Below are 68370 nucleotides of genomic sequence, written 5' to 3' on the forward strand. Positions count from 1 at the left end.
GATCTTTTATGGAAATCTTGCGTCAATGGTCATTGACTCGAGTCAATAAGATGACCCCCCGCTTATAATAGATTGGCATGGTGCCTATAGCGGCCCCCTTAATTGTACTACTCTAGCCCTAGCTTTCTACGTTTGAGGAAGTTTATATATGTCATATGGACCTCAATGACTAAGAGGGTGTTTGATTTTCGCACTTATTAAGTGATTTTCACTTAATAAGTGTGGGCCGGCAATTTTATGCCGTTCGTTTTTTCACTTAATAAGTGAATATCACTTGTAAGTGGGGTCAAAGTAAGTGCTAAAAAAGACATTTCTATCCCTACCGAATATAATAATGACCAATGTAATTATAACTAAAAAGAAAATCTTAAACAATTGATAAGTAAAAAAATCTTTTTATGACTTTATCAATGACACTTTTCCTTCGTCACTCATCCTTCACCTAAGTTTTTCTCTTAGATCTTCTTCACATCTCTTCCTTCATTAATCACGGAACCACCCAAACTCCATGATGCAACGTAAGTTCTTTCTCCTTCATAATTTTTAATTACTTGAGGTTAATATTTTCAACATAAAGCATTCATAAATCGTAATTCTCTTGTATCCAAACTCGCGAGCATAATGAATTAGTATGAAATGCTAATATGTAAATACTTTAAGGTCAAAATAGACAATTTCTCATTTTTATGACATTTAAAATTAATATAAAAACAAAAATCAAGCACGAAGTTATAGAAAACAAACGCCATATCACTTACAAGTGATTATCACTTAGTAAGTGGTAGCACTTAGTAAGTGGTAGCACTTGTAAGTGCTAAAAAATCAAACACCCTCTAATTCTCAATCAGCTTAAGGAAGTAGTTTACCCTCCCCAATTTGGTTAAAAAAATACACCAATTAACTAATGGAATCAAAGATAACATGTTAACCCTAATTAATTTATTAAAACCCATGCAAGTGGAGCTCTAGAACACGACTAAATTAGTTGTATAAACTTCATAAAGTAATGAATTAATACATAAAAGGTCCGCTAACTAAACCCCACAAGCATATATCTAGTGGGATTTTTTTATGGACACCAATGCTTTCTCAATTAGCTTAATTAATTAAGTAGTTTATGCCCTGTATTCATTCGACAAGAATTTAAAACCAAAATTAAGTTTAGTTATACCCAAAACAAGCATCTAGACCAATAGATGGTCCTTAATGCTTACCTTTTATAGGATTAAACTACTAATGTCTTTTTTTTTTTTTGAAATAACTAATAAGGTCTTCAAACAATATATGTATATATACTAATGTGTAATTTGATTTAACCTCGATCTCACTTTCCTATTCCTTTACCTATTTCGTACGAGAGATGTGATTCATGTTAAAGTTCAGAATAGTGATTAAAGAGTAATATTATTCAAGATTTCCCACACTCTTACCACTTAGAATTTTTTTTGAGTTTAAACATGTTGAGAAATTATGTATTCATAACAGCTTGCAAACGTACCACAAATCTCCTCTTGCCGAGAAGAGAAATGGAGCGATTCCTGTTATAGTTCGATAAAAGAAAAACTACAACCAGATCTGAACAGTACTGATCTACTCTATTTTTCTCAACTAGTAAATCTACTCTCACTACAAAAGAGCGGGTTTTTTGTGACGTACATTTTCCGACGGATTCTTGAGAGCGGTTGCCAATATGCTTGATTTTCTGACGGCCTGTAGAAAAGCCGTCGGAACTAGACCTTTTTCCGACGAATTATTTGCGCTCCTCAAAGGCTATGGTGTTTCATCATTCATGCCCGCCATAGATTCTTTCGGGATGGCCATGAAGCGGGTTGTGATGTGCCCTGACCAGAATACAAAAGTGGTAGCGTCACGTTCTATAGCAACGATAGATTTGTTCCGCAACAACACAACACATCTCGTTCCAGAGCAACAACAGATGTACTTCTGTAATTGTTTAACAACGTTATAGTTGTCGCTGAAGGCATCACAACCCACCGTAAGTTTTATAAGTTCTTCATTAGGATTGAAACTAATAAAAATTCCATTTGTTAATATGAGTTCATGCATGGTACGGGACTTATTCGTTTTGCTATAAATTGGCGCTAACATTTACACCGAGTTGGTTCTTGAATTCTGCGTCTCACTCGAATTAATATACCAAGTCGAGGAGATCACCTCCTTTTCTTTGTATAGAAATGGGACGGGAAAATATCAAGAACAACTGGTGGTGCCTAAAGACATGAACAACACCATCAATCCGGACCATGTCGCCTGTCTGTAGCCAAATACAAGCACCTACAAAGCTTCCACCTAAAATTTACCCTATTCCGGTTTTTTTTTTTTTTGTTAAGGAACCCAATTCCGGTTGTTATCAGTAAAAATAAGACTACTTCTACAAGTTTCATAAAATATTTTAGAAGATCTAGAAACAAGTTTACCCTCAAAATAATAGCCACCATTATATAATAAAAATATATAATTAGTCAAATGTAATCAACTAAGTAGACAGAGAAGAGTAAATTAGATTCAATTCGACAATAATGAATTTTTTAGATAGGCATCAAATCTTGTGTATAAAGTACACTGAATTCATCATATTACTTTATGTGTCCAAATTAGTAAAAAAAAAAAAAAAGGTGTAAATTTCCAGCTACCCCCCAAAAACACTATGTATATCATAGAATCACAATTTTGTTTTAGTCACGCTCAATTGCCACAGACTAAAACATCGTTTGGGGAAAAGTGTTAACAACTCCGTGTTTTCTTGAACTATTCATAGACACGATAAACTTGAGGTGTCGACCAGAAACAAACATGTATTACCATCGTATGGGGAAAAGTATAATACATAGCTTCATTGATACTTTTGTATTTCCATGATACTTTTGTATTTCCATGATACTTTTGTATTATTTGGGTGTATAATTTCGCAACTCCTAGGTCCAAATCTTGAATCCAGTCTCTGACTTTACGTCAGACGTCACAACCTTGCTTATTAACGCCATAAACTTGCCTAGCTTATAGATACTTTTATAACAAATCCTTTAAAAGGAACAACTAATTTCAGACAAAAGTATATTTGCCACATCTAGTCCCTTTGGATTATTTTCCCTACGGAGTTGTTTAGTTTTAAATTGCAAATGATATTAGGGAACGTTTTCTTCAGTTATTGCAACGCTTTACAATGTCGCATAAAGTGCAATTTGTTGTAGTGGGGAATTGAGGGTGGGAAGGTTTAGGGGTGGGAATTGGGCGGGTACGGGCGCCCATGGCCACTTGAAGCATCGGGGCGGTCTGGTCGGGCACGACTTTCAATGGCTATTAGGGTAAGCGGGTTTACCGGGCGGGCAATTTTGAAACGCCTTGCCCATTACCCGCCCCAGCCCATCAAGAAGCTTGGGTAATTCGGGTATGGGCGGGCGGGTAGCGGGTAAGATCATTATTTGAAAAATTCACTTTTTCATTTTCTTTTATAAAGTCTCCAAACACCTTTCCTAATTTTAAAGAGGCAATTAGGGATTAAAATTAGGCATTATTTGTGTTGTTCTTTGTAGAAATTTAATTTCACATTAATAACTAATGAAGAATTTTCATGGTATATAATATAAACTTATCCATCTCCTTGCTTCTTCAAAGCCAAACACTACTTCAGTAACCTACCACGAATTCTCTTGAGTCATTGCGAAACAATGCATTGGTTCGTATGGTTACCCTTAAATATATTGTTTACCATCTTAACTAGGCCAAGCAACATGGAATGTTGGGCTTCATCAACCAAAAAAGTTGATGTAATTTGGTTGGTTATCATTGGGCGACGTTAAATGGGTGCGGGCATGGGCGGGTGCGCGGGTAGAGGTTTTAACCCATGCCCGTCCACCAAAACTTGGCGGGTTGGGCAGGTTATACCCGAGACGGGCGTCCATGGTCCTCGTTGGGCTCGGGTGCCCATGGATGGGTGCGGGCTCATGGGCACACAAGATTTATAGAGGTTCGGAGCAAGTCCTACGTCCTCTTAGGTGATCAGTCTACTTAGAGGCGGAAAACCAGGATCTTGGATGAAATGGTGAATAAATAGAAAATAACCACGAAGCAAATGAAGAATAATGACACACAAGATTTATAGAGGTTCGGAGCAAGTCCTACGTCCTCTTTCAGCCGCACCAAGCAAATCCACTATGAATATGAAGTTACAACTTACCCGAGTTACCGTACACAAAGTCTAGTGTACTCCCCGGTTACAATTCTCACTACAACTCTCACCCTCACACACTTATACAACTCTCTGTTGATCTCAAACTCTCTTTCACTCTCTCACTTATACAAAGGAGAATTCACTTGAGATTGGATACTGAAGTGGTGAATGAAGAAGCCAATTTATAGGCATTCATTCACCCGTAAGAAAACTTGGCCATTTTTCTCCATCTCCATTAAATGCATTTTTGCATTTTCTTCCATGAAACAAGGAAGGCAGGAGCAATGGACGGTGAGTTGCAAATCTTGACTTTAAGGTCACATCGAACTATTTGGCCCCACCATATGACAGAAACAACCTTGAATAGACTACGAAAGACCAAGATCATAAAAACCAACTCTTAAGGGATAGGCAAACAAACTATCTAATTGTTACACTTAAACCACATATGATAATTCAAGAATAGCGCAACCACTACAAAATGCAACCTACTATAGCTCAGAATTTAATCACTTTTTTTTACCATTTACTATGTCTTTTTTTATTGGAAACAATAAAAATTCGACTATTACAATATGCATATTATCGCTCAACCGAAGTGGAATTCACCGTTATACTTTTATTTTATTTATTGGCTGTCCCTCCTTGTGGTTTAAGAGTCATATCTCTTTTTCGACATCGTAGACGTGTAATAACCTATAGACAATAATTGATTGAAGATTCAAAATGTATCTAAGCAAATTTGTTTAATCAAGAATAATACGTCAGTGAGTACTATTATTCTCTGTTTAAGGATTTCATTCATGCACCTCTAGTTATTATTATTGATAATTAATCTATTATTAAATTTGGTCACATCTATCTAATATATTATTTTAATCTGGCTTAAGTTATACTTTTCTATTGAATTAAAACCGAATTTGTATATTGTCAACTCATGACTAGTACAATACTTTTTGGGTTTTTATCTAATGTCGATCTATAATAGCAACTACCTAAAATGAGAGACATATTTTGATATACACAAAGGGAAATGCTAGATCACATAAAAAATTGAAAATTGTATGTCAAAATGTCAAGTTTTTTTTTTTTTTAAAGTTTGACTGAATCTTTACTGTTTTCTTATGAGTTATTCATTTGCTAACAACAAGATTTGGTCAAACTTTGAAAGGTAATTCATCGCATCATTTAGACATAAAATTCTTCTATATTTTTTTTTTGAACCTAGCATTACGGTTTTGATACATGCATCAAATGCATTAGCCACCCCTATGGTTATGTCATCTGATGATGATGACCTCATTTTAGTTTCCTCTTCCTCTGTTTGTTCAACTAACTTACAACTATGTATTCAAGCCTGTCACCTTCATCTAAGTGTTTATTTGTTTTTGAGTTAATTCCTATATGGCCCCCTACTTTGTGACCAGCTTCCTTTATAGCCCCTAAATTTCTGTAAATTCAAATATGGCCCCCTATTTTCATGGAAATGTCATAACTACCCTTCCCATTAATATATTTTCAAAATAAAATTAAAAACAAAAACCTAAATTCCACCTCACTCTCTCTCCACCACTCATCTCTCTCCACGTCACCTATCTCTCCAACTCACCTCTCTCTCTCTCTCCAAGTCAGCACTCTAATGAAGGTCGCCGGCCGGAAAATTTTCCGGCCGGTGACCTTCAACAGACCAGATTCCGGCGAAGGGAAACCCCCTTCGCCGGAATTTTTAGAGAGAGAGAGAGAGAGATGAGTGAAAAAAAAAAAAAAAATTTTTTTTTAAAGTTTGAAGGTCGCTGACTTGGAGAGAGAGAGAGAGGTGAGTGAAATTTTTTTTTCTTTTTTTAATCTTGAAGGTCGCCGGCCGGAAAATTTTCCGGCCGACGACCTTCATTAGAGTGCTGACTTGGAGAGAGAGAGGGGTGAGTTGGAGAGATAGGTGACGTGGAGAGAGATGAGTGGTGGAGAGGGAAGTGAGGTGGAATTTAAGTTTTTGTTTTTAATTTTATTTTGAAAATATATTAAGGGGAAGGGTAGTTATGACATTTCCATGAAAATAGGGGGTCATATTTGAATTTACAGAAATTTGGGAGTCATAAAAGAAGCTGGTCACAAAGTAGGGGGCCATATAGGAATTAACTCTTTGTTTTTTTGTTTATATCATGAAGATTAGATCCCTAGTTTTGTACAGTACTGCAGAGAGAAATTTATGTTACTATCCTTATTTTTTCTGTTGATTTTTTATTTTATTTGGAGGCCTATTAGTTAAGAATGTTAACTTTCAACCACTCGATAATTTTACAATTTATAAGTCGGCCAATAACAATTCCACAGAAGAGGTTAATAACCTCACTCTTGTATGTATATATACTAGGGTATATCCCGTGTCCTAGGGCACGGACACTTGTATAAATTACATGTTACGAAATTTATTGTTAAATTACACTTGAAATTTATTTTGTTTCTTTTTTTCTTAAATTAGAATTTTTATTTCTAAGAAGAAAATGATTATTGTTTTTTAAATAGGTTTTAACCCTTGAAATTTATTTTGTTACTTTTTTTTTTTCTTAAATTAGAGATTTTTTTCCAAGAAGGAAAAGATTATTGTTTTTTTTAATAGGTAACTTTATTTCTACAGACTATATTTTAAACTTTGAGAAGGGCTTCTAGACAATATCCTTTATTAAAAGAGGGTGTTTGTCCCAGTCATCGTTTTCCCTACTGTTTTGTTATATAGATATTTTATTGAGAGAGATTTTTATTAGTTATTAATTTTTTGTATTATTCTTTTGTTTATTCTCTCTTAAATTAGTTATTATTTTATTGAGTGAGAGAGATTTTAATTTCTTTTTTTAACCCTTGAAATTTATTTTGTTTCTTTTTTCTTAAATTAGTTATTTTATTTCTAAGAAGAAAACGATTATTGTTTTTTTAAACAGGTAACTTTATTTCTACGAAGGACTATATTATAAATTTTGAGAGGGACTTCTAGACAATATCCTTTATTAAAAAAGGATGTTTGTCCCAGTCATCGTTTTCCCTCCTGTTTTATATAATAGATATATATATACACGTGTGTTTTCTATGTTAGGTGTTTAAATTAGTAAACAGATCCGTATAACATACTTTGTTACTTCTTCCATAATGATTATTCATACCCTATTCTTCTTTTTCTGTAAAATTTTCGAAAAAACTAAGATAGAATGAAAAGATATTGATGTTTTCTTAGAATTTATTCAATACCTACTTTAACGATGCATTACAATGATTTATATTTTCGTCAACACTTGGTTGCTCAAGTGTTAGATAGTCTTGACATAAACTCCAAACCCTTGGAGGTCTCAGGTTGGATTCCTAGAGGAGTTGAGATCCATCGACATGGAATTTGACTATTAAAAGTAGGAGTATAAATAATAAGTTTGTTGGCCTTTAGGCTCTTTCGTATGTTGTTGGGCTTTTGGCTCCTTGAGTAGTGGTCTAACTTAGGCGCTTACCGTGTTTATCACATATTGATGATGTATCAATGCGATGTAATGATTAACGTAGATCATAGTCTAATTAAAAAAAAACAAATTTATATTTTCAACTTTCATATAATCAGATTGGCTTTAATGAATTTCAACAAAAAAAAAAAGGATTGGCTTTAATGAGTTTGTCAAATAATATATGAATCATAATGTTTTTAAAGAAACATTATTGGAATGATTAGCTTAATGAATGTAAGATGTGTTAAGTTTGTGATCATCTAACTCAAAACCAATCGGCAGTGAGTGGAGAGGACCTATACTTTATATTCTTGGTTGCTAGTTACCCATTCTCTCATGTGAGACTATTCTCACACGCCCTCTCACGTGTGGCGTTCTTTAAACCTTACACGTGTGTTTTTTTTTACGGGTGACTTGGAGCACATGTGGCTTTTAAGGCTATCACGTGTGGGCCTAGCTCTGATACCATGTGTAGATTAACGTTCGAATTCATTCGATATTATTTGTTCTTTCAAACCATAATTCTGTTCGTACTGATATTTTGTGTCCTAATTAGATATACCGTCTTCAGGGGAATAACATGTTATATACACTGAATCGACTGATAAGACTAGTGTGTCAAACTTTGTTCTTTAAGATGAAGGCAAAAGATTTCCAAACAAGAACACACTAAAAATGTACAAAGCTCAAAACAAACATACAAAAACGACAAAAAAGAGTTAACGTAATAAAACGGGCCACATCTTATTGAATAGATACTGTATTTTATTTATGCACCCCACCGAAACTCCCTTAACTTAAGTAAACGACAAAATAACATCCACGTCATCTCCCCCCGATTCCTAACAACTCAGTCCGATTCACCAGCCAACTCATTCATTTACTCTTGTTCAGACTTCAGACTCAGTAGTAATAATCGAGTTGAGGATTAATAACACTTGCTCCACCAACAACATCTTCTAGTAACCACATATCCACTGGTTCCGATTCCCAACTCGTTCCTGACGATTCTGTCAACTCATTTTGGTCCAATTCTAGGAACGATTCCAAGCTTGATATTTGTTCTTTCATAAGTTCATCAGTTCCACTACTCTCACTCCCAAGTCCAACTGATGACGATTCAACTCGGAGTGGTGGTGAATTATGATTGTAAATTCCTTCATCTTTAAATGGAAACCCCACCAAAATAGGTGGTCCAACCGGTTTGAAACCTGACTGAGTTGACTCAGTTCCTAAACAACGTTTTTTTGGTGGCGGTGATAGTGGTGGAGATGCTAATGAATTTAGTGGCGGTGTTGGTAATTGTTGATCGGGAAAGTTGAGTTTAGCTTTTCCCCCTCGAATACGTTTTGCTGCTTCATCGTAAGCTCTTGCAGCGTCTTCAGCTGTATTGTAAGTACCGAGCCAGACACGTACACCTTGACGTGGGTCACGAATTTCAGCAGCCCATTTGCCCCATGGCCTTTGTCTAATTCCTCTAAATACATTTTTTCTAATTCTTCCTCCTTGTTTCTTCACCTTAACTTTCTCACTTTGACTTGAGTTGTTGTTTTTCTTTGTAGTCCTAGTACTAGTACTCTTCTCATTATTGACCTATTAATAAATACAACTATGTTAGCTTATGAAACAAAAAGAGCTAAGAATAGCAAAACTTGAACCTTAAGACTTCCTTTTCTTCTAAACTTCGAAAAATATAATAAAAACTTTACCGATTACTTTATCATCTAAACTACGTATATCTTTCAATAAATTCAAACTTCGTTCTTTCTGTATGGAAAAAATGTAAAATTATCTAAAAAATTAACAATCTATTCATTAGGTTAAATTTCTTAGATTTTTCGTTCGGCTGAAACGGCGTTAAATCTATAAATTAATTGATTAAATAAAGAAATTACCTTGGTGTTGCTATAATTGGCATCAAAACCTAGTAGGTCGGAGATAGTGTCGAATTCCGACCAGAGATCTTGTGTTGAAAGTTTCCGACCACGTCGGGCTTCAATGAAGTCGGAAATGATGGCTCCTCCACACATCTTTCTTTTGTTTTTCTAGAGAGAGAGAGAGAGAGAGAGAAAGTGATTATCCAAGTTTTCTAGACTCTCTTCAGTCTTCACCGTCTCTGGGTTTAAATAGGGTGGCGTTAGAATAAAAGGACTAAATCGTAATAAAATATTGTTAACGATCCAACGGTCAGGATTCAATCTGTGAAAAGAAGAAAGAAGATGTTGAAGTAAGTGGGTTTTGAGTGCGAGTAATATTACCCGTTGGATTGGTAGATCTAGAAAGTAGGGAGGAAAGTGGGACCCGTTTTTAGCTTTCCGCCTGGGAAACTGGGCCAGAAGTGTACACGTGGTTAGTTATGAGTGGCGGAGTATGTCTGATAAGTTATATATTGATGTAGTAATAGCAGCTGTTGTAACGGATGTTAAATCTATCCCAAAATTTAACGGCTGATAAGGTAATAGTAGCACTTGTCATATGGGATGGTCATGTGTTTAAATACCCTTGATTCTCGTTTAATTTTCGAAAATGCCCCTAAAATCTTTTTCCCTAAATATCCCTACCTATTTTAGAAGTGTATTATTGTGAGTCAGTGAGTGTTAACTTGAGCAGTTGAGGTGCTGAATCTTCTGACCAATTGGTCCAGAACCAGAAGGTGAGTGGTCCTTGTTCTCGTTCCGATTCCTTCGAGTGGTCCTGGTTCCGATTGCCAAACATCATATTTTTTGTTTTCTCAAATCCGAGGGACCATTATATCATATACATTATAATAAAAATTTAATTTGTTGGTTTCTTGTTAGTTTTATTTATCTACGCATTCTGCAGTTAAATGCCAAATAAAATATCGCGTGGTACTGAGACCCAAATCAAAGCTACCTCACAGTTTCACCAACAAATCTTTTCGGCATTTTGGAAATAAAGTGTGGAGGAAAGGGGTGTTGTTTATGATGAAGGCAAAGGGAAAAAGGGAAACGGAGTTTAGGGAAGCAGCCAGGAAGTAAATGAAAGAGAAAAGCATTCTGTTTTGTGTCTCCCAATCCCTCACAATGTCTTCTTCTCAATAAAAGGAAAAGTAGACTCCGTCGTCTCTTTCAAATCTGTTTTTCTTGATGTATTAATTCTCAAACTCCCCACATTATTTTCATCTTCCTCATTTTCATATAACAAATTCATATATTTGGTTTTCGTAGGGCCAATCAGTTGAATCATATTGTTTGTTTTTGTCTGAATCACAATATCTGACACGTTTAAGTAGTTGATTCAAACTGATTTAGATTCATTTGATTCAGATTGATTTAGATTCATTTGATTTAGATTGATTTAGACACGTCAGATTCATATTAAGACAACTGGTGTTTTTATTCATTGTGTGGAGCTGACTCGGCTGAATCTAAATCGTCTTACTCCATTAGACTCAAACTCACTCTTCAAATGAGTCAGACGTCACGAATTAGACAAAAACAATCAATCACAAATTTAACTCTAGTCGATCAAATTTTGAGTCTGTTTTCGTATCTAACTTCGATAAAAGAAATACTATCCAATTCTACATGATGGATTTTTTTATCGTACACAGGTTTAAAAGTTATTACGCAAATGATGATAGATTTTTCTCTGCTTATAGAGTCAATGATTAGCCTGAGGTGGTATATGTTACCGTAAAAGGATGCGAGTTAAAAAATAGCTGTTGTTTAACGTGTGTATTAAGTGTTGTACATGAGGAGGTGCATAGCCGTTTTTCTTAATAAAATCAGCGATAACATGTTTTCTTTTTAAATTTGGACGTATTCAATGGCTGCGAATTCGTGCATTTGAGATGGAAATTTATTCTGCAATCTAACTCAATTTGGCAGATAAAAATACAAAATTCATCCTTCACTAACTAATGATCAATTTGAATTTCATGGTTCAAAATATAGAATGACATACATTAGCTTAGATCCAGTAGCTCCGTTATAGAACTATTAGATGGATTAAACTTGTGAGATCTAGGCATTAACCAGCTTGTTTGCAATTGGGGTGGAGTCTCAGACACACAGAGTAAATGGCAAGCTGGGGTTTGTATAAAAAAGTGAAGGCCCATAAGTTGATTAAATGGGCCCGAAGGCCACTTTGATGATAACTACCCAAGTAAGTAAGGAACTAGACGATTTGGCCACGAGTTCTTTTTCTTTGCCGACTCACGAGTCATTAAATCATTACAAGCCAGAGTACATCATAAACATATTACATCATGAATTTGGATAAGCTCAATAACTCCATTCAAAGACATCTTGGACACTAAAAATCATATGGAAACCCTAAAAGCCATCCTATGGAGCATGCTGGCCCATTTATTCCTAAATCTACCTTCTACCCAAGTTCAACAATCCTGGATGACGTTTTCATGGGAATCGAATTTGGACCTCCGGTACGAGGAATGAGTGTCTAACCATTATACCAAATGGTCGTGGATGGCGAGTTAGTGTTGTACAAACATGGGAAAATTTAACAGTATCACATTGTGTATAACAATTACCGACGGAGTGTGTAAAATTTGTCTGCAGCTTTGAAGCATAAAGAAAAATCTCTGGAGCATAAAGACATTGATCAACAAGAATTTGATCTATGAGGCATCTTCATTTTGGATCCAAAACTTGACTTTGTTATCTTTTCCCCTAATCTCCATCTCATCATTTCTTTTCTCTCTCCTTCTAACTTGTTTTATCTCTTGGAGAAGAAATTCATTGAAGAATACCCGTTAAAGCCAGAGAGACTATGAGAGAGAACGAGAAAGAGAAAGAGAAAACAACACGAGAGAGAGATAAAAGGAAAGAAAGAAAATAAATGAGAATGAGATGCCCATAGGTCAAAACTTGTTGACCGAAGTTTTTTATGCGCGCCGCGACCTAAAATTTCCGTAACAAAACCATTATTTCTAATTAAAAGCATCCCTTTAATCACGATTAATAAAATTTGACTCCAAAAACCGACAAGTGCCTTGAACAAAAAGAAGAACACGGAGGATAAAGTGAGTGAAGAACGAAAAAAGAAGAGAAAAAGGAGATCATGAATGATTTAAGGGTTAGGAGCAAAAGAGAGAAATATCAGACGGAAAAATGTCATTCAAACCTTGAGACTATTTCGAACGTAATAGCAAAAAACTTTTGACTACTTTGTGATTGAACGATTCGCACTAAGAATCTTACCTACATCTCGAACCTGGGCTCCCAAGTACGCTCTGCATGGAACACATGCTCCCTTTGGAGCTCCTAATGGCTAACGGGTTAGGAGTCCGAATTCAAAAATGAAGTAACAGTTTCTTTTCTTTCATTTGCGTTTGGGATCGATGGGCTCGTGGAATGGGCAACATTTAACATGTCCAAATATGTTCCAAGAACTTGCGCATTTTTTAAGTTCTCCTCCCCTTCTTAGCATCTCTCATCTCTTTTGAAACTTCTTCAAATATTTTTTTTTTCAATTTTGATAGATAAAATCAACACTAATCGTAGTCCATAGAGATAAGATTGATTTCACAAAATTCATAGTTTAAATTCTTTTATAAAGTCAACTCATGAACAAAGCAAGGTTCACTAACAACCATGAATATATTTTTGATGGTGAAGTCAACGTTAACCATACGTACAATTTTAAAGAAAAACATGTTGGAAAAAAAGTTCAAGTATTAAAAAATGTAGTAAATATCGAGAACTAATCGTGCCTCCCATTTTTTTTAGGTTTCATGAATCGTGCCTCCAACTAATGAAAAAACTCAAACAATTTTATATGGAAATTTATTCAATTCAAACCACTCCACAAAATTCTATCACACTAAACCTATAAATACATTTTCATTTCAAAGTACATCTCCAACCCAAATATAATTCTCATCTTATAGTGATCAAAATGGCTCTCAATTTCTTCATTACTTTTTCTCTCTTGTTTGTTTCTTCAACATTTTGTGCATTATCGACAGTAAATGGTGAAGCTTATTATGTGTATGCTCCTCCACCACCTCCTAATGTTAATGATGTTCCAAAACCAAAGGTTTATGTGCCCTATAACTCTATGGGTGTCCAAGGAGGAATATTTTATAGATCAGAAGCTAAATTCATTCCATTACAAGGTAAAAAATCATGTTTCTTCTGTTCTTCATTTTATTTTTTTATGTCAATTATCTCTAACAATGTTTTTTTTTTTTCCGAACAATCTTTAGCCCAAATATTTAGCACATAAAAAGTCTTTTTTTTCCTAAATTTCCCGGTTCATTTATATGTGTAAAAGTTAGTTGGTTCCACTCATAGAAGTATATGCATTAACTTGAAAACATACAAGCGAATGTGAACGTAGAAATAGTTGCCAATTTAAGTGTAGCTTAAATAGTAAGGCGTGCCCTCCTCAACTTAGGTCGACTCTCCAAACTATACACGACAAGCCACCTAAAACCTAAATTTAGACCTCTTGTTGAACGATAACTATTGTTCTAACTAGTTTTTTTCCGATTATAATATAATGGCCTTGTACCGTTTGTTACTTTTTAACGATTTTGAAAGCATTGTTCTTCTACTCACTACTTAATATCAATTGTGGGTTTTGGTAGGAGCTATTGCAAGAGTGACATGTTTGGCAATTGACAAATATGGGTACAAGCCAGCACCCATAACAATCTTAAGCTCACCAACAGATGAAAATGGTTATTACTTAGCCAAATTGCCTCTTTCACAAGTTCACAGCAACTACAAGCTCACAAAATGCAAGGCATTTCTTCATAGCTCACCATCAAGTACATATAATGTTCCCACTAATATCAACAAGGGCAAGACTGGTGCTGCCATTACTCCTTCTTCCTGCAAACTAATTCCACACCACAAGATGAACCTGTGCTCTGTTCCTCCTTTTATTTACACCTCTAACCCCATCAATGGTGGTTATTAAGTAGAGCATAATTTCGATATATTAGGACCATGAGTTTTGAAAAGTAATGACAAAGATATTTTAATGGCTCAGTTTGTTGGTACCCCTCTAAAAACCAAGAGGTCATGGGTTTGATTTCTGGAGATGTTATCTATTCTCTTGAATTATCCTATGTAATTTATGGAGTAATAAAGTAAAGGTAGTCTTGATGGGCTTTAAAGCCCCTTATCTAGTAGTTAGATGACCTTTAAAGGTCCAAGTGTCCATGTCATAACGAAACGATGTATGAGTTTATTCAACCCTCATGGTGCATCCGACTGTCTTTTCTTGGTAATGTATAATACCATGTAACGATGTAATGAGTTCTCATCAAAAAAGAGAAAGAAAAAACCTTTTATTTAAGTCTTTGATCTTCACTTAATATTGCTTATTTTATTTGGTTTTTGTGAACCTTTCAATCTTGGGAGGATGGTTGTGAGGGGAGAGAGGAAGAGTTGTAGGGGAAAGATGGTGGTAATGTAACGAGGACGGTGGTAGTTGGTCAAAATGGTGGTTGGTCGCCGTGATGACAGTGAAGAAGATGAAGAGGAGAGCGAAATCAGAGAGAAGGAAGACGAACAAGGTCACTTTTGTCCTTTTCGGCACATATTTTATACCATTATCATATATCAACAAAAATAAAAATGCACAATGATCTATAAATCAATATTGGGATACATCCAAAATATGTTACTACTAACACTAGCTAATATTTGTAAACTACAATATTTTTCAGAGAAAAGCTAATAACAAACCATATATAGAAGAGTACTTCAAAATCTATATTAATGCATTCTTTAGTGATTACCATTTACATGATACTGAAATAAACCAGTCAAATTCAACGGCCGACATCGTTCTCCCATTAAAATCCTCCTACTGCACAACTCTTTGCGTTCATCTTCATCTCTTCCGATCTTCCTAGAAGATTTCTTACCTCTAATAACCTCAGAACCATTACTTTTGTCGAAAAGACTCTTGAAAGAAAGTAGCACATTTGAAGGTGGTTGCTTGTAAGTTGTGATTGTTTGATTCACCAAATTCTTCATTTTTCTAGCTTTGAAAGATTTCTTAACCTTAGAGAAGAGTAATGTGAGCTTCTTTGGGAAGAGTTTTCTTTGAGTAATATCGGTTTTCGTCATCCTAACCTTGTTATTACTATTTTGTTGGTGTGGGTTTTTCTTGATATTCTTGATTAGTAAGTTGGGGATCTTGATTCTTAGTTTTGGTGTTGATTCATTGAAAGATGTTGGTTTCTTGATGGTGAAACTTATGTTGAGAAAGTAAGATACTGAAGGAAGAAGAACTTGGTTTGTTTTTTTCTTGGGAATAAGAGCTCTATACATGTTTTTTATGGTACTAGTAGTAGTATTGTTTAAGCTTCTCTCTACTTCTTCAAGTAATTGCATTGTTGCCTTGGGTTTTTGAGAGAGAGAGAGAGAGAGATTATAACCATGTAATGGTAATGGAGGAAATGTGTAGACAGTTATCAAACAACATAGAGCACGTACCACTAAGGCATAGTGGGTAGTTGAATGTACTAGTGCGTGGCTGAGCCGGATTAAATTCATCCGGCTTTGCACCAAGAGATGGACAAGTTGTAAATTCCATAGTTTTATCCAATTAGTGTGAAAAATGGAACATGTGAGCTGGTTTGCCCGAGAGGTTAAGGGGGAAGACTTAAGATCTTCTGCACATAAGTGCGCATGGGTTCGAACCCCATAGCCAGCATTCATTTTTTTTTTCTTTTTCTTCAGAAAGATAAAAAGCTTAAAAAACAACATGCATATTGAAAGAAGAAACACGAGTATAATCCATGCTCCCGGAAATTCGTTGAGCACTTTACGTGGTTACTTTTTTCCGGTAAACACATTTTGTACCTGAAAAGTTTCATCCTACCCTTGATTACTCTTGTAAACCTAAAAAGTAAAAACAGAGTTCAAGTTCGCAACGTCTAGACATTAATCAATATAAAATGAAAACAACATTAACTACATACAAGTAGTTAATGTGGATGTAGTAGTAGTAGAACAAAGCTGAACCAAAGCAAATTCCTTTTTATAAGTCACACTCGAATGACAAGAATCACAACATGTGTAGACACCAATGGTTGCCCATTTGAACGGGTCCTCCTCGTTCTGATCAATTGTACAAAATTCGTAAATCAGTTGGGGCAAGATCTGCACATACTCACGATAATGAGACGATGTAAAGGATTACCGACACTTATCAAGGCAAAATAGGCTAGACGCCACAATAAAATATGTATATATCATATTGTACAAGTACGTAAAGATAGAGAGTTTCAAACCTGCAACTCAAGACATAAAGTTCCATTACAATAGTTGCATTTGGGAATATCTTCCACCGATGGGAGATAACTTGATACAAGCGAAAGTTGTTCTGCTTCTTGATCCTCTAGGGTATACCTATCATAAACGACCGAAATATTGACTTACAAGTGTTCATATGGCCCTAGAAGAATGAATTCGGGGTTCATATCCTTAGATACGATAAAGAAATACAACGAATATGGGTGTGGAAGCGAACATCTTGTGCAATGTTAATTATTGTCATATCTTGTGAAAAATTTCGTAAAACAGAAACAAACACTGACACACACACAAACCCTCAGAAGATTAATGTCCTCAAAATTTTGCAAATTTATGTTTTAAGTGTTAAGTTTGTGGCCATCCAACTCAAAACCAATTGGCAATGAGTGGAGAGGACCTATTCTTTATATTTTTGGTTGCTAGTTACCCATTCTCCCATGTGGGACTATTCTCACACGCCCCCTCACGTGTGGCGTTTTTTGAGCCTAACACGTGTGTTTTTTTCTTTACGGGTGACGTGGAGCACGTGTGGCTTTTAAGCCTATCACGTGTGGGCCTAGCTCTGATACCATGTTAAGTTTGTGGCCATCCAACTCAAAACCAATTGGCAATGAGTGGAGAGGACCTATTCTTTATATTTTTGGTTGCTAGTTACCCATTCTCCCATGTAGGACTATTCTCACACGCCCCCTCACGTGTGGCGTTTTTTGAGCCTAACACGTGTGTTTTTTTCTTTACGGGTGACGTGGAGCACGTGTGGCTTTTAAGCCTATCACGTGTGGGCCTAGCTCTGATACCATGTTAAGTTTGTGGCCATCCAACTCAAAACCAATTGGCAATGAGTGGAGAGGACCTATTCTTTATATTTTTGGTTGCTAGTTACCCATTCTCCCATGTGGGACTATTCTCACACGCCCCCTCACGTGTGGCGTTTTTTGAGCCTAACACGTGTGTTTTTTTCTTTACGGGTGACGTGGAGCACGTGTGGCTTTTAAGCCTATCACGTGTGGGCCTAGCTCTGATACCATGTTAAGTTTGTGGCCATCCAACTCAAAACCAATTGGCAATGAGTGGAGAGGACCTATTCTTTATATTTTTGGTTGCTAGTTACCCATTCTCCCATGTGGGACTATTCTCACATTAAGTTCATGCTCACCTTATTACTTGATCAGGCGATCCTAAAATGCGGTCTTGGAAAGAATCACAATTCTTATCCTCGTCGTCTACCTGTAGTTGAGGTAACAAAATTTTGAAGACATTGGAGTACAAGGTAAAATTTACTAGAATATCATTGAAAAACTCGTTGTTACCTTGAAATAGTCTAACAACGCGTTCTCCATTTCATTCATTTCGTCAGCGGTTTTGTTACATTCATCAAAAGTGCTTGAACCATTTTTACGAGGTATCTGGCAGCGATAAACCTTCACACTAGAGAGTTCATAAACAAGTCGTCATTAAGACACAATGTAAAGGAGGAAGTTGATGTTCAAATAAGAAAGAAACATATATGCTTTCCCCAATTCACCTTCGAGATTGCCTTTGATCTTCAAGACATTCAAATCGATGGTGTTGATCTTCAAGAAGACAAGACATTGACGGGCACATGAACACAACTAAAGTTCGGTCGAATTTATACATCTTATCAGAGATGGGTGCTTGAACCTAGCAGACAACACACGTAAAAATAACTAAAAACATATCTCCGAACAAATTCTAGTATGTAACAATAAAGCCTTCCCGGAAAAGGTAAAACCACCGCGGGAAAAGAACATACCCGAAGAAAGAATCGTAAAGGCCCTCCACAAATACCACAGGTACGTGATTCTTTCGATGGTAGATAGGCGGAGGCCTATATATATACATAGACAAAGAGAAAAAAACACATGTTAGGATCGTAATACGTATTCAACATCAATCAATATATAAATTGCGAAAAATAAAGGGTTTACAAGATACATGTACGCTAGGATTTTCAAGCTTCTTAATGGAGCTGAAGCTCTCTAATGAATCCTGTTGGAATTTGACCTCCATTGCTTCAGCTGGTTTTCGGTTTTCTTCTTGTAGAGAAAGAGAGAATCAAGAACAGAGAATAGAGTTATAAGATCAATTTATGGTGGGTACAAATTTTATAGATATAGGATTTAGATTGAGAGAGAAATTTTGTAGAAAAAGGATTTATTTGAATATGAGTTTACTTGTTTGTGGGTTAATTTATTCAAACAAGGTTTTTAGTTTCCAATTAAAACTAAACTCATCTCACTACTTTTCTCTCTAAACTTACTGATAACTTAAAGTAACAATTGAAGTGTGACCTTTAAACCAACTTGATGCGTCTTTTATACCCATAATCCGATAATTTTTTTTTTTTTCGAAATCAAGAATACTAGTCTAAACTAGACCTTCCACCATCCCATTATGTTCCTTAAACTAGATTAATTCTAGAATGTTTTCTTTACTCATAGTGACTTGCTCAATTTCACTAAATCATAAAAATAAGTCTGAATTAAACGTCCATTTATCTAAAATAATACATCGTTTTTTTAGTAAAATAATACAATGTTAGGTCGAGACAACTAAAATTTAATCTGAGTCATGCAATAAAAATTAAACAAGAAATTCTACTTAAAAGTTTTAGTTTGAGTATATTCCTTAAACTAGATTAATTCTAGAATGTTTTCTTTATTACATGCTCAAATTCAATAAATCATAAAATAAATCTGAATTAAACGTCTGTTATCTAAAATAATACAATGTTTTGTCGAGACAACTAAAATTTAGTCTATGTGTAGTCATATAATAAAAACCAAACAAGATATTCTACTTAAACTTATACTTATGTTTCTGTAAGGAATGAAATGTCGGTTTCGGTGGAAATTTTGGTCAGTTAAAAAATGAAAACGTTTCGTGAAAATATTTCAGTCGATGTAAATTTTTTCCAAAACTATATTTATGATTTAAATATGTTGCAATTGCATGTAATACCCAATAATGACATTGTTGTTGTCTGTAGTTATAAATTAGTTTGAGGGTAAATTAGAAATTAGAGTTTCCCATATAAAATCAGGGGGCGCCTTCAACATAACGTGGGATGCCTTTAACAGTTACAGGTCGCCTTTAAAAGTTCTTGGGGGGCACCTCTATAATTTTCCAGACAAAATATTATAGTTTCCTTTTCAGTCTCTTCTCTATTTTGTCTTCTTCGACAAACTTCTAGGTTTTTTTGTTTCATTTCTCTAGATTTTGAAATCAAACAAAAATCACTTTAAGTTTTATGAATTTTTGGGGGATTGCAATGGGAAAGATGATAATAATGAATTGGAGAAGAAATTTTAAAGAAATCAGAAGAAAGTTTGAAAAAATCGGCCTCAAGTTTAGCAAAAAAATTGAAGAAAGTTAAACTTCAACGTATGTTATTTCTTCATGTCGAAAAGTTTATGAAAATGTCAAAAAAATTTCAAGTTTCGACCGAAATCTTACCTAGGAATAGAGAGGCAATAGAATTAGCGTTTGTATTAGGATTATCTGGGAATAGAGAGCCAAATTTCGACCTATGAATGAATGAAAGTTTTAAAAAGGATTAACTAGGCATTTCCCTAGAAATAAGGAGCCAAATAGAAAACCAATCATAGTTTGTATTTTCAACAAAAGAACTAGCGTTTTTATGAGGAATAACCCTATCAATATTTGTTTTTTTCTATCGAGAACGTCGATAGGCGCCCCTCTTTTTATATAGGGCCACACTTTCTTCGTGTCTCACAGACTATGCAACGCTGAAGGAACTTGACTGGGCGCAATCCATGTGCCCTCAGATTGTCTGGTCCGCGGGCCTCAGACTGCTCAGTCTAAGGCTCACAAGAAGTGCCAAGAATAAAAGTGGCCAAGAGTAAAAAGTCGGAGTGCTCTCGGATGCCCTGGTCTGTAGGTCTCAGACTGCCCAGCCCGAGCCGACGAAAAGTGCCATGAGTGAAAAGTCGGGGTGCCGGTAAGGGCATCCTATTTTCATCTGAATTTGTCTGACTGATCCCAATGAGAAATCGACTACGATCTAAGTTAGTCGTTACAAGACATTGATACATCATGAAGATGTGATGAGCACGATAACCGCCTAATTTAAACCATAATGCAAGAGGTCTAAAACCCCGGAATATGAAAGAGGCCTTAAGCCTGACAACTTTTTGTAATATTTACTTCACATATTGCCTAAATTGCATGGTATAAATTTTGATGGAAAACTGCTTCCACCGAGACTCGATCCCACGACCTCAGGGGCCTCTCGGTTATTGACACGCCCCATATTCCAGAAAATGGTTAAAATTGTCTACTCTCAAAATAGGTTAAAGTGCACCAAGTCTAACTTTAAAACGTTGGTGTTGAATTTGGTAGACTTTGAGCCGAATTTTGTAATACAATTCGGTCCGAGTCCACTGATTTCAACTCAGCACATCTGAATTAAGTAAAGTGGATCTTGAAACGACTCTTGTAACAAAATTGAGATTGAAATATGGTTATTGAATTTGAGTTATTAAAGGTATAAATAATAAGTTTGTCGGGCTTTATGCCTCTTTTATATGTTGTTGGGCTTCAAGCCTCTCCCTTCGTAATTTAATTTCGGTGGTTATCGTGCTTAACACAACTTGATAATATATCAATGTCATGTAATGAATAACGTAAGTCGTAGTCCATATTAAAAAAAAGAAAGAGGTGCGGGGGCACAAATAACACATACGGGAGGCGCCTTTATAGCTTCCCCATTAATGTTCTATTCGGCGTATTGGGTCGATCTAACACCCTCTCTAACTTTGGATTGGGGTTAGTCAAGGAAACCCGACCCGTCCAAGTAACTCTAAGGCGTCGCCCAAAAAGGCATTGCAATCAGAAGGGTTTTGTTCTTCTAGGGTTTTAGAAAAAAATCCAAAAGGAGCTCCTCCTCCTCCTCAATCTCTATTCTCACTAATTTTCTGAATCAATCACCCTCCCCATTTTTACATCTACAAACTAAAACATTTTCTTTCTTTTCTCCCGTCTCTACCTGCAAAAAAAACTCTTAGTACTTGTTAATTTCTGGCACCAGGAATTAAAGTTTCAGGTTTGTGAAGAACACTATTTGAAGTTCCCCTCTTTTCTTTTAGCTAGATTTTGTAGTTTATCTCTCTAGGGTTTCTTATTTTTGTATGTTTTACCATATATAAATTTGATATTTTTTTCTGTTTCTGCTTGATTGTTACTAAACACTTAAGTTATTTGTTTGTTTTGGGGGTAAATTTCTTAATTTTGTTTTAATTAGCCGGTTTAATATAGATTAATACGTGTAGTTCTTACTTAATTTTGTGAAGTTTTAGTGGGTAATACTTAATTGAGGTTATAAATCTGTTTTTATAGGGTTATGGGCTCACCAAATATCAAAGATCTTTTAACATCATTTAGTCCTTCTTCGGACTTCTTCGCTATCAGTTCGGGTGATGGTCGAATTAAGGTAAAGTTCAGAAATTCTGAAACTCAGAATCAAATAAACTAATGTACTAACATTGATATCATTTTGAGCTTGAACCTTGCAAAGCTATATTTCTATATAATCATGCATTTACAAGAATCAATTGGCTTAGTTGTTTTAGTTTTTGAATTTTAATTATGGATGATTTTACAGTAAAATAACAAGTTAAGCAATTTTGTTATGTTGCCATTTTGGTTGAGAAGAAAACATGAATTGGATGTACCATATTTTCGTTATTTGAGACTATATGTTTTGGGTTGTGCTGTTTTTTAGGTTTGGGATACTGTGAAGGGTCAATTCCAAACTCAATTTGCGGACATTACGTCTACTGATGATGGCACAGGCTTTTATAAAAAATCAGGAAGTGGGCATCTTTCGCTTGATTATACATGCATGAAATGGTTAACTTTGGAGACAAAGGTTTATATTATACTCTCTTTCATTTGAGGATTAAGAAACTATTATGAGCTTGTATCTGAGTTTATTTTCAGTTTTTTATTTCTAGAATTATGGTTGTTCCTATCTGTTTATGCACTAAATTAGTGGAATCCAATATATTATTTCTTTCAGAAGAAAAAAAAGGTTGGGTGTTCGTTGCTAGTGTTAGGAACAGGCGGGGGTGATGTCTTAGCTCTGGATGTGTCTGCTGGTCAGTTGAAATGGAGATCAAATGATTGCCATCCTGGGTAAGTTTAGTCTAACTCTGATTTTTTTCTTTTGTGTAGAATAAGCCCGTGAAGATCATATACTATTTGATGGACTCAATCCTAAAGGACCTAAACTGTCTATTAGCTGAAATGGTTTATACATTGAACTGGTGAAGTTAGTAGTAACATAGCCTTTGCTTGTCTAACAACCACTAACCCTTTCGTAATTGCCAGGGGTGTTAATGCCGTCTCATATTCTACAAAGAGTTCAATCATATATACCGCAGGTATTGATGGTATGATCTGCCAGATTGATCCTGCAACAGGTAGTTTGTTGGGGAAATTTAAAGCTTCTACAAAGGCAATTTCCTCCATGATCATTTCTTCTGGTATTTATCTTTTCTTACTAATTTTTTGTTACTAATGGTTCATTTCTATGCTGTTTTTCTGCTTTTGGATTGATAGTTGAATTTTGACGGTTTTAATGTTGACTTAAAAATCCACCTTTCTACTATGTATTAGACAGCCATCCCACATATTTCCTTGTCGCTCGAAATAAATAAATTCTTGTTCTTTGCTAGCGTTACTAGTGAGTTTTTTTTCCCTTTTTAGGTCGTAGGTGAACAATCATTAGTTAAAGTGTTGCATTAAAACTGCTTGATGTCATTCTCATGTTGCTGGAGTTTGTTAAGCTTTTGCAACAACATTATCTTATTTTGTTTTTGGAAGTTTAATTTTTATTTATTATTAAAACCCTTGACTGTTAAATGATGTTTATGCTACTAATCTATTATCTTTCCTCCATATTAGATGGACAGATGTTCGCAACAGCAGCTGCTCAGTTGAAGGTTTTTAATTGTTCAGATAATAGGAAAATTCAGAAATTTTCAGGCCATCCTGTGAGTGAGAACCATTTCAAGAATTTCTTTTGTCCATATTATGTTCGCCTTTTTTTTCCTACAGTTCGTTATAATTAAAATTTTCCATACCTGTTCCTCTGGAACATTCGGATTTCCTGGCATCTGAAATGTTTTTGTTTCTCACTTCCTTGATTTGATTTAATTTCTGTGCTGTTCAATAGGGCCCTGTTCGGTGTTTGAGCTTCAGTGGAGATGGTAAATACATCCTCTCTTCTGCTGTTGGGGAAAAGTATGTTGCTGTTTGGAAAGTCGATGGTGGAAAAAAGCAGTCTGCTAGTTGTGTTCTTTCAATGGAGCATCCTGCTATCTTTCTAGACAGTAAATGCATAGAGAGTAAGGAAACAGATGATGTAGGAATGTACGTTTTAGCTATTTCAGAAACGGGTCTTTGTTATTTTTGGTTTGGAAGAAATATTGAGGAATTACGCAATGCCAAACCAACTACAATCTCATTATCATCTGAGATTCCAGTATCAAAGAATCAGAAGAGTGCACAAACTATGATATTTGCTGCAGAATTACAGGGTGTCGTCAATCCTGGTTCTGGACAAGTTTTTGCGGCTTATGGTTCTCTTATAAAACCATCATTTGAGAAAATTGTAGTTCAGTACGGTACGGATATTATATTAAAGAGCACCCAGGATGGGGTTTTACTTCCAATGGCTCAGCCAGACAAGTCACAGAAAGGACAAGTTTCACGCACTAGAGGTTTGTACTTCAATCCCAACCAATAGCTTCTTAGATCCATTCCCTCTCTATGGATTTTAATGAATATATGAAGGTCATAATGGAGAGGGACCTGATTGAAATCACATGTTTACTTCTAATAACCTTTTAACCATGCCCTTCAGACTTTTTTTTTATATTCTAAGAGATCTTAAGTATCAAATGATGGATATAAAGTTGGACACTATTAGAAACTGTCATACTATATAATACGAAAATGTAAAGTCTATTTACGGGCCGAAACCCTTTATATCCATTTTCATTTCTCATCTACGAAGCTTCGTAAGGATGTGTTGTTCTAATCTAATATGTTTATCATTTTTTCTGCACAGTATTGATGGTAATCTGTTGTTCTTTACTGTTGTAACAGTTACTGCCCTAGATCGTGCAAATGCGGAAGATGCCTCACTTCCAATTCCGAAGGTTCAAGATTTTCAGGAGAAGAAAAGAAAGCATCATGATTCAAGTACTGATCCTGAGAATGCAATGACAGATGATTTGATCAACAGCAGAAGGCCAGCCAAAATTTTGGAAACCGAAGGTAATCTCATGTCTCAACATATCTTTAGTGCATGACGTTCCTTGAGGCATTTTTTCTCCAGGTAGTCATATATATGTATAGGTATATATATAATATGCATTATGAAGTTCCGGCCCTCACCCTATAAAGCTTTTTTTTTGCAGATGACCAAGAAAAAATTGAGGATGAAACTATTGCAGTGTCTATGGAGGGCAAGCTCAGAGAAATGGGAATTCTATGCAGTCAAGATGATACTGGTTTAGGGACTTACAAGTGGACTCCTAAAGACATTTTCAAAGATGAAAAATTTGAAGCTAATATCCCACCAAAAAAGGTTAGTTTCTTCATATCCCTGATTCATCATATAGATTCTTGTATTTCGTATTTACTAGTTTTAGTTATCTTTCAACCAGATAAAGGCGACTATTGTATCTCTGCCCTCTCGCGATGCATACAAGTTGCTAACATCTCTTGTGGCAATGTTGAAATCAAGGTTTGCTAATTTTTTCCTCCAACAGTTGTGTCTGATTATCTTTTAGTACAATCTGCATATCTAGCATAAAATTAATTAAAAATCTGCACCTAGCAATGCACAAACTAGTTCTAGCATGATTGTTTTAAGAGTTGATAATCCAATCCTTCTGTCTTGAACAGGCCTGGTTGTGCAAAGCATGTTCTTCCATGGATTTCTAGTATACTAGTAAATCACAGCAGCTACGTGAAATCTCAAGAACCGTCTAACCAGTTGCTCGAATCTTTGTACAAGGTAAGTTTTTATAATAAATCAAACTATTTTATGCATACTCACTGTTGAAAATGGTACTTTTGTATGTTCAGTATAACGCCCATTGATTAGTGTTGTCGAATTCTCCATATAATCGCCCAAATTTTGTGTCATTTCTTTATATATTTCAGATTTCTACTCTTCCTTGCATACATCCTTGTGAAACAGGAGTCCTTACTAGCTAGCTGGTGTTTTTATATTATATCCAAGGGTCCGTCTTACTAGTTATTTTTCTCGTGCCAGATAACAGAATCCAAATGTTTAGCTGTTCAACCCTTACTTCAATTATCTGGTCGGATGCAACTTCTTATGGCACAGGTTCGAATTACCCAGTCAGGTTGGATGATTCTTGTTTGAACCGCTATTCTCATATTTAATTTATACCATTCACAGATTGACAAGGCTGGGCAGAAACCAACTCAAACAACATCAAACAATGAACAGTCGGATGAAAGTGAAGATGAGGATGAAGACATAGATGAGGTTGTATATGGAGAAGAAGATGAATCTGAAAGTGACAGTGATGATGAATCTTAAAAGCGTCATTGAAGAAGGTAGTCGTTTTTCTGTGAAGTTGAACTATTTTTACATCGTCTCTAGTTAGTTTCAGATTTTTGCTGGCTTGTCATCTATTCGGAGAACCCCAAAGTTGGAGATTGAGGTACCTATTTGTTACACGGGTTATAGACATCTCTGCCTCCATTGCTGGTTTCATCTGCCGAAAAGTGGGCCGATTATTATTTTATTGGTCCTCAGAATGATAGTTCCATATCCGTCTGCATGTGTACCAAATGTTCAAAATAAACTCATGCATTTTTCTGTTGTAATCTTGGCCCATGAAATATTAGACTCTTCCAATAATGTTTTAGTTAACCCACCTAATTTTATGATAAGTTTACTCTATATAATGATAACAAGTTCAACAAATTTGCTAATGGAACGTAATTTATTATGTATTATGCAGTACCGACGTTCTTGCCTCACGATCCAAGAAAGCATTACTCAACAACAGATTTTCTCACTGATACCAAGCTTGAAGAGAAGATATAGCGGAGTTTCAGTCTCGTACAACAACTTGAATCTTTTTGAGCTCTCCTGTTGTTCGGTTCTCTCTGTATGAATGGAAGTTCTTTCTCGTCCATCTTCTTTCATTACCCAATTTTGCTTTATCAAGTAGAATCTTTTTTTTTCAAATACGATATTGTTGACAGATGCCTAAAGTTTTATAATTTTTATTTGTAAGTCTTAAAATTTTTGTACTCGTAAACGATAAATTGCAATCTACATTCTCTGTCCATCTATCTGTATGGCTGTTTCTCTCTCTGTCTCTTAATTGCAGATGAACATGGTTATACAAGAAATGAACTTAAGCATTTACCTTATCTTATTAGTAGAGTACATGATAAAGCCCTTTGCTTTCACCAACAAGCTAGGTATTTCATTCCCATCCTTTAAGACATAAGCTTATTAGTCATATTATTACTACTAGTCTACTATTACTATCTTAAACACGTTACACTAAATTTTACACCTTAGAAGTCTCTCTTTTAGCGGCAAAAGAAAGAGAGCCTTTTACATACAAAACCTCCTTATTGCATTCTATACTATTCGACATGCATTAGGATTTTCGTCACTAAACATCGAAGTAATGTTACTCCCACCATTATTAACTTCATAATTCTGATAATCTCGACCATGATGTTGATGTTCGACACTAGTGTAATTTGTGTATCGTGGAGGTTCCTGGGTATTTCGGTAGTATTCTGATGTGTATGGTGAAGGTTTGTGGGTGTTATAACTGTGACTAGTAATATAGGTAGGTTGTTGGTTTGATCTGAATTCTGGTTCACTAGGATAATTATTCCAATGCCTCTGATCATTCCAAAAGTTACCATATCCATCTCCTGAGTGGTGGTGATGTATAACATGTATTTCTTCTTTCGGGCTTTCTGTCGGTGGGTTTTCTTGTGGTGGTGGTTGTGACTCGGAAGTTTGGTTTTCCGGTGGTGGTGGTGGTTCTTCTTCCTTTGGTGGTTCTGTTGGTGGAGTGGCTTCGGCAGGAGGAGGTTCTGCTGGGGAGGCGGTTTCAGTTTCGCCGGGTGGAGCAGCTTCAGGTGGTGGTGGTTCTGTGGGTTGTGGTGTGGAGTCAGTCGATTCATTGTGGCTACAAATTCTGGCAACCTTCTTCGTCTTCTTAATAGCTCTGATGATTTTTTCTGGTTCAATCCATCCTCTTACTGTTACTTTTTGTTGAGAGAAATCAATAGAGGAATCATATATACCTGCAAGAAAAAAGAAATCAGACCACTTTTTAGATTATCTCTTGAAATTGTTACCAAAGTCTGAAAATGTGATACGAAAAGTTAGATTCTTATTTACCATTAACGCCATGTAATGCCTTCTTGATCTTCTGCACACATCCATTACAGTCCATTCGGACATATAGCTCGGTGACTTGAAGTTTCTGTAAAACAAAGAAACAATATTAATTAGGCAAGTTTAATCTTGCATTATAAATAAATAGAGCTTAGTGAACAAAAAATAGAAGTATTATAAGTAGGTGGATTATGGATGTATGTGGTTTATTTGGAGAGACATACCTCTAATTCAGGAACCATTAGAGAGAGATGGGCAGGGGAAAAGAGAGAGGGAGGGATCTTGTTTGAATGTGAGTTTTTGAGGAATGAGTGAAGAATCATAAGGTGGTATTTATGTTGTACCTAAGAGGGGAAAGGTTGGGAATATTTTATAGGTGGAAGGTGTGGGTCAATCGAAGGAATCTACTTTTTAGAGGGAGGAAATAGTGAGATAGAGAATGAGTTGATTGGACAATTGGTAATAGAATATCAGATTGATATGTTCGCCTAAAAAACAAGATTGTAATGTTGGTTAATTCATGATTACTCCAACATTTGATGAAGTCATATTTTCGCCCCCTTTATTTTCACTAATAGACTGTTTGACTCCTAAGTGTTTCGGTAGTAAATTGTTAACTTCAGATATTCACTTTTTATTTCCCCTTGCCATCATCAATGACTTTCTTTGAAGACAAGTGGAGTGACTAATATTTTCGGATGAGCAAGAAAATCGTGGAGGTTCTTCCTCTGAACAACGTGGAAACCCTATCCCGACAAATTGTTTTTCAATAAAACTTTGGTAGTTAGAGAGTCAAACGAGCTACTAGTCAAAATACGGGTGTTAAACAGGCGAGTTGATCAAACATTGGGGCCAATCGGGAAGTAGCCCTTGAATTTGTTCATGTAATAACAAGAATGGTTTCTCAATATTTTCAGTTTTTATGTGCATATATGAGATTCTCTTTGTTAGAGGTCAAAAGTTTTTCGAGTAATTCTTGCCAAATTTGTTCTCTAAGCTCCCCCAGCCACACCTCCAATCAATGGGACGACATATGCCGATTAGTGTATTATAGTATATAGTAAGCTTACCCGTTATAGAACTTAACTGCTGGAAGCTGTCACTGCCCACCTTAGAGTTGCAAGTTCGCACTACATTATCTGTTTAGTCAGAGACATCTAAGAAACCAAAACTCTCAATAACTTGTTCGTTTTAAGCAAGTAAGAACTATTTAGTCGTTACGTACTTAAATTGCGTTACGTACACTTCTCCATCAATTCACGCGGCTATAGAGAAAGTGATTATAGTCGGCTCTAGCTAGTGCAGTTTAACACTAGTCTTTCGATATGACAAAAAGGTTTTTGTGGTCCAACCCTAAATAATTGGTGCGTAAAAGATAGCTAATCCGTAGAGGTCGGTTTGTTTGGACAAGAAAGAAGAAAGATGAGAATGAATGAGGAAAGATGCTTTGGATGAATGGGTAGAGAAGATATGAATAAGAATATCCAAAAGCCAACTAAGAAAGGGAAAGGAATTAGCTAAAAAGTGAAAGCATGATAAAAATTCCTTCTCCTTGATAGTCAAAAAGTAAACAAAAACCAAAATAGCTTTGGATGGAGGTCTATATCCATGTCTTTCTTTCCTTCTCTTGCTTACTTGTAAGAAATGAAGAACAAGTAAAGAATCAATGCACAATAATTCTACTAGTGAAAAATAGGTTACACTTTTTCTTTTAGTTTTTCCTTTTATGGATTGGTAGAAGCTTGATAACAACTAATACGGTCATATTATGGTAACTCTGTCCGTTGAACATCTTTTCTTATTCCCAATGGTTCGCGTGCACGTGCATAGCATAACCATTCATAGATTAGCCGTCCAATGATTCCCTTTTTCGAGGTTTCATACGTAGTACTATCTTTTCTCCACGTTCATATTTGTCGTGTCGTTTTAACTAATTCTCTATAGAAAACCATTGATAGATTAGCCTTCCAATGATTCCCTTTTGGAGGTTTCATACGCACTATCTTTTCTCCGCGTTCATATCTGTCGTGTCGTTTTAACGAATTCTCTATAGAAAATCATGATTTCACCAATGACCTATCAATCCTAAAAGATCACTTGGTGAAATATAGACAAGATGCTATACACATCGAAGGCTCTGCTATATGCGCAAAAGTTTATTATGAGTACATGAAAGAAAAGTAAAGCGTTCAACTAACCCTTTGACGATCAACTTAACTATATCTGCTAACCTTCTTTTCTTTCTGATTTTTTTTTTTTGGATGAGTTAAGGTAATTTTGTAACCTTATCAAAAGTGTATGCAACTACAAGATTCTAGGGTCACTCTTACATATGGGATTCAAAAGGACCCCCCCATACAACCCCCACTCCCATATGTCGTCAGATAGAATCTAAGTTTTGCATAAAAGAACACCACTCACCCCAACATCAATGTCATCCAATTGCATTTTGGATTATATTGCAATAATTCAATTCCAATTATCGTTTTTCGAAGTTAGATATGAAATCTGACTCGAAGTCTGAATTGGTTTGACTCTGATTTAAGAATGTTTGGTTTCGACTAACTTGTCTAATTGACTAATTTGAGCTGATTTTGAGTCTAAAGATTCAAACTAAGAGAATGAGATCAAAACAATCAATCACCACTTTAGAATAAGTTGAATTATTACCCAACGATTAGCTGAATGAAGGCGTATCTATCATTTGAACGTAGAATTCGATCGGGAAAATCAGGAGGGGTTGCCCATTCTGGCTCTATGCAGGCTAAGAAACCAATGACTTAAGCGAATGATTTTGGATATTTGCCAGGCTTGTAGCATAGAATCATAATTGTAGGCTTCTGAACCCTCATATCTTGATTAAGCTAACTCTCAAGTATACAAGAAGGGAAACTATATATCCTTATTATGTATCTCACTGAGAGACTTGCTAAAAGTTGGTGAGAGTGTTAAAAACGCGCCCCCTATACAAATTCGCCTATAAGAAATGCACAACTCTTGTTGATCTGCCTTTTCTCCTTCGGGCAGTGTTAAAAACTTCCCCTATTTTTGTTGAAGACTGTCCATTTCTTCGTACTTTTCCCCTCAAATTGCCTTGAGAGGCGTATTCAACACTTACACGAGGCGCCTTTAACGCTTACTGTGAAGTTTAATAAACCGAAAGAGAGAGAGATAGATCGAATTATCTATCTACTGTTAATGGTGAGAAAGAGAGAAACCGAGTAGAGGAGAAGAGGGAAAGAGATAAGTGAAAAATGTTTCTCTTGTATTCAAAAATGTATTATGGTTACAAGTATTTATAGTTTATGTTATGATAAGATATACTAAGATATTCAAAGATACACAAGATACAAATCTGAGTTTGTTATTTGACTTAGTCTATGGGTCTTCTCTTGGGTGTTAGACCGGGTTGTTGATCCGACCATGTGGGTCGGATATATGATCCGTGATACTCCCCCTCAAGTTGTAGCAGGAATGGAGAGAATTCCCAACTTGTTAATGATCTTCTTGAAGGCATCTGCACCTAATGGTTTGGTGAAGACATCAGCTAGTTGTTTCGTTGTAGGAGTAAAATTGGTAGCAATCAACTTTGTTTTGATCTTCTCACGGACCAGGTGACAATCGATTTCTATATGCTTCGTGCGTTCGTGAAAAACAGGATTGTCGGCAATATGTAGGGCAGCTCGATTGTCACAATAAACGGACATAGGAGATGAATGATCAAACCAAGATCATGAAGTAGAAATTTAAGCCATTGAAGTTCGCATGTAAGAGAGGCCAAAGCTCTATATTCAGCTTCGGCTGAAGATCTTGCAACAGTGGATTGTTTCTTCGATTTCCACGAGAGTGGACTAGAACCTAAAAAAGTGATATAACCGGTTGTAGAACGACGAGAAGTGGGACAACCAGCCCAATCAGAGTCGCTGTAACCAGTGACGTGAAGAGGGCTAGAAGAAGAAAGAAGAATACCGTGACCTAAAGAGCCTTTTAGGTAGCGGAGAACTCTATGGGCGGCCTCAAGGTGAGTATTGTGAGGAGATTGCATGAATTGGCTGAGGTTATTAACAGCATATGTGATGTCGGGACGGGTTACCGTGAGATAAATGAGACGACCAATTAAGCGTCGATAAATTGTGGGGTCTGATAATGGAGTTCCATGATCAGGTCCTAGACGAGATTTCTGTTCCATTGGAAAGGCGGAAGGACGGGCAGCCGTTAATCCAGAGTCTTCAAGTATGTCAAGGGTGTATCGTCTTTGACATAAAAAAATCCCTTTGGAGGAATGGGAGACCTCAATTCCAAGAAAATATTGGAGTTTCCCGAGGTCCTTGAGGGAGAACGTAGTATCAAGAAATATTTTTAGATTTGAAATAGCATTTGTGTCTGTTCCCGTTATGATAATGTCGTCAACATAGACTAAGACGTAAAGAGATATAGAACCCTTGGAATAGGTGAATAAGGAATAATCTGCAAGAGATTGAACAAACCCACGTGTGAGTAAGGCAGAAGAGAATTTAGAAAACCACTGGCGAGAAGCCTGTTTGAGGCCATAGAGTGATTTGTTAAGTTTACATACGCGATTCTCCCCCTTAAGCAAAAATCCGGGAGGTGGTTTCATAAAAACTTCCTCATCTAAATCGCCTTGTAGGAAAGCATTATTAACATCTAATTGATGTAAAGACCAACCTTTAATGGCGGCAATAGAGAGAAGAGCACGAACTGTTACTAGTTTAGCAACTGGAGCAAAGGTGTCATTATAATCCAAACCTTCAATTTGAGTATATCCCTTTGCCACTAGACGGGCTTTGTAACGTTCGATTGAACCGTCGGATTTATGTTTGATTTTGTAGACCCATTTACAACCAATGGGTCTCTTTCCAGGAGGAAGATCGACTAATGTCCAAGTGTTGTTAGATTCCAAGGCTTGAACTTCTTTGGCCATGGCCTCGCGCCAATGAGGCGAGGTCATAGCTTGAGTGAAATTGCGAGGTTCTATCGTTGTGAGTACTGAAGTAAGAAACACACGATGAGGAGCGGAAAAGGAATCAAAAGAAATGAAATTCGAAAGAGGATAAGCGATATCATTATTGGAAGAAGGAGCGGAAGGAGATAGGGCGGTACACACATAATCATTAAGATGAGATGGTGGCCGGCGATCTCGCCGAGGCCGAGAGTCCAATGAGGTGGCAGCAGGACACGTAGATTTGGTGGGTAGAGAAGGATTAGTGCTGTCTGATTCAGGAGGCAAGGTGGGAGTGCCTACAGGGGAGCCCGAAACAGGAGAGGTCATGTGTGAGGTGTTATCCAGATTTGGGGTGCCTATAGCAGGCGTGTGATTTTCCAGGGAAGTGGGGTTCACTGTTGGAATAGAAACAGGAGGGTGCTTATAAGAACCGTCATCTTCGAGATTAATAAAGGGGCGTACAGTAGTATGTGAGGATGAAGATGGAAAAGCCGACGCAAACGGGAAGTGATGTTCGTGGAAAATAACATTGCGGGAGACGATGATTCGTTTGGTAGAAAGGCAATATATTTTGTATCCTTTTTGACCGTGAGGATATCCGACGAAAATGCCGGGTAAAGATCGTGCATCGAGTTTTGTTTTTGGATGAGGATCGTGAACAAAACATAAGCAACCGAAGACTTTAAAATGTGAGAAAGACGGTGGAGAACTAAGTAGGCGTTCGTGAGGTGACATCCCATCAAGGAGAGGTGTGGGAAGTTTGTTAATAATGTATACGGCCGTTAAGACGCATTCACCCCAAAATTCAAGTGGTAAGTTAGCATGTAGTCGGAGAGATCTAGCCACTTCCAATATATGGCGATGTTTTCTTTCAACCACCCCATTTTGTTGGGGTGTGTAAGGACAAGAGCGTTGATGAATAATTCCATTATGTTGGATCCAAGATTGTACTTCTTTATTCATAAATTCGGTTCCGTTATCGGATCAGAGGGTTTGAATGAGAGGAAAAACAACATCACCTTTTCCCATATTAAGAGTTGATATCTTAGAATGAAATTGAGTTTTTATAAAGGTAGAGAAATTGGATAAGTAATTTTTTGTATCGGATTTTGATGAAAGGAAAAATACCCAAGTACATCGAGAGAAGTTATCCACGAGAGTTAAGAAATATCGGCAACCCGAAAAAGATGGGATTGAGAAGGGCCCCCATAAGTCGGCATGTAGTAGTTCAAATGGTTTAGTAGTCGTTGAAGAACTAGTCGGAAATTGTAGACGTGTTTGCTTAGATAAAGGACAAATCATACACGGAGCTTTATTCATTGAATCAAACGGAATACATGGAAATTTACTAGTTAAAAATTTAAAACGAGAGACACTAAGATGGCCCAAACGACAATGCCATATGTTCGAACTAGCACTACTACTAGAAAAATTAGAAAAACCGACTAAAGGCTCCGTGCGAAGGAAGTAGAGATCTTCTCGAGGATCACCACGTCCAATCCTCTGTCCCGTCACTAGGTCCTGAAAGACACAAGAAAAGTAATTGAAAGTTACATTACAATTTAGTGAACGAGAGATACGAGAAACAGAGATTAAGTTAAACTTAAATGATGGGATGTGAAGAACATCATTGAGATAAAAGAATTTGTTGAAAATTACCGAACCAATGTGTAAAACTCGTATACGAGTATCATCGGGTAATCGAACATAAAAATCGGGAGGAGCAATATAATAAGCAGAGAACGAAGTGAGATCGGAACAAATGTGTCGAGATGCTCCTGAGTCAATGACCCAAGGGGTAGGAGAAAAGGAAGTACCTGTTAGGTTGACCACTGGATCAGTCGTGGGTACTGTTGGTGAGCTCACAGAGGTGCCTTTAGAGGAGGCAGTAGGCATCGGACGTTGCTGGGCCAAGTAGTTGCAGATGTGGGCGTACTGTTCAGCTGTCATCGAAGTGGCTAAAGGCGCCGCGTTAGGGGCAGGTACCTGCTGGACAGTAGCAGCAACAGGGGCTGTTCGTTGGCGAGGTGGATATCCATGGAGTTTGTAACAGGTGGTTTCCGTGTGTCCATGAACTTGGCAGTGATCACAAAATGGTCTTGGACGTTTGGGTCTTGATCGGTCTGAACGGTCAGATCGAATAGACCTATCCGAGGACTTATCAAAACGAGTAGTGTTAGTTGAACCAAAGTGAGAGACGGCTAAGGCAGCAGCATCCGATCCAATAGAGGAATCAATCATCAAGTTCTGCTGGACTTCTTCCTGTTTGATTAGGCTGTGAATCCGCAAAATCGAGGGAAATGGCTCCATAAGTAAGACCTGACTACGGATTGCAGAGAATCTATCATTAAGGCCCTGCAAGAACTCCATAGCACGGTCTTGGTTAAGACGATCAAGAACCGTTTTCCCATGGCCACATATGCATGGTTCGACTGCAGTTAAGGATTGAAGTTAATCCTGGATTGATTTCAACTTGGTAAAGTATGAAGATACGTCGGAGTTGTCTTGTTTCATAGACGAAATGGCACGTTTCAACTGAAAAATCTTGGGAGCGTTAGTGTGGTGAAAACGTTCATGGAGATTACGCCATATATCTGCCGCACTTTCATCATATAAAATGGATTGGCGGATATCGGGATCAACGGAGTTGAGAAGCCAACTAGTTACGAGATCATTACAACGATCCCATGAGTGTAACTCGGTTGGAGATGTAGGTCGAGGAATGGACCCATCGACAAAAGCAAACTTATCTTTGGCACGAAGTGCCATTTTCATTGCTCGAGACCATGACGGATAGTTATCACCCGAGAGAAGTGGGGTGATAAGTATGGTCGTCGGGGAATCGGAGTGATGAACATCGAACAATGGAGATGTGGTTTGAGTGATCGAGGTATCCGTAGATGAAGCCATTAAAAAAAATGAAAGTTTAGTGTTGCTCTAATACCATGTGAAGTTTAATAAACCGAAAGAGAGAGAGATAGATCGAATGATCTATCTACTGTTAATGGTGAGAAAGAGAGAAACCGAGTAGAGGAGAAGAGGGAAAGAGATAAGTGAGAAATGTTTCTCTTGTATTCAAAAATGTATTATGGTTACAAGTATTTATAGTTTATGTTATGATAAGATATACTAAGATATTCAAAGATACACAAGATACAAATCTGAGTTTGTTATTTGACTTAGTCTATGGGTCTTCACTTGGGTGTTCGACCGGGTTGTTGATCCGACCATGTGGGTCGGATATATGATCCGTGATACTTACTTCCTGTTTGTAATGCTTAGTTTTCAAGTGAGGAAGAGAATAGAGTCATAGACCCAATCGCCCGCTTCCCATTCCTGACTAATTTCGGCCTAAATTTTTGGGTATCCTATCACTGTTATTAAAAGGACAGCGTACGCCACTCCCATTAGTCAAATAGCATCAAATTTGCATAAAATACCACCACATATCCAAGAGTAAGGTCATCCAATGACAGTTAGGCCCGTGTCACAATTTGATAATTTGTTTCGAGATTTTGTTAATCCATCTCTATTAATTTACATATAAGCACTCAAGCTATCGTCTTTAAAAGAGTTACCTTAGAATGAGTTGAATTATTATTCTATGGTTACCTTAAATGAAGGTTCAGCCCTTAGCTGAAGTGAGACTTGGACCCAATGCCATTGCAGAGGCTCCACACATTTTTGACTATAAGCAGGCTACCAACGATGGCTTTGGACTTTTCGGTGTCCTTAGGCAGCCATATTTTGACCTTTCGGGAGCGTCAATGGACCTGGCCTGCTTATCAACAACATTTAACATTCTAACTGCCTCAGCTGCTAAGTTACTAATGCTGTCATTGTTTTGGACATAGTTCTATCACCTGTGTATATAGCAAACTGCTTTAACATTATAATGTGTCTACTAAAGTGAACTTCTCACAGAACTTCGACAATTTTTCTACCAACTATAGGAATTCTTCGAGTTTGACATTTTTGGTGGTGCGCGCCTATTACTTTTTCTCCAAATCTTGTTTTTCTTCATGGTTTCTAGAATTAGGTCCCACCCAAACAAACTTTAAAGTGTAGTTGTTAGAATAGCAGGAATTAAGAATTCAATTCTTCATCTCATAATCAATCGAGTACTCCTAGGAAATTAAATTATAGTACTATAAAAAAAGACATTTTGATACCAAAGCCATCTCAATCTGAACCTATAAATACCCACTAATTACTTTCACCATCTTCACAATAAACTCAACTTTAATTCCTTTCTTGATTAAGAAACAGTTTATTTTCTGAATTATTCATTTTACTTACTAATTAAGCATGGGTGTCATCTGTTTCGAAGAGGAGTTGCCTTGCCCTGTCGCCCCACATAGGATGTTCCATGCCTTGTTTGTTGATGCTCATAATTTGATGCCTAAGATAATGCCATTCGCCGTAAAAAACGTCGAGTTTCTATCTGGAGATGGAGGTCCCGGAAGTGTTCAACAAGTTAACTTCGTTGACGGTATATCGTTAGTTTACACTTGTTAATTGTAAATGTATATAGTTATATGTGTTTTGAATTTTTAAGTTAGTTTTTCAATGAAAATGCAGGAGGTCCAGCGAAATATGTGAAGAACAGATTGGACTCGAAAGATACTGACAACTTGGAGGTAAAGTACACTGTGATTGGATGCGACGGTTTTGGCGACAAGGTAGAATGTGTTAGTAATGAGGTCAAGTTCGTGGCTGCTCCTGGAGGAGGATCTATTTGCAAGTCAAAAACCACTTATCACCCTAAGGGCGAGGCTGTGCTGAATGAAGATGAATGCAAAGCAGCGAAAGAGAGTTCCATGGGAGTATACAAGTTTGTTGAGAAGTATCTTGCCGAGAATCCTGATGTCTATGCTTAAAACTTTTGTGTTTTTATTCGACACGCGCGTATCTCAAATGTGTTATCCTTTTGTCTTACCTTTTCCCCCCTTTGTCATATAATAAGGCTAAGGTTATGGATAAAGCAAATGTCAAACTATAAGGTTCGAAACGAAATATATATGGTATTGTAATTCTAATAATAATGTGATGAAGTTTCATAGTATTTTACGCGGTATACAAAAGCGCAAAACAGAATCCAAATAATAACTAAAGAAATGTCTAACACCTAAACACAATAGTCTCCCCACTAACAAGTATTAATAATGTTTTCAAGAGGCAATTGTTTTTTTTTTACAGAAATAATTCTTGTATTCTCTCTAGCCAAATGACTTATCAATCGGCTTGAGAACAATATCGACGACTGCTAGCTAGAGCGTGTTTTTGGTCGTACTTCACAATTCTTTCTCTTTAAGGCCACATGATGTGATCTTTTTTGGTAAGATGATTTCTCAGAGTTATTTCAACAAAAAAAAAGATGATTTCTCAGAGTCATCAAACTAGACAACCTTGTTTCATAGTTATGTTGTTCTCTGGTTATTAATCGATAAGTCGATTTCTCTCTGTCTTGGCTTGATTCGGACAGAGTTTCCTTTCTCTAACTTTATAGAGAGATAAACTATTAAAGAATAAAGATAAGTCAATATTCCTTCTTTCGGGCTAACCGAGATAGGTGTTTAATGTAGTCGAGGCAAGAATAAATTCTCTTTCCTTAAGACATTTTACACCCCCGTAACAGTACCAAACGTTAGGGTGAATGCCTTCGGGATACAACGACTAACCTTTCAGAATTTTAAGATGGTACTTCTATATTCTGAAAGCGGGCGAACCTTTGTCAGTATTATGAGCTCTTTGACTGATGCGGATGATCTTCTAGATGCTTTGGAAATTCAGATTTCACTCGAGAATTCTTTCTTCCTTTTCCAGATATTCTAGTCTATCCAGAACCTCTAGAAAATACTTCTTTAATTAGATATTCTAGGCTAACCAGAACCTCTAATTGTTAGAAGGGAAGAGAAGAAGAGAATGAATTGAATTGATGTTCTAGACGACCTATGAAGAACTTCTTTCTTCCTTTTCTAGATATTCTAGTCTATCCAGAACCTCTAGAAAATACTTCTTTAATTAGATATTCTAGGCTAACCAGAACCTCTAATTGTTAGAAGGGAAGAGAAGAAGAGAATTGAATGAATTGATTGAAAATTGGAGTGGATTTGGTTGGTTTATATAGGAGTTGAATGGATGCATAGTGTCTGTTGGGTTAAAAGACATATCTGTTCGGAATTAGGGACCAAACAGGAAGTATAACTGATTGTTGAAGTCGGTTATAATCTGGGACGTCGGATCTGGGTGAAAATCTCGGGTGGAACGCCCACCGTCAGATCAATACCGAAATGTGCCCACAGATTTGGATGCGCGTGGTATTCGCTCAAACGACCCCTGATCTAACTTGTCCCGTTTGACGTTTCAGACCCTGACTTAACCGTTTTTTCACCCAAACTTCAAACTCGAATTTCTCATTCATCCGGAATCGGATTCGAGTAATTCTTTGCTCTAAATTTAAGAGCTCGACGAGACGAACGCAATGGCGCGTTCGGTTTCTGAATTTGACGAGTCGGGTCGAGCCAAAATTGGCTCCGATTCCAACAATCCCCCACATGAATGAAAATTCGAGGTTTACTATATACAAACATACTATACTGACATACTGACACTAAAAGAGCTCATATGCGGAACTTCGCTGCATCGGAAGAAGGTAGTCTTTCGACTTTGAACCTTTCCTAGTGAATAACTACAAGGTCTACAAGGACGGCAGTGAACTTTACGTCTTGAACTGAGTCCTGGGAATTGTAATCCAAAATAGCTATCACACAGCTAATCCCTTACTTACTTAGGTTCTCGGTTGTGTTCATTTCGGCCCTGAACATTCCCGATTTCATGTGTGCTTTAGAGAAGTCGGCCTAGACGACCTTCTCACGGAACCGGCATCAATTCACACACATATAGGTTATCCGTAATAAGGTATCCTGCTATACCTCACGTTAGAATCAAGTTCTAAGTTTTCGGATTCATTAAAAGCTTAATGCTTAGCCTCTCAATGCAGGCAACACTGTTATCATCCTAGGAATGGGTAAGAGATAGAAATCTCTTACAGTGTTACTGTCGAGTCAGGATATAGCTTCAGTTGCCCTTTGAACCTAGATCGTGGGATCTCCAGTCATCTAGGTAGGGTTTCACCATGCCTTTACTCATTTACTTTAGGCGTTTTTGCCACATTCCCCTTGATGATGCAATTTCAACTCTCTTGTTCACCCTTGTTCTTTACGGATCCGCCAGGTAACTTAGGATTGAGCATAATTTTAATTTATGCATTCCTTGAGAGCAATTGCTTTACGGTGCTAGTCTATTTTATTTTGAATTCTCTAGACTTACCGTATTAGTGCCTATGCAACAACTACTTAGGTTTATTGCGTGCACTGGCTTCAATCACAAACAAATATCCTCCAGGAAGTTCACCTACTTCCTTTGCTTTCTCCAAAACAATGTTTCCATCAAGGCCTTTAGGATTACATTGTTGATCCAGCTATGCACGTCTGCCTCTGAGGATTTTGTGATATCGTAGCCCTTAGTGGGTTGTCATATCCACTGTTTTTGTATCTGAGATTCGAGTGTTGTCCACATATCTTTATTTTCCTTTATGATATGTACAACCAATTAATACGAGTCTGCTCAGATATCTAAGAACTATTTGTTACTCTGATAACTCATTTTTTGAATTTGTTAAAATTCAAGTATTTATGCTTATCATGGTTTTTGAGTGGTTATTCTACCATTCTCTGTCTAACCTTGCACTTTAGATTATCAATCATGAGTAACGATTTAATCTGGAAAAGAATCATATCTTCTTAAACACTTTCTTATTCCTAACTAGTATTGTGTGTTCTTTTGAACAGATGATTCACGGTTGAATCTCGTTACTTAGTTTAGGATTAGGAAGAGAAGTTCTTTCCATTTGTATTTTTCCAGATTTGTTGAGTGAATTAGACATTCACGTCATCACTTATATTCACAAACTTGATTTCTCACTTTTGTCACAACTTAGTGAATATAACCGTAGTTCTTAGCTCAATGAAACCTTATTGACCAAAGTTTCCGAGGTACTCTATAATTTCCCTCTTTTCACGTCATTATGACGTTATATCTTCAGGAGAATTTGTAGTTCTATATGCCATTTTATTTCTTTATAATTGGCTTTTCGGTTCCTTCTCGGGTCCCCCCACATTTCAAGAGTATTTTCTCTTATTCGTCAACTTGGGTGGAATCTAATACTATTCCATATAGGGTACCGTTCAGATATGTAATAATATCTGCCCCCACAGTTCTAGGGTAACCATTGGATTCTCCTTCTTGACAAAACTATTTTCGTACACAATTTCTTTAGTGTAGTGTGTTTAGTTTTGTTCTATGATGATTTATGATCATTAGAACCTTGATAATACAAGGTGAGTTTCTCTTTTAACTCTTTCTTAAGTTATATGTCTTAATCATATATACTCCCTTGATAGATTTAAACTATCGTATGATCATCAAAGTTATCATTCCCTATTTTGTCCTTTATCGTCTCTAGATTTCGTTCATACTCTTGAATCGAAAATCTTATCAAGACCCTTGAATTTATTATTCGAGTCACTTCTAGACCGAATGATGTAATGTTCAACTTTACGTTTTATCAACCTTAATTCTCTTGTCTATCCAAGAAGATTAGGTTGCCATGAGGATTTGTAAGGACTATTATGTAATGATACAGAACTAGGGACCTCCTTACAAAGACTTAAGGATTTATTTATAATAACTCCTGATTTCGAGATCTTTCAGCCAAGGTCCTTCCATTTAACACATCTGAGGATTCCTTGTAATTCTTAGACAGGCCTAAGGACCTTCTAGAGAATTATTTACCGCCTGAATATGTTATACGAAATAACTTACTTTCTCGAAGACAAGTTTAATTTCAGAATTTTGCATTCTTCGTCAACTTTGTATTCGAGAATGTTTCACGGAATTGTCATTATCTCAGACCGATGATTTCTTTCGAGCAGTTCATCGTCTCGTAGCTATTTGTATAACGAGAATATTCTGTCATCGACCTTGTCTAACCGTTTAGGTTTTGACATTTGTCTTGACACACTTCTTTGATTACTTATGTGGTTGTCTTCTTCGATTCGTCATCGAATTGGACCTTTAGGATCATGTATTCATCATTGATCGCTCTCTGTATTCTCGATATACGGTTTCACACCCAGTATTTATGTCGATACTTGGTGGTCAAGGTGTCGCTTAGTTTTTCGATGTCTTTGTTATCGAGAAGATATTAAGAGTCATCAACTAAGTCAACATTTATGGTCACCATGGGTTGAACCTTATTTCTGTTCATGGCTAGTAATAGATTTTAGTGAAATACTTCACAAAATCCATCGAGATTAGATTGATCATCGATTTTTGATCGAGTTTTATCCCTTCTAATGTTCTGTGCTTTCACTATACAAAAAGAGTCGCCGTTTGATGAACTATGCCATTCTTGGCGTATATCTCGGCGAAAGGAGATTCATACTCTCCATCTCAGTCGTTTCTCAAAGCCTCAATCTTTTTACAAAGTTGAGTTTCTACTTTGATTTTATACAGCTCGAACTTTTCGATTGCTTCGTCCTTACACTTTAGTAAGTAATATAACAGAAACAAGTGGAGTCATCGATAAAGGTAATGAATTACCTTTTTCCACCTCATGTTTGAACCGTTTTTAGGTTACAGAGTTCATTGTGAATTAAGTCTAAAGACTTGAACAACGCTTTAGTCATTTTTGACTATACACATGTTTGACATGTACGTCTTGAGTAAATTTTGATTTTCGGAATTTAACTCCAAGCTCATTAATTTCTTTAATGACTTATTATTCACATGTCCAATCTTTCGTGACAAATATTGGAGGACTCAACAATATACGCATAATTATTAATTTTATTAATAATAGGTGCCTTCGGTCTTACATGGGTAACATTTAATTGAAATAACCCCCCACATAAGTGGCCCTTTCCAATATACATCATTTTCTTAAATATGATAACGATATCTGACAGAAAGATTAGTCTGAACCCGTTCTCACTTAAAAGAGAACCAGAAATCAAGTTCTTTTGATTGTCTGGAGCATGGAGTACATCGGTCAAAGTCACCTCTATTTCGGAAGTGAATTTTAACACGATCTTTCCCCTTCCTTTGACTTGGGTGGTCGAGCCGTTTACCTTGAATAAGGTTTCTCCTTCGGCTACCTCTGTATAGGAAGAGAATAGGCTTTTGTCACTACAAACGTGATGATTTGTCTTAGAATCGACCCACCATCTCTGGTTGTTAACCAGGTTATCTTCATGTGCCTCTGCACAGAGGTTCATTTTATGAAGTAGATCAAACGCCTTTTCGAACTCAGTAATCATTAGACGGTGATTCCGATTTTCGGTGTCTTTTGCTAATAAAGCTTGGTTATCGGCTTTTTCCCTTTGACTGTCATATGTGGAGTGACAATCTTTGGCTAGGTGGCCTCGCTTTCTACATTTGTAGCATTCGACAGGCCTTTGCCTTTTCCTCGACTTGCCTCGCTTCTGCTTCAGAGCGAAGTCAGTTCCCTTGAACATCTCTGGGTTTTCCACGTATGTGGTGTTAGGCTGAAGAACCCGTAGGGTGGTTCTTGTTCGTGCCATTTCCTTTTCTGAAACACACAGAAAGTAAGCCAAATTAATATCTTATAACCAGAGAAATAATCGCTATATAAAATGTCTTAAGATTGTTGTTCTCTGGTTATTAATCGATAAGTCGATTTCTCTCTGTCTTGGCTTGATTCGGACAGAGTTTCCTTTCTCTAACTTTATAGAGAGATAAACTATTAAAGAATAAAGATAAGTCAATATTCCTTCTTTCGGGCTAACCGAGATAGGTGTTTAATGTAGTCGAGGCAAGAATAAATTCTCTTTCCTTAAGACATTTTACACCCCCGTAACAGTACCAAACGTTAGGGTGAATGCCTTCGGGATACAACGACTAACCTTTCAGAATTTTAAGATGGTACTTCTATATTCTGAAAGCGGGCGAACCTTTGTCAGTATTATGAGCTCTTTGACTGATGCGGATGATCTTCTAGATGCTTTGGAAATTCAGATTTCACTCGAGAATTCTTTCTTCCTTTTCCAGATATTCTAGTCTATCCAGAACCTCTAGAAAATACTTCTTTAATTAGATATTCTAGGCTAACCAGAACCTCTAATTGTTAGAAGGGAAGAGAAGAAGAGAATGAATTGAATTGATGTTCTAGACGACCTATGAAGAACTTCTTTCTTCCTTTTCTAGATATTCTAGTCTATCCAGAACCTCTAGAAAATACTTCTTTAATTAGATATTCTAGGCTAACCAGAACCTCTAATTGTTAGAAGGGAAGAGAAGAAGAGAATTGAATGAATTGATTGAAAATTGGAGTGGATTTGGTTGGTTTATATAGGAGTTGAATGGATGCATAGTGTCTGTTGGGTTAAAAGACATATCTGTTCGGAATTAGGGACCAAACAGGAAGTATAACTGATTGTTGAAGTCGGTTATAATCTGGGACGTCGGATCTGGGTGAAAATCTCGGGTGGAACGCCCACCGTCAGATCAATACCGAAATGTGCCCACAGATTTGGATGCGCGTGGTATTCGCTCAAACGACCCCTGATCTAACTTGTCCCGTTTGACGTTTCAGACCCTGACTTAACCGTTTTTTCACCCAAACTTCAAACTCGAATTTCTCATTCATCCGGAATCGGATTCGAGTAATTCTTTGCTCTAAATTTAAGAGCTCGACGAGACGAACGCAATGGCGCGTTCGGTTTCTGAATTTGACGAGTCGGGTCGAGCCAAAATTGGCTCCGATTCCAACAAGTTATGGACAATATAGTTTGTATGTCATCTTCAATTATATTTCTTGAAACTTGAAAATTCTGCATCACCTAATATTTTATTACTTAAAAGGCAGCCTCTTTTGAAACTTATTCTTCCTATCTGTAATTTTCTTTCAATCTTTTATCGTATGTCAATATGATGAAAAATTGAAATACTAAATGCAAGAATAAACGAAAAAGAAAATGTGAACGACATGTTTAAAGAAATATTTCTAATACGATACTTTATTTTGAATTTTTTTATTTTTGAAGACTTTGCAGAGAGTCCACCACCACTTTGGATAGTGGGTGGACATGTACTCCACATTCCAGAGGTTCCCGGTTTGGATACCTATGGAAGTAGGAATTTCTGACTTGTTGAGAAGTATGAACTACCGAACTTTCAGGCTCCATAGGGTAGGTAGCCTTAAGATCTTTATCAGTCTTCACGGCGTGAAATATCTTTATGATAGTAGCTACAAAACTTAATTAATTCGTGATGTATCTATGACTTATAATGATTTAATGGCTCTTTAGTTCATTTCAAAAATTAAAATAAAGATTTTCTAGAAAAATAAACAACGGAGTGTTTGAAAAATAACCTCCTACCCATTCTTGTTTTGAAAAACGACAATCAACATGTACAATTAAAAGTTACTACTGGTTGGTTTTTATCAATTCTGCGTTAAAATTCTGAGAGTTAGATGAATTGAGTCTGATCACTCCAATTTTAACATAATATATGAGAATAATTATAAAATCGTCGTACAAAAACAAACTTTCTTTGCCATTTTTCTCTCATCTGCTTTATAGAAACACACTTGTACCATCCATGAAAGAAAAAACCATGAAATTCCTAACACCTGCCACTTTATTTTTGTTCAGTAAGAAAATCCAAAATATGCAGATGAGCACCAACTACAATGTAGATAAGAAGATGAAGGACACGCATACCTAACCCTAATGACTTGAAAATAGATCAAAATAAGGCCATAACACATGGACCTATTGACCCTAATATGGTTCTATATGTGGGTCCCTTAATTTACATCATCTTTGAAAATTGATAGTGCTCTCATAAATTTTACTAACAAGGACACCTCAATTTTGATCTATAAATACCCTTGATTCCCTTTGATGTAATTCACAATTTAGGTTTCCAATTCTAAGTAGAAAAAGAAACAAGAGTAGATCTTTGAGCCCTCTAGAGCTTTTCCAAAACAATTTGTGAACATGGGTGTCATTACTTTCAATGAAGAGATCCCTTGCTCTGTTGCCCCTCACAGGATGTTCCATGCTATGTTTGTTGATTCCCATAATTTTATTCCCAAGATCATGCCAAATGTAGTCAAGAGCATCGACTTTATCTCAGGCGACGGTAGCCCTGGAAGTGTTCAACAAATTAACTTCGCTGAAGGTAAACTAAATCATATTCAGAAGCGGTCTAGGTCCAAAACAGCTAAACTGACTCCTTTGGGCCCCAAAACTATCAAAGGCGACATATTTTAGATTTTGTACGATACTTTCAAAATAATAATTATATTCTGAACATAATTGTAGCATGATTTATATTGTAGTTTAGTGCCTTAGAGTATAGGTCATGTGGAACATATCAAGGGTTCAAAACCTGCCCAAAACACTAGTACTAGAAATTCGTATAAATAATTTAAAGAGGATCCAAATATACATGTTAGAGCTCACACGACACATATAGCTACGTATAAGAAATCGAAAGTGTTAGAATCACAAAAGATTTTGACAAAAGGGAGGGTTTAAACTTCTACCGTGTAGAGTGAACTTCTAATTTTGTCTGTTTCATACTTAATTTTCAGGAAGTCCAGTGAAATACTTGAAGAACAGATTGGACTTGGAGGACAAAGCCAATAACCTGTGCAAATACACTGTGATCGAAAGCGATGCATTTGGTGACAGAGTCGATCATATCTGTAACGAAGTTAAGTTTGATCATGCACCCGATGGAAAATCCATTTTCAAATCGAAAAGCATTTACCACCCAAAGGGTGACACTGTGCTGACTGAAGAAGAATGCAAGGGAGGGAAAGAACAGTCCATTGGAGTTTACAAGTCTGTCGAGAAGTACCTTGTTGAGAACCCTAGCGTTTATGCTTAAGTGTCGTTTCAAGTTGTGCTTTAAAATATGCGTACCTACCTTGTCAGTTAAGGCGTGATCCTTTGTGTGTGACATATGGTATGTCCTTATCACGGTCGTAATATGTACTTTATCGTGTTACTTATTAAATAAAGTTGAAGTATTAACTAAAAGTTACAGGAATTAATTGGTTCAAAATTGACAACGAAGAATGCCAGAATCTAAGTAGAGGATCAGAGCGGGTGTTAACCCGATGACACGAGAGACGACCCAATACTAGAGGCCTACCAAAATAGAAATAGAGGATAGTTTTTTGTTTTTCTTTATTTTTAGGCCTTATTTTTAACTGAAATCTCTTCATTTCATGGAAAAAAAATAAAAATGAATAAGAACTACTACTTCACTTAATGACTTGCTTGCATTGGTTCCCATAACCCGAAGTCAAAGAGCCTCGGGCTGGTGCGTTTAACATCAGCCGTGATGCTATGTCCGACATATCTCCCCGTTAAATCCCGATCAGCTTACGTGTCGGGCATAGATCTAGAGAGAGAAAATTTTAAACTTTCTCTCTCTAGATCTCTTGCCCAACACGTTAGCGGGTAGGGATTTAGTCAGGAGATGCGCGGGGTATAGTGTCATTTTCTGCTTAACATTTTCTTTTTGATCTAGTCATACTTGGGGCAAATTGGGCAACACTGACACAATAGAAGAAAACAGAAAACTTAGGCACATAGAATTGAATCTTAACACCAATCTTAATTTTTTTTCGCGCCCGTATATCTCACCTCTATTTGTATATTTTTGTGGCAAAGTCCAATGTCCAGAGCCCAGGTGGAGGGGCTCTCAAGTCTCGCTTCCGGGGAGCCATACCAAGGGCTTCCCTATTGGACCCTAGGGGTTGGGCTCGCAAATTTATTGATTTGGGAACCCAAAGCCCAAAGCCCAAAGCCCAAACCAATACAACTCCTATTGAGTTTTTAATTTTTTTTTTGTTGTAACTCATATTGAGTCTGCTCTAATAAAAATAAAGGTGGTGTAGATATATTTTAACCCCCTATGATTATAATTCTCTTTATGGTATTTATAGGATCGTTAAGTGTCCAAGCTGTTATTACAGTGGTTGATGTGCTTATTCAGTTCATGTTGTATTTTCATAATGTATCAAAGTCACGTAATGACTTAAGAAGTTATTTGTCAAAAGATAATTGTCTCTAAACAACGACGACCAATTGCTGATGCAAAAACTGCATTGATAAAACAAGGAGAATAACATATGAAAGTAGAGTTTCGTAGGAAGAAAGTAACCATTGTTTTTAAAATATAATTTTAATTTCGACAAATTCTTTTATAACTCATTGACACTGTCTTAGAAAACATAAAAACTACTTTTTTCGCTAAAGAACAAAATATACACCATGGTAGCCATCAAATTTATCTCCATTAACTAAAGAAGTTAAAAAGATATTAGATAAATATCACAAACTCAATTATTTTTTTTATTTTTATTGATGAATACAAACTCAATTATTTGTTATATTATATGGAAAATAGTGGAGTAATTTACTCTACTTTCACTATATTGGTGACTAGTAGATTTTGTGAAGCACTATCTTTTCCTTTATCTTCAAACAATTCATTCCACCTGCCACTACATTAAAAAGCCGCCTTAACAATTGTCTTCTTCCTCTGATTTTTATCCTATGTTGGTTTAATAGTTCTTATATATTAGTGTTAAAATATAATTGGAACATTAGATTATAAACAAAGAGATCTTCCACTATCTCGACGACTAAAAGCAAAAAAGAAATCTTAATCCAAGAAAAATAAAGTGTCGATATGATTGAGCAATACTAGTTTATATTACAAATGGTAACTCCTATTACGAGCTTATACAACCCTTATAAATAATTTCAATTTTTTTTTTAATCAATAAGATTATGTTAACTAAGATATTAGGAAAAAAATCAATGAAAACTTTAACCACCATAATGAGAAAATCCAAGTGCATTATGCTATAGTTAGTTTGATCAGTGGCGTGGCCGAGAATTTGGGGGCCCGGTGCGGAAAAAATGTTTGGGGCCCTTTCTCCAATAATATTTAAGTTGTGCATTTTTTCCTCCCAAATACTTACATGCAAAAACAATACACATTTGACACTCCTTCCATGAAGTGAATAGAACAATAAGTATTCAACTTCATTAAGATAAACACTAAACTAATCTAATAGTTGTTAGAAATAATTCGAGGCAATGTGAGTTAATAAAATAAACAAAAAATTGACCATGGAGAGGATTGAACCTAAGACCTCATACTAAATGTTGAAGAGGTTTACCAATTGAGCTATATCACTATCTTGTTTCATTTCATACTGCCAAATCAATATATTTGATTTGACATTTAGGGGCCCCTGTCTCTTTGACAAAATTATGTGAATTGAGGGGGTCCGGTGCGACCGCACCTGTCGCACCCCCTCAAACACGCCCCTGAGTTTGATAATGATAGTGTAAATATTTAGAGATGTAAGATTACAATATGCCAATTCGATTAACGACAATATACTTTTTATATGTATGTATGCAAAAGAATACTAAAGTAAATACAAAACTGTAATTATTCACAGAATGCCTAGCAAACCCTAGTTTTACAAAAGAAACCCAAAACATAGGACTTAGGCCGACATTAAATAGGTTCACATTTGCTGGTGGCTCCACCAACCTCAAGGTTGAAAACCTAGAATTCAAGAATGGTGTCCCATACAGTCACCTTTGAGATAATATTAAGTATTCAAAAGTAGAAAGTCACTTTAGAATGAAAATAATAATCTTTTGTACCAAATCCAACTTAATCTCAATCTATAAATACCCATACCTCTAATCTTCACAAATCACACACACTTCCTTTTCTCACAATAAGAAAGTTTTAGATCTGTAATTTCGATCTTTCAACAATTAAACATGGGTGTCATCTGCTTTGAAGAGGAGTTGCCTTGCCCTGTTGCCCCACACAGGATGTTCCATGCACTATTTTGTGATGCCCACAATTTGATACCTAAGATCATGCACCACCATGTCAAGAACGTCGAGTTCCTCTCTGGAGATGGAGGCCCTGGAAGCGTTCAACAAGTTAACTTTGCCGATGGTAAGTCAATCCGTTACACTTGAACAATAGACTATATATATTGTAGAGATATATCATTTTGATATGAATTGGATTTAAATTAAATTCCGTAATGTACGTGCAGGAGGCCCAGTGTCATATGTAAAGAATAGATTGGACTCAAAAGATGCTGACAAGTTTGAGGTCAAGTATACGATGATTGGATGTGACGCTTTTGGTGACAAGGTCGAGTGTGTCACTAATGAGGTTAAGTTTGAAGCCGCTCCTGGCGGAGGATCCATCTGTAAGTCGAAAACAACTTACCACCCAAAGGGAGACGCTGTACTAAACGAAGAAGAATGCAAGGCTGGAAAAGAGAGTTCCATGGAGGTATACAGGTTTGTCGAGAAGTACCTTGTCGAAAACCCTGAAGTCTACGCTTGATTAATTGAAAGTTCAAGTCGTTTCTTATTAAGTTAGCGCTTAATAAGCTTAAATATGTATTTGTGAGTTATTCGTGCTTGGTAGTGGGTTTGTCGATCGACCACCCAAAATATGTAGTATGTTTTCTGCGACTATGTTGTCCATTAATAAGACTTTCAAGGTCACCTTTGCTGGTTCGAGTGAAATATATAATGAAAATACATTATTAGTTGTGTTACTTATATCTATTGATATTTCTTAATTTTTTTGTTAGTTCTAAAGAGAGACATGATCAGGACATTGAGTGCCGCCTTGGCGCCTTCATAAGGACCAACCTGCTGGCCTTTGACCTGGGGCTGTCCCGGAGTGGACAGTTTTTAAACCCAGACCATTTAGGCCTGAGCTGTCCTAAGGCCCAGACCATATACAAACCCACGTAACAGTCCGTCAAGCTTGTAGAGGTTTTCTCTGGAAGAGGGATCCCTCCTCCGGATTTTCCTCTTTTAGTTTTATGTTATATTAGATCTATAATAAGATCTTGTAGGTTTTTAGAGAGAGAAATACGGAATCTAAATCCATCTTATACAATGTTTCTCTTTCTTTCTTAACTCAGAGTAATATCATTTTCAAGATCGTCAATTCTCTTTTCTTCTTGTTCTTCTCTCTCCAATATGTATCGCCTTCCAACAATTAAATTTGGGTGAAGGATATAATCAATTTTTGGTGATTTTATATGGTTATAGAATGGATATAGAGGTCATGAGAAAAGAAGAGTTAATGTTGCCTATTTCTACGATGATCATCTCAAGAAGATTGAAGATGAATTACAAAACAAGAGAAAGACCTATCAAGATTTCTCTTTTATTAGTTTTATTATTATTGATGTAATTTTATTTGTTTGGGTATTTTCATTTTGTTGACCTTTAGGGTCTTTTAATCCGTGATCTTTAGGATCCTTTCGTGATCTTTAGGATCCTTTCATCTTTCTTTTTATCTTTTTCGTCAGAGTATGGTCAATTTCTTTCTCTTCATGAGGCACTTTACATTTAACTATGTAACTCTCATGAAGTTTTCACAGGATAAGAATTATCCATGTAACATTGTGATCTAATCACTTATGAATGAAAATGGTTTACTTGATTTCAAAAAAAAAAAAAACTTGTAGAGGTTTTCGAGTTTTTCAAATTTTCTGTTTAACACATTAATTCCATTTTTCTCTCTCAACTATTTTCTCTCTCCATCCAAAACCGTATTCTCTGTCCATCTAAACCGTATTAACAGAGAGTTTCACACGAAATTATCGTTTTCCGGCGGAAGGGCCGGAATCTTCTTCACAATAGATGGAGAGTTCCCTATTTTAGTATTAATATAGGCTTTTTTTTTTCTTCATCTTTTAGGGGAAGGGGAAAGGAGGCAGTTGTTGCGATGATGGTTCTTCGTTCTTCATGGGCTTCTTCTTCAGTTCCATCAAATCGAAGATGTCTAACAAAAAGGAAGAAAGAGGGAAATCATACAACAAAATCGATTTGACTTTTAAATGAAGACGAAAAGAAAAGAAAGACAGATTTATATTCGCTCAAGAAGATAAATTTATAATTTCTTCTTATGTTTTAGTTCTATTATATTTTGTGATCTATAGGATCTTTTCATTCGTGATCTTGAGGATCTTCTTATTGTATGACCTATAGGGTCTTTTTTTTTAGTTTATGTCTTGCAACTTCTTTCTCTTTGTAAGGTACTTTACATTTGGAAGTTTTGAACTTCACTTATGTAACTCTTATGTTGTTTGAAGAGAGGAGTTAATCTCTCAACCATGTAATGTCCTGGATTAATATCCTTGTTATGAATGGAATTATGGTTTACTAAAAAAAACACATTAATTCCATTTTAGCCCCCAATTTGTGATCAACTCGTCGTTTTGGTCACCATAAGTGTCTGGCAGTTCGTTTTGGCCCCAAAACAATTTCAACTCTTTCCAAAAATGCCCTTAGGATCGAATTTTTTTAAAAACATTTAAATCCACATCATCTCTCCTTCTCTTCTATTTCATTACTCTCTCCTCCACTTCATCTCTCCCTCTCGCTACCTCACTATCTTTTCTGACGAAGGTCGCATGCCAACCATTTTTTCCAGCAACCTTCAAATGAAAGAAATTGTTAGGTGACCCAGTTTTCTTATTTCCCCTTATTACCAATCAAACAGGTATCACAAAAGAATCGTAAAAAGGGGCAATTTTGCCAAGAGCATTTATTTTGTTTCTTCCCTGTTGGAAAAATCTTCTCGGTCGTGGATTCGTCGATTATTACCTTAGTTTTGACGATGAAACTCTGAATCCGTCGTGATTATGTTCACTAAGTGCAATTTTCTTGTCATGGGCCTCTGAACCTAGAGTGGTTATGCTCACTAAGTGCAAGCTCTTTATTAAATGACCTTTGAATTCATTGTGATTATGTCATGTTTGCTCGTTACAATTGTCCTAAATTACTTGGTTATTTGTGTTATCTATACCAAACAAAAGTTGTTTAACAACAGATCCATTATAATGAAGTATGTGTGTCGAAGAATTGTATCATGAAGTTTCTCCCCATGAAGTTATTTCCCAAACTGAACTTTCGGTTTGATCCTCCGTTAAATTTGTGGGAGGGTAATAAGGGTAAAAGTGGACTCAAATCAAATATTCCTACCCAATATACAAAATCAAGGGGAAATATTCTTATATATATTCTTTATTAAATGACCTTTGAATCCGTTATGATTATGTCATGTTTGCTCGTTACAACTGTCCAAAATTACTTGGTTATTTGTGTTATCTAGACCAAACAAAAGTTGCTTAACAACCAATCCATTATAAGAAGTATATGTGTCGAAGAATTGTATCATGAAGTTTCTCCCCATGAAGTTATTTCCCAAACTGAACTTTTGGTTTGATCCTCCGTTCAATTTGCAGGAGGGTAATAAGGTTAAAAGTGGACTCAAATCAAATATTTCTACCCAATATACAAAATCAAGGGAAATTTTCTTATATATCTCCAAGATACAGATACATTAGAATTAGGATTATTTCTATATTTAAGTTATTTATTTCCAACCATTGTATTACTCTTTTGTTATAAATAAACATGGAGGTATATGTTTTTCCTCAACCAAAGCCTAAATCTTTTAACTTATACACGATCTCGAGAGGTGACGACTAAATATAAGGAGCAGTGTCTATTTCTCATTGTAACAGATTTTGCAACTAGTCCCCTACGAGTTAGCAGATCAACTTTTAAACCCTTAATATTTGTTCTGGGGACTATATTTAGCCTTTGTGCATATTTGTCGTAACATATTGTATTATTTGTTATTGGTTTTAATGGAACTTTATATAAAAAAACATGAATGATCAACATTTTGAAATTGGGAATAAGAATTTCTATTATTTGACAATATATTCTGTCCCCCTCACAAATTTAATTTACTTTCTCTAGTTACTATTTTGTTCTACAGTACTTCCTTTTTAATATCCATAATCAATTAAATTCAATTATCTTTTACTTGATATTTTTTTCATAAAAAAAAATCTTTCTGAAGGCTATATGCGCAAACTTCAGTATATATATATGTGTGTGTGTGTGTGTCTAAGTGTCTTCGTGTGTAATTTTTTCGTTTTTACTCACTTCCAGATATCTAATTTCTATTGTTTTTTCTCTTCGACACTTTCTTTTCCGTAATGAAGTTTAAGAATCGTATATTCCAAGTTACTATTATTATGGTACTTGTATTGCTTTTTCTAACTACAACAGGTTCTTTCTTTTGTTTTACACATATTGATGATTTATGCAATAGAACTAAGTTTTTATTATTTATAATACAATATTCCATATTGTTTTTTTTTACGATTTTGTTATTATATGCAGATGTCACGGGAGCAGAGATTTAGAGAGACTATGAATCAAGAAGCGAAACGTTCAAGAGATGGTGCTTCAACCAAAGAAAGTGTAGAGAAAGTTTTCAATCCGAAGGTTTTTTGCTTATGATAGGTGTAGGGATTTTCCTTAGCGAGAAAATGCGTTTGCATTAAACCTTGCTTCGGAGGCCAAATACAAAATTAAGGACATATAACGCTAACAATAACCTCTCTGAAGAGAGGAGTGATGGGCCTAAAAATATAGGTCTATTCCCGCAAGTATACGGGGTCAAGTTATAGTATTTATAATAAGATCGTGTATCGTCCCAAGAGATAGGTAGGTAACTTCGGATATTAACGGCGAGTTTAACCCAATAATCAAAATGTCAATAGCTAACTTAGACTAACACACACACACACCCCACTTCATAAATTTGATAATTGATTTGCAAAAAATAAGAAAACGAATAAAACTAACTAAACTATCTATAAGAAAGAGGTGAGAAGATATCTAAGATTATGAAATCCACCACATAATTTCACTTTATAAAACAAGCACTTAATTATTTAAATCTCTTTTGTATTTACTCGGGATCCAATATAATGAACTATTTGGATTCCGGATGATGTTCTAGATAAAACAATTTTATAATTACTAATTCTAATTGTCTACCTTATAGAGATTCGGATTGCTAAACTATTATTCATCATCTAAAAAGCATACTCTATCTAACAACTTAACGAAAGTATGAAATATCTAATTATGAGGCATGAGTAATGGAAAGAAAATCCAATCCATATAGATAAACAATCAATAGACATTAAAGCACATCAAAGGATTTAATTAATCAAGAACAAGTATTATAAAGATCCAAAATGGGTTTCATTCACAACCTTAGATTGCTAAGTTAACTATACATGGAATCTAGAATAACATTCATTGACATTGTAAAATAAATGAAAATACTAAGAAATTAATGGAAAGAAATCACCAATCAAATTAGATCTGTCCCATGTAATAGCTATTTTACTCAAGATCTGTCCCATGTAATAGCTATTTTACTCAAGAAATCACCAATCAAATTAGATTTGTTCCATTTGTACTCAAGAATTGTACTCCAAGAAATCCAAGTAATAGCTATTTTGTTGCAACCCAAATAAGAAAAAGAAAGAGAAGGAAGAAATTAGATCTAGAAAGAAGTTGGAAAGAAGAGATGAAGAGGGTAAAGATGATAGAAGAATATGGAAGAAAGAAGGAGAAGACTATTAATGGAAGAAAGAATAGTGGTATAGAAGAAGTAGTAGTAGAGAAAGATGGAAACATAATGGAGAAGATAGATTTAGTAGTAGAAAAGAGAGAAAGAAATAGGTGAGAAGAGGGATAAAAATAGAGAAGAGAAGGTAAGGGAATAGAGAAAGAAGAAGGATATAGAGAAGAGGGATTGAGTAAGAAGAGGTTTTAGGTAAGAGGAGGGATCTTGAGAGGGTTTGCAAGTCTAGGTGTTAATGAAGGAGTAAAAGGTATTAAATAGGGCTAGGGTTTGGTTGGACTAAAATGGAAGAAAAAGGAATCAAAGAGGGTTACTTTTGGAATTTATAAGGGTTAAAGAATAAAAAACCCCAAAAGAAATAAGTAACCCGGCGGCTAGGTTTTGGTGGTTGGAATTCGGGTGATAAGGTGTAGCACCAGCTACGGTATTAACTTGCGGGTGCTACCAAGGCCGTCGGATGAGACGAACGCGGGATCTTGTGGGACGGGAGAGAGCCACGTGGCCGGGAGCATGAAGACTAACCAGCTTCGGGTTGCAAGGAATAATAAGCAATGGAGCTGAATCGCAGCAACCGTTGGATCTTGATGACGCGGGAGGTTGCGGCTGCGATTAAAACGCGAGCAAGGGACTACCGAAGCTAAGCTGCAACGTGGTGTATTGGAACGTCTTCCCGGCAGAGAGATCTCGTGCGTTGATCTGAAGTACGCGGAAGGCAACGGACGAGATTAAAACGCGGTATCAGGACTACCGAAGCTCGCTGAGACGCGCTACACTGGATGATTCACGGTGGTCCCACTTCGCTGTTCAACAAGAATATCGAATTTAGATGCGATGGCCTCCGTTGTTCGCCACATGTCTACCCGTGTACCGCCCGCCAGAATACATCCCGAAAATTGACCGAATGTTGACAAACTGTTGACCTGACTTTGACTTCACATAATTCTCTCGTCCGGACTCCGATTTGACTTCCGTTTTCTCCTACGGACTCGTCTCGACCTCTACTTTTCAACCACGCACTGACCTTGGCCAAATTACCAGATTGTCCTTGACTCCAAATGACCAAAATACCCTTCATGCATCTTTTCCTCGTTTTTAACCGTTTTTCACATCTAACTCCGCAAAAGACACCTAATCAAGAAAACCAACCATTTTATTATAATAAAGACTCGAAACCGACTAACTTGGCTAAATTAAACGACTTAGATGGGACATTTTCATGACCCATCAAGGAGTGTTATTTCTATTAGTTGAAATTTGTTGGGAACCAACCCATATTTGAAAGGGGGGCCAAATTTGAATTTAAAAAATCACTTTTATAACAAGGGCAGTGATGGAAATAAAAAAATTGACCGCTTAAGTTAACTGACGGTGTTAACAAATGGGGGTCAAATTGGAATTTACGAAAAATAAGGGGTCAAAAAAGAAGCTGGTCACAAAGTAGGGGGACGAAAAAAAATAACTCATGAATTAAATACCTAAAACTAATTCATACTTATAGAGTAACTTGGCGTTCTCCTACTCCCAACTAAGAATATCTCGAATGGGACACTCAATCTCTAACACTTAGAGTGTCATACACGACTTTTTTTGAGTTTTTGTTAAAAAACCATCTCCAATGGGACACTTTGTTAGACACTCTATTATGAAGTGGACAAATTTTTTATAGAGTGTCTAGAGAGAGAAGCTCTAAAACTAAAGTGTCTCTTTGAGACTCTCTAAGTGTCACTTTAAAATTTAAACTAATAGAAACCTTTTCTTTTCAACTACTTTTTTCATATTCAATTTAAGAGTGACATGTATGTTACGTAAAGAGATTTTAGAGATCTCCATTGGAGAACAAAAAAATTAGAGTGTCTATATAACTATATTAACACTTAGGAAAGAGAATATTTATTTGACACTTGACAACTAGACTTTAGAGTTTTTGTTAGAGCGTCCTGTTGGAAATACTCTAATCAAGTAATATAGGAAACTGGACATATATAAAAAAGTTCTTAATAATGGTAGATAATTAGAAGGAAACTAACTCATATGAAACAATACATATTTTATATCTTCAAATGTCTTAATTTCCTCGGTTGAAGATTCTTGATGTTGATATTCATTATTCAAATCTCCATGGTTCATAGATCTTGATAGTTGCCTTGGTCCTCATATATTATAGTAGTACAATTCTTCCAGTTACACCACGAAATTTATGTAATACGTGTCCAACTTGTGAAAGTTTGAAGAAGATGAATAGAGCATTGCACGATAAAAAAACAATATTTATAGCTGTAAGCTTAGCAAATGAGGAGAAGTTTTTTTTTGGTGGGCTGGTAGAGCCTTTGTTAGGCATAGCATTTTGTACTTGTTGGACTTGGGCCCCGATGTTTAAAGCGAACACAATATCAATAACTACTAATTGGGGTGTCACAAATGGTATCAGAGTCAAAGACGGTTTGTCGCTGAGAGTGCGGAATGGTGATAGTCCTACATAGTTCGAGAGAATCCGGAGTCTGGACTATGAGTTTACCCTCAAACTCAGTAAGTAACGAGACTTGCTATATCCGTGTCTCGAACTCGGACATAGAGAGTGAAAACTAATTTGACAACCAGTGCAACAAAACTTGTTGACTCTACTTCACCAGATAAGGAATGCAGGACTTATAAAATTGCCTAGTCCACCCCCGTAACGGACTTGCTATAGCTTTAATAGCTTATTGCGGGTGTCCCCAGAAATTCCTTTCTATGTTTATTCCTTTAGGATCGATAAGGAAAATTTTGTAGGCACTTTTCTTTGATTCATTGTTGAAGATGACTTCTTGTTGGGTCGGAAGATTTTTCTATTTTAATTCATAGGTTTTCGATGTTTAAATCCTGTCTCGTGTGCCATGCCAGTGAGATCCACAGCTCTGTATTTTCAAATCGAACACCTTAATTAATCATTGAATATATTTTATATAAATCCCTTTCTTGTATTAAATTTCGACCTCTTTTTGTTTACAATGTATTAATTATCAGATACTAATTTACACTGAATTTCATGTTTCCCTAGAGGTTCCCTATCAATCTTTTGAACTTTGTCTTCTACAATAAAATAATAAATTTATCAATCAGTTGAGAAGCATGTGATTTCTTAAGAATGAAATGAATTATTTTAATGGAGGGGGCCTTATTTGGTCACCTAAGATTGCGACTTCTAATATTTTAATTTTCCACACTTAAGTTCTAGACCTTACTCAAATGTGTCGTGGAGTTTGCAAAAACAAAAAGGGCCGTGGAGTCCGTGGCCACTCCTGAAAGTAGGTCATGATATTTTCACCCCGGACATAGATAACATTATCTTATTAATAACATTGACCAAAGTTCTTCGCAATACTCAGTTAGTAAAAAGCTATTTAGTCTAACAAAATGTGGTCCGACAAAACTAAATTGTTGACATCATGCGCAAATTTGCCCTGGTCAGATGTTTCGGTGGTTGTGGGCCCTGCCCATGTGACCGTCTCACCCAGTTCATGGTTGTGCCAAAAACGTGTCTAAAATGTTAGGGACTTTTGAACTTTGACGAATCATGTTGACATGACACGACCCGCTAGGCCGCTAACATTAGGATCGGGTTACAAATATACCCTAGGAAATGGTATATCTAATCAACCAAACTCACAAATCACAGTCAATTGGTGGCCACGATTGTTCACACTGTGTGTCACCTATATATAATACCTTTTTTTTTTTTTTTTGAAGTCTCCTATATATAATACTTATTTAATTCTACTCCATTTTCTTGGAAAAATGGAACCTTCTAAACGGAGTAAATAACCAATTAAAAGAGAGGAAGCTTCCTTGGCAGTATTCTTTGAACCACTTCTCTACAGGAGACTTGTAGCTACAGAAAGAGAAGATTGGTCAAAGAGAGATTTAATGAGAAATGGAGACTTTTATGAAGTATAGGTCAAAGGTTAACAATATGGTACAAAAATCTTCGCAAAAAGGACTAAAATGACCTAAAGTCTAAAATCTATAAATACTCATTCATTTCAATCTATTTTCTTCACCAATACTCATCTAAACAATAGTACTTTTACTCAACTTCTTCTATTCATCATCTTCTCCTTCTATTTTTAAACATGGGTGTAACCAGTGCTAGCCTAGAAATTCCTTGTTCCATTGCTCCCGCACGTATATTCAAAGCCATGATCGTCGATGGTCATAATTTGATGCCTAAGCTCTTGTCTCATGTCATTAAAAGCGTCGAACCAATCTGTGGTGAAGGAGGCCCTGGAAGTGTCGAACAGACAAACTTTACCGATGGTACGTTCATATATTTAAACTAACCAATAATGTACATGTATATATAAATATTGTGTGTATGTATATATAGAATACTTTTTGACACATTTTACATGTTTTGTTTATGTTTTTTTAGCTAGTCCTTTCAAATATGCCAAGCACAGGCTCGATGTAATTGATGAAGAAAATTTCCTATGCAAGTACACTATGATCGAAAGCGATTCCTTCGGTGACAAGCTTGAATCTATAGACTACGAAGTTAAACTTGAGCCAACAGCAAATGGAGGATGCGTTGCTAAGATGATAAGCAACTATCACACTAAAGGCGATGCTGTGATTAGCGAAGAAGAAATTAATGCTGGAAAAGAGAGAGGTATTGGTACGTACAAGCTTGTCGAAGCCTACCTCACCGAGAACCCTACTGTTTACGCCTAAGTTATTTTTTGCTTCTACCGAAGAAGGTTTTCGTGTTTAATTTTAGTATTTTGCTATGTTGTGTTTTATTAAATTTGGGATATTTGGTTTGAATACAATAATTAATAATTGTTCCCTAGATATTAATTGGGATATTAGACGCATTAAGAGTAAATAATGGAATTGAGAGTTTATTCTCAGGACTCACAATCTTGGTTCCACATAGATGTTCACTATTATAGTTATGTTTCCCCCACTGACCACACCTTGATAAACCGCCGGCCCTTAATCCCCTTTGTACTTCTCATTGATAATTCATTTCCTAGGTGTCCCACCTTTTAAGCCACATTATCTGTAGATGCACAGTTCTTTTTCTTTTTTTCCTCTATTTTCATTTTGATTTCTCTTTCCAATTCTTCATTAACATTTGGGTTAAGTCCGTCTTTGCTCCCACTTTGCGACCAACTCGCCGTTTTAGTACCCATAAGTGTCAGACAATTCGATTTGACCTCTAAGGACAAAATTTTTCGAAAATTACTTCAGGGCCAAAACGGAATTGATTCCTAAACTTATCAAAAACATAAATGCCACCTCATCTCTCTATTTCTCGTCCACCTCACCTCCTCTCTCCTCCATCTCATATCATCTTCTCTAACTCACCTCCGACGGAGAGTCACTTGATACTAAGATATGTGTTATTACTTCTATAGGTTGATTTATTATAAATTTGTCTTGAAATTTATGTTTATGTTTATGATATAAATAGCAAGTTATTATTCATTATATATGTTGTAGCAATTTATAGACCACCCATTGCAGCAACGTTTATGAAATTCTTTTTTATTAAATAAAAAATTATTGCCAACGGTAACTGTTTTGAAGTACCGCCGGCATTATAGTGTGATTTGGATATTACTTGACCTTTATCGACGGCTTAGGAATTGAAACCCGTCTGCAACACTTACTCTAGACGACCTTTTTCCGTTGGCATGCGTCGGAAATAGTACCCCCAACGCTGCTTAAGCCATTGTTATTCAGGCCGTCAGGAAAAACTTTGGCGACGGTTTTTCATAATTACCGATGGATTTATGCCGTCGGCAATAACCTTGATTTTTGTAGCTTAACCTCCTTGGGTATGAAGTCGACCTTATCCACAAATGCGGGACATCCAATCACTTTGTACTTGCACAATAAGTAGGCTTTGTCTTCCAAGTCCATCCTGTTCTTCACATATTCCATGGGATGTCTTGTATTTTGAATGACGATGGATCTTACATTTAGTTTCGTATTGTTGTAAATCTGATTTGAAATTTTGTAAACTTAAATTGAAATTCAAAGGAAAAGGTAATCTCTTACACATTCCAAGATAATTTCTTGAGGTACATAAATGATTGTAATCCAAAAGTGAAATTACAATTTCAACCAAAAGTAATTGCAAAAAATATTAGAGGCCTACTTTACTCCTAACAACGTCTCGAACATGTGAAAAGGTTTTTTTTGTGGATCGAGACTTTCAAATATGCAAAATAATAAGTAAAGAAGTTAAAACGGAGATGTCCCAGGATGAAATCAACGAACAACGCGTGGAACAATCAGTGTGGGGCGACTGGGCATGAAAACTCCTCATTCACATTTATGATACCAGGCATTTTCTTCAAAGAAAATCTTAACAGATAAAAAATTTAAGGGTTATTTCCCAAATAGCCCTCAACTTTGTGACCAACTTCCTAGTCCCCTACTTTATCAAAAATACTCAAATGACCCCCTTTTTTCAGTTACCGTTATAATTCCGTTAACTAGTCATCACCTCTCTCTGCCACCTCATCTTCTCGCCACCTCATCTTCTCGCCACCTCATCGTCTTCACCGGCGAAGGTCGCCGACCGACCAATTTTTCAGTCGACAACCTTCAAACATAAAAAAATAACTCTCTAAAAAAATATATTTTTTCTTCTTTCCTCTCTCTCTAATCAGATCTATCTAGAGAACATACCTCCTCTCTCTAGATCTGTTTAGAGATAGAGGAGAGAAGAAAAAATAAAAATTTAGAGAGAGATAGAGGAGAGAGGAATAATTCTTTTTTTTTTTTTTTTTATGTTTGAAAGTTGCCAGCCGGCGACCTTCGCCGGTGAAGACGATGAGGTGGCGAGGCGATGAGATGGAGGAGAGAGGTGATGACTAATTAACGGAATTATAACTGTAACTGAAAATGGGGCCCATCTGGGTTTTTTCTATAAAGTAGGGACAAGACGGAAAACTGATCACAAAGTTGGGGGGCTATTTGGGAAATAACCCGAAACTTAAACCTTATTAACTCTTCGAGAAGAAAAGCTTTAATGAAATTTGGAGGAGTTTAAAGTTATGAAAAGTGTGGGTTTTTATAGATAGAGATAATGGATACTAAAAACAAATACGAAAATGACAAATTTTTTCAATCCAAGTTCTCCATTCAATTATGTTAAAAAAATCATTAAAATAAGTTATCGATTTGGCTATTTATTTTTCGAATCTTGATATTTGCATTATTGAATTTCAAACTATTATGCATTAGCTTCATATTTTTAATCCTCATGGAAATCATACTTGGCTTGTAAATCGTACAAGTGGTTGCAACGATTGTTCACACTGTGTCTCACCTATAAATCTTTCTCCATTTTCTTGAAAGAATGGAACCTTCTAAAGGACTAAAAGAGAGGAAGCTTCCTTGGCAGTATTGTTTGAACCCCTTCTCCACAGGAGACTTGTAGCTACAAAAAGTATGGGTCAAAGAGAGATTTAATGAGAAATGGAGACTTTTATGAAGTATGGGTCAAAGGTTAATAATATGGTACAAAAATCTTCTCAAAAAGGACTAAAATGACCTAAAGTCTAAAATCTATAAATACTCATTCATCTCAATCTATTTTCTTCACCAATACTCATCTAAACAACTACTTTTACTCAACTTCTTCTATTCATCATCTTCTCCTTCTATTTTTAAACATGGGTGTAACCAGTGCTACCCTAGAAATTCCTTGTTCCATTGCTCCGGCACGTATATTCAAAGCCATGATAGTTGATGGTCATAATTTGATGCCTAAGCTCTTGTCTCATGTCATTAAAAGTGTCGAACCAATTTGTGGCGAAGGAGGCCCTGGAAGTGTCGAACAGACAAACTTTACCGATGGTACGTTCATATATTTAAACCAAACAATAACCTGCATGTATATACATATGTATGTATATATAGTCATAATAGAATACTTTTTGACACATTTTACATGTTTGTTTATGTTTTTTTAGCTAGTCCTTTCAAATATGCCAAGCACAGGCTCGACGTAATTGATGAGGAAAAATTCTTATGCAAGTACACTATGATCGAAAGTGATTCCTTCGGTGACAAGCTTGAATCTATAGACTACGAAGTTAAGCTTGAGCCAACAGCAAATGGAGGATGCATTGCTAAGATGATAAGCAACTATCACACTAAAGGCGACGCTGTGATTAGCGAAGAAGAAATTAATGCTGGAAAAGAGAGAGGTATTGGCACGTACAAGCTTGTCGAAGCCTACCTCACCGAGAACCCTACTATTTACGCATAAATGTATTTTTGCTTCTACTCAGGCACGTATTCGTGTTTGATTTCCAGTATTTTGTTATGTTGTGTATTACTATTAAATTGGGATATTTGCTTTGAATACAATAATTAATAAATTTTCCCTACATATTAAGTGGGATGTAAGCCACATTAAGAGTAAATAATGGATATTGAGAATTTTAATATCAGGAGTCACAACCCTGGATTATTCTTTCCGGAGAGTGTAGGAGAGGTGCTCCTACTTGGGCACCGCTTTTTTGTTCTAGGCCCGCCCGTCATTCACAAGGTGCCCCTTCTTTTAGCCATTTCATCGGTAGGTACCCCGAGCATCCTTGACTTCTTTTTCCTCTTCTCTTTTTCCTTCATTTTCATTTTAAATTTTCTTTCCAATTCATCATCAAATTATAAGATTTCTTCATGTTTTTTTGGAGAGTATCATTTGTAGTTGGTATTTGGAAGAAATAGACTGAAGAAAGACCTCAGAAGACCTTCATTTCTTATTCAAAATCAGTTGTAAAATTCCTAATATTTTTGTAGTTTCATCTTTTAATATAGTGTTTAAAAGGTTTCAAAGTGGTTACAACCTTGAAATTGTTTATCATTAATTTGTAGAAACCAGCTCTGTTTTTGGTCAATTTGAGCAACCAAACGTTGTCCAAATGAGGATCATCACGGACCATTGGATTTGTCTAGTCGAACTCTTGAATTTAGACACAAAGTTTGTCAAAATCCGATTTCATATGAATGAGTTATCATTAATTTACATGGAGAATAGATAAGGATAACTACAACGTGTAGTTTTATTATTGAAATCGTATTGGATAAATAAGGAAAGCTTTACATCCTTATATAGACTTTTTCCACATTCTAATAGTAGATTCTTTAAAACGATGGCCTGCTTTGCGTGGTTTGCACCACGCAACGCGCACGCGTGTGGCGTGGGCACATTGTCACTAGTGGGGATGTAATCAATCGTTGGGGATCTAAGATTCTAACGTCAGGCGTTCGAGGCGCTGGATCTAGATAGATCCGTTGAGATCTGATGGTCGAAATTAAACCTGAAACCCAACAGTCAAGTGTGACAATTGGAAACATTCGTACGTCTATAGGCACCCATACGGAGTGTTGCCAATACCCTTATAAGTACCATGAGAATTCAACAAACAAAGATCATTAATTTTTAGCATTTTCTGAGCATTCATTTTCGAGCATTAGAGTTTAAGGATCATTGTTCAGAAGCTCGTGTTGCTCACAAAGTTCGTTTTATCTGAGAGACATACACCATTATTTTTGGTACTAATATACAAGGTGTAAATTGTCTTAAGGACAGAGGTATCCTCGCCTCGGATATTTGTTACATTTAATTTTCATTTTTTAAAATCATTGTTTTAATCTTTCTCAATTTGTTTAGAGAAGACAACTCTTTCTCTGATTTATCAGATAGAAAGAAAACTAAATTAGTTACACTTTGTTTTGTTTAAACATAAAAGTTAAGAATTGTTATCTTAAAAGATAACGAGAAAAACAACATAATTTTAGGTTGATTTTGGATGGTAATAGAGTATTTTTAAGTACTAATGGAGTTTTCATATCTCAAAATATTTTGAATATTCTCTGCGTGAGGTAGAAGGTCACTGGCCTTTTTCTCACGACCATATCTGGTAATCTTTTCGAAGAAGAAGATTAGATTTGTTCTGAAGGGCCGAAAGTAAATATGAAGGAATAAATCGTCACATAATGAAAATTATGAAGATAAAAAAAAATTGTGTAACTCTTTTTTTCTTTTGAACGGATGTTTAATAGAGAAGATGAAAAATAAAATGATGGAGATATGGATAAAAGGCCGAAGGTAAAAAATCAAGAAATAAAAGGGATGAAAATAGGAATATATAAAAACAATTGTACAACATTTCAGTTCAGTCGGCGCATGAAAAATTGAAAAATGAGTACAACTTTTCAGTCAGCGCATGGAAAATTGAAAAAGAAGGTCATCTCGGGATTTCTCCTTACTATGTGCCCACACGAAAATTTGTCATATTTTAGGAGACAATCAGAAAATAACACAAATTTATATGCACGTGGGAAAATAATTATATACGAAAAATAATAATTATTGGCACACATGTTTTACACACACCTTCTTCCCTACTCTTGACAAGAATCGAACCTAACTCAAATCGCACCACCGCTATTATTATTTCTCTCTATATATATAAGTGGAGAGAGAGAGGGAGCTAGGATCTCCGAGAGGTTAAATAATGATAGTGGTGGTGCATTCCACCTTATTTCAGTGCGCCAAAATTAGGGGAAACGATGTATGTAAGAGTATAACACTTAGGGGTGTCAACGGGTCGGTTCCGGTTCGGGTATCTTACTACCCAGAACCGGAACCTATTAAAAATTACAGTTCCGGATCCTAGCGGTTCCGGGTCCGGTTCCATAATTTAAAGATCCAGAACCGGAACCTATAAAAATTGCGGGTACCCGTCGGGTATCAGATATTTATCGGTTCTTTTTAAGACTTCTTATTTAATCATTTTTAACACTAATTAGGAAGGTTATACTTCATTCAAAAACTCAGTTATTTTTTGTAAAACCTATTTAATAAAAGATACATGAATGAGTTATTCAAATTTTATAACAAATCTCAGTATAATATATTATAAGTTGCAATAGAATTTGTTATTGGATATAATTTGATTACCAATAAAGAATGTTATGTTAAGTGAGCAACTCAACGACACGATTAGAAAATATTTATCATACAATAAGTAATTAGGACCTTAAAATTTGTGAAAAAATCAACTAATTACGTATTAAAGTCGGGTATCGGGTACCCATCGGGTACCCGTCGGATATACCCAATAGGTATTGAAATCTTATCGGTTCCAATCGGGTAATACCCGTCGGGTATTAAATTCTTATCGGATATCAAAATAAGGATCCAGAACCGGCATAAACAGTTCCGGTTCCGGGTCGGTTCCGGGTAAATAGGTACCCGTTGCCACCCCTAATAACACTTGACTTTGAGCATCTCCAATGCAAAATTCGAAAAATCTTTATTCATTTCATGTGTCAAGTTTCAAGTGAGATTCTCACTCCTAGGTGTCGAAAATAGAAATCTACAATTATTTTGTGTCTCTAATGCAAAAACTCTAAACTTGACTTATTTACTTACGTGACGTAGTTATTTTTTAAATAAATAATAGGTTATTTCCCTAATAACCCCTAACTTTGTGACCGGTTTGCTATCTAGCCCCTACTTAATAAAATAATATTCAGATGACCCCCTTTTTTAGATTTCATTATAACATTGTTAACTAGTCATCACCTCTCTCTCATCCAACTCATCGCCTCTCTCTGCCACCTCATCTTCTCGCCACTTCATCATCTTCCCGATGAAGGTCGCCGGCCGGCGAATTTTCCGGAAGGCGACCTTCAAACATTAAAAAAATTAAAAACTCTCCCCTCTCTCTAAAAAAAATTATTTTCTCTCTCTCTAAATACTCTGGCGAAGGAGTTTCCCTTCGCCGGAGCTAGGTCTGTTCGGAAACATGCCTTGGTTTGTTCGTTGAATAGACCGAGCAAGGTCTGTTCAGTTGAACATACCAAGATCTGTTCCCGAACAGATCTAGCTCCGGCGAAGAGAAACCCCTTCGCTGGAGTATTGAGAGAGAGAGGAGAGAGAAAATAAAAAATATTTTTTTTTCTTTTTAGCGAGAGGGAAGTTTTTAATTTTTTTAAAGTTTAAAGGTCGGCAGCCGGAAAATTGGTCGGTCGGCCACCTTCACCAGTGAAGATGATGAAGTGGCGAGAAGATGAGGTGGCAGAGAGAGGCGATGGGTTGGATGAGAGAGATGTGATGATTGGTTAACGATGTTATAATGGAATCTGAAAAGGGGGTCATCTGAATATTTTTGATAAAGTAGGGGCTAGGCAGGAAACCGGTCACAAAGTTGGGGCTATTAGGGAAATAACCCATAAATAATTAGTTCTTTAGAAAATATTGAAAGACTTGATTTTTGTTGGTGGATGGAGTCGGCTCAATTCTAGCAATCCACGAGGATACCTCCAACCTAAATAATTTATGGTACGCTTTA

General features: G+C 36.2%; 11 protein-coding genes, 1 long non-coding RNA gene and 1 other non-coding gene across 13 annotated transcripts; 9 read left to right on the forward strand and 4 right to left on the reverse strand.

Annotated features, from left to right (window-relative positions):
• The first annotated feature begins 6409 nt into the window (after positions 1–6409).
• LOC147559505 (uncharacterized) lies at positions 6410–10960 on the forward strand. The gene is made up of 2 exons (XR_015234619.1): positions 6410–6564; positions 7218–10960. It is a non-coding gene; the product is annotated as an uncharacterized LOC147559505 (long non-coding RNA).
• On the reverse strand, positions 8291–9771 carry EBP (ethylene-responsive element binding protein). Its single transcript, XM_086661403.1, has 2 exons — positions 9570–9771; positions 8291–9267 (listed from the first exon to the last, which is right to left on the reverse strand). Exons 1-2 carry the CDS (start codon positions 9702–9704, stop codon positions 8578–8580), a joined length of 825 nt encoding a protein of 274 aa, XP_086517529.1. The 5' UTR covers positions 9705–9771; the 3' UTR covers positions 8291–8577.
• A 2501-nt stretch (positions 10961–13461) lies between the features above and the next one.
• On the forward strand, positions 13462–14967 carry LOC147559507 (protein SEED AND ROOT HAIR PROTECTIVE PROTEIN-like). Its single transcript, XM_086657820.1, has 2 exons — positions 13462–13777; positions 14252–14967. Exons 1-2 carry the CDS (start codon positions 13558–13560, stop codon positions 14584–14586), a joined length of 555 nt encoding a protein of 184 aa, XP_086513946.1. The 5' UTR covers positions 13462–13557; the 3' UTR covers positions 14587–14967.
• Positions 14968–16252: 1285 nt separating this feature from the next.
• Positions 16253–16335, forward strand: TRNAL-UAA (transfer RNA leucine (anticodon UAA)). The gene has a single exon. It is a non-coding gene; the product is annotated as a tRNA-Leu (tRNA).
• A 58-nt stretch (positions 16336–16393) lies between these two features.
• Positions 16394–19247, reverse strand: LOC147559509 (uncharacterized). Its single transcript, XM_086657821.1, has 7 exons — positions 18894–19247; positions 18712–18786; positions 18463–18599; positions 18248–18365; positions 18094–18164; positions 16916–17033; positions 16394–16784 (listed from the first exon to the last, which is right to left on the reverse strand). The coding sequence occupies exons 1-7, from the start codon at positions 18966–18968 to the stop codon at positions 16596–16598; spliced, it is 783 nt and encodes a 260-aa protein (XP_086513947.1). The 5' UTR covers positions 18969–19247; the 3' UTR covers positions 16394–16595.
• Positions 19248–21702: 2455 nt separating this feature from the next.
• LOC147559510 (transducin family protein / WD-40 repeat family protein) lies at positions 21703–27322 on the forward strand. Its single transcript, XM_086661410.1, has 14 exons — positions 21703–22023; positions 22317–22410; positions 22702–22848; positions 22999–23114; positions 23310–23464; positions 23886–23974; positions 24157–24703; positions 25092–25262; positions 25406–25575; positions 25655–25734; positions 25896–26007; positions 26269–26343; positions 26419–26579; positions 26990–27322. Exons 2-13 carry the CDS (start codon positions 22321–22323, stop codon positions 26560–26562), a joined length of 1896 nt encoding a protein of 631 aa, XP_086517536.1. The 5' UTR covers positions 21703–22023; positions 22317–22320; the 3' UTR covers positions 26563–26579; positions 26990–27322.
• A 64-nt stretch (positions 27323–27386) lies between these two features.
• LOC147559511 (uncharacterized) lies at positions 27387–28741 on the reverse strand. The gene is made up of 3 exons (XM_086661412.1): positions 28626–28741; positions 28405–28489; positions 27387–28307 (listed from the first exon to the last, which is right to left on the reverse strand). The coding sequence occupies exons 1-3, from the start codon at positions 28722–28724 to the stop codon at positions 27625–27627; spliced, it is 867 nt and encodes a 288-aa protein (XP_086517538.1). The 5' UTR covers positions 28725–28741; the 3' UTR covers positions 27387–27624.
• Positions 28742–34850: 6109 nt separating this feature from the next.
• Positions 34851–36133, reverse strand: LOC147559512 (uncharacterized). The gene is made up of 3 exons (XM_086659182.1): positions 35950–36133; positions 35050–35796; positions 34851–34885 (listed from the first exon to the last, which is right to left on the reverse strand). The coding sequence occupies exons 1-3, from the start codon at positions 36131–36133 to the stop codon at positions 34851–34853; spliced, it is 966 nt and encodes a 321-aa protein (XP_086515308.1).
• Positions 36134–37575: 1442 nt separating this feature from the next.
• On the forward strand, positions 37576–38426 carry LOC147559513 (major allergen Pru ar 1-like). The gene is made up of 2 exons (XM_086661405.1): positions 37576–37856; positions 37946–38426. The coding sequence occupies exons 1-2, from the start codon at positions 37673–37675 to the stop codon at positions 38242–38244; spliced, it is 483 nt and encodes a 160-aa protein (XP_086517531.1). The 5' UTR covers positions 37576–37672; the 3' UTR covers positions 38245–38426.
• Positions 38427–46346: 7920 nt separating this feature from the next.
• Positions 46347–47502, forward strand: LOC147559514 (major allergen Pru ar 1-like). The gene is made up of 2 exons (XM_086661404.1): positions 46347–46636; positions 47052–47502. Exons 1-2 carry the CDS (start codon positions 46453–46455, stop codon positions 47348–47350), a joined length of 483 nt encoding a protein of 160 aa, XP_086517530.1. The 5' UTR covers positions 46347–46452; the 3' UTR covers positions 47351–47502.
• A 2622-nt stretch (positions 47503–50124) lies between these two features.
• LOC147559515 (major allergen Pru ar 1-like) lies at positions 50125–51086 on the forward strand. Its single transcript, XM_086661413.1, has 2 exons — positions 50125–50467; positions 50571–51086. The coding sequence occupies exons 1-2, from the start codon at positions 50284–50286 to the stop codon at positions 50867–50869; spliced, it is 483 nt and encodes a 160-aa protein (XP_086517539.1). The 5' UTR covers positions 50125–50283; the 3' UTR covers positions 50870–51086.
• An 8956-nt stretch (positions 51087–60042) lies between these two features.
• LOC147559516 (pathogenesis-related protein STH-21-like) lies at positions 60043–60901 on the forward strand. Its single transcript, XM_086661414.1, has 2 exons — positions 60043–60301; positions 60417–60901. The coding sequence occupies exons 1-2, from the start codon at positions 60118–60120 to the stop codon at positions 60713–60715; spliced, it is 483 nt and encodes a 160-aa protein (XP_086517540.1). The 5' UTR covers positions 60043–60117; the 3' UTR covers positions 60716–60901.
• A 2717-nt stretch (positions 60902–63618) lies between these two features.
• On the forward strand, positions 63619–64453 carry LOC147559517 (pathogenesis-related protein STH-21-like). Its single transcript, XM_086661415.1, has 2 exons — positions 63619–63859; positions 63976–64453. The coding sequence occupies exons 1-2, from the start codon at positions 63676–63678 to the stop codon at positions 64272–64274; spliced, it is 483 nt and encodes a 160-aa protein (XP_086517541.1). The 5' UTR covers positions 63619–63675; the 3' UTR covers positions 64275–64453.
• The last annotated feature ends 3917 nt before the right edge of the window (positions 64454–68370 follow it).

The sequence above is a fragment of the Eschscholzia californica genome, unplaced genomic scaffold (genome assembly GCF_041429995.1).
Source record: "Eschscholzia californica isolate CP2 unplaced genomic scaffold, dmEscCali1.0.p SCAF_2, whole genome shotgun sequence".
NCBI classification, from domain to species: Eukaryota; Viridiplantae; Streptophyta; class Magnoliopsida; order Ranunculales; family Papaveraceae; genus Eschscholzia; species Eschscholzia californica.

What these genes read in the sequence shown, in the direction of transcription:
- EBP (XM_086661403.1), bottom strand. Translation starts at nt 9,704, where the DNA reads ATGTGTGGAGGAGCCATCATTTCCGACTTCATTGAAGCCCGACGTGGT. An exon ending in CCAATTATAGCAACACCAAG is followed by an intron (nt 9,268 to 9,569) that starts GTAATTTCTTTA and finishes ATTTATTAATAG; the next exon opens with GTCAATAATGAGAAGAGTAC.
- LOC147559507 (XM_086657820.1), top strand. Translation starts at nt 13,558, where the DNA reads ATGGCTCTCAATTTCTTCATTACTTTTTCTCTCTTGTTTGTTTCTTCA. An exon ending in TAAATTCATTCCATTACAAG is followed by an intron (nt 13,778 to 14,251) that starts GTAAAAAATCAT and finishes GGGTTTTGGTAG; the next exon opens with GAGCTATTGCAAGAGTGACA.
- LOC147559509 (XM_086657821.1), bottom strand. Translation starts at nt 18,968, where the DNA reads ATGGAGGTCAAATTCCAACAGGATTCATTAGAGAGCTTCAGCTCCATT. An exon ending in GATCAAAGGCAATCTCGAAG is followed by an intron (nt 18,366 to 18,462) that starts GTGAATTGGGGA and finishes TGAACTCTCTAG; the next exon opens with TGTGAAGGTTTATCGCTGCC. An exon ending in TCGCCTGATCAAGTAATAAG is followed by an intron (nt 17,034 to 18,093) that starts GTGAGCATGAAC and finishes CGTTTATGATAG; the next exon opens with GTATACCCTAGAGGATCAAG.
- LOC147559510 (XM_086661410.1), top strand. Translation starts at nt 22,321, where the DNA reads ATGGGCTCACCAAATATCAAAGATCTTTTAACATCATTTAGTCCTTCT. An exon ending in CGGGTGATGGTCGAATTAAG is followed by an intron (nt 22,411 to 22,701) that starts GTAAAGTTCAGA and finishes GCTGTTTTTTAG; the next exon opens with GTTTGGGATACTGTGAAGGG. An exon ending in CTAATATCCCACCAAAAAAG is followed by an intron (nt 25,576 to 25,654) that starts GTTAGTTTCTTC and finishes TCTTTCAACCAG; the next exon opens with ATAAAGGCGACTATTGTATC.
- LOC147559511 (XM_086661412.1), bottom strand. Translation starts at nt 28,724, where the DNA reads ATGATTCTTCACTCATTCCTCAAAAACTCACATTCAAACAAGATCCCT. An exon ending in TAATGGTTCCTGAATTAGAG is followed by an intron (nt 28,490 to 28,625) that starts GTATGTCTCTCC and finishes TTTGTTTTACAG; the next exon opens with AAACTTCAAGTCACCGAGCT. An exon ending in GGCATTACATGGCGTTAATG is followed by an intron (nt 28,308 to 28,404) that starts GTAAATAAGAAT and finishes TTTTTCTTGCAG; the next exon opens with GTATATATGATTCCTCTATT.
- LOC147559512 (XM_086659182.1), bottom strand. Translation starts at nt 36,133, where the DNA reads ATGGCACTTCGTGCCAAAGATAAGTTTGCTTTTGTCGATGGGTCCATT. An exon ending in AAGTGCGGCAGATATATGGC is followed by an intron (nt 35,797 to 35,949) that starts GTAATCTCCATG and finishes CCTTAACTGCAG; the next exon opens with TCGAACCATGCATATGTGGC. An exon ending in TCGATTACCCGATGATACTC is followed by an intron (nt 34,886 to 35,049) that starts GTATACGAGTTT and finishes TGTGTCTTTCAG; the next exon opens with GACCTAGTGACGGGACAGAG.
- LOC147559513 (XM_086661405.1), top strand. Translation starts at nt 37,673, where the DNA reads ATGGGTGTCATCTGTTTCGAAGAGGAGTTGCCTTGCCCTGTCGCCCCA. An exon ending in ACAAGTTAACTTCGTTGACG is followed by an intron (nt 37,857 to 37,945) that starts GTATATCGTTAG and finishes ATGAAAATGCAG; the next exon opens with GAGGTCCAGCGAAATATGTG.
- LOC147559514 (XM_086661404.1), top strand. Translation starts at nt 46,453, where the DNA reads ATGGGTGTCATTACTTTCAATGAAGAGATCCCTTGCTCTGTTGCCCCT. An exon ending in ACAAATTAACTTCGCTGAAG is followed by an intron (nt 46,637 to 47,051) that starts GTAAACTAAATC and finishes CTTAATTTTCAG; the next exon opens with GAAGTCCAGTGAAATACTTG.
- LOC147559515 (XM_086661413.1), top strand. Translation starts at nt 50,284, where the DNA reads ATGGGTGTCATCTGCTTTGAAGAGGAGTTGCCTTGCCCTGTTGCCCCA. An exon ending in ACAAGTTAACTTTGCCGATG is followed by an intron (nt 50,468 to 50,570) that starts GTAAGTCAATCC and finishes ATGTACGTGCAG; the next exon opens with GAGGCCCAGTGTCATATGTA.
- LOC147559516 (XM_086661414.1), top strand. Translation starts at nt 60,118, where the DNA reads ATGGGTGTAACCAGTGCTAGCCTAGAAATTCCTTGTTCCATTGCTCCC. An exon ending in ACAGACAAACTTTACCGATG is followed by an intron (nt 60,302 to 60,416) that starts GTACGTTCATAT and finishes ATGTTTTTTTAG; the next exon opens with CTAGTCCTTTCAAATATGCC.
- LOC147559517 (XM_086661415.1), top strand. Translation starts at nt 63,676, where the DNA reads ATGGGTGTAACCAGTGCTACCCTAGAAATTCCTTGTTCCATTGCTCCG. An exon ending in ACAGACAAACTTTACCGATG is followed by an intron (nt 63,860 to 63,975) that starts GTACGTTCATAT and finishes ATGTTTTTTTAG; the next exon opens with CTAGTCCTTTCAAATATGCC.